This window comes from Malaclemys terrapin, chromosome 4 (assembly GCF_027887155.1).
Source record: "Malaclemys terrapin pileata isolate rMalTer1 chromosome 4, rMalTer1.hap1, whole genome shotgun sequence".
Lineage (NCBI taxonomy): Eukaryota > Metazoa > Chordata > Testudines > Emydidae > Malaclemys > Malaclemys terrapin.
Genome location: NC_071508.1, coordinates 142823906 through 142895994, shown reverse-complemented (window position 1 = coordinate 142895994; position 72089 = coordinate 142823906).

Sequence of the window (72089 nt, the reverse complement as noted above, 5' to 3'; positions counted from 1 at the left end):
TTTTTAAAATTTCATTAAAGTATTATATTTTTAGGCTGCGAGTACCTGGTTGCAGTTGCCGAAGAGTATTAACAAACCTTCCCCTATCATCCTGTTTCAAAGAGGTGGTTTGTCCAGGGAATCACACACTCGGGAGAAACACATCTGTGCACTGCTGGGTTTGCACTAGGTCTTCTCAACATGATGGTGGCTGTGGAGTGTTGACAGGTACCTTACCACTGTACTCCAGAGTCTTCAGTGGGTGTTGCTAACTCTGGTGCCAACAGGCTTAATCAAAGCATTGAGAAATGTTGTTTATAGTGCTACGAGAGTTAAGGGGGTTAGGTTAACGCAATCTGATGTTAGCGCTGATAAATAATGACAACACACACAGCTACCTCAGCGTGGATGGAAACATCAAAAAGCACAGTCTTTCTGTGAAGGGATTGTTCTGTAAGGAAAAAAGAGAAGGAGATTCAGGAACGGCTAGAAGTTCTAGAATGATTTTACTCAAGTCTATTGTTTACGTGGAATTGTTGGCCTGCTTTTAGACTTGCTCCATTTGGTTTCAAAGAGATGTTCAGGTCAACAGAGTAATTCCTCTGCTATAAAAAGAATCCGTGTTTTACAAATTGTACATTGCACTAAATGATATCTCATAGCTGATCAGTGTCAATAATTGAACAATCTGCATTGTCTTCTGTTCAAGTCGTTTTCCATACCTGAGAAGCATGCAGTATCCATTTTACCCCGCGTTTTTTGTCAGTGGCATAAAGGTGCATACATTTAGCATTACAATATTATATATCCTTAGGGTCTTTTTTCCTCTTGATACTTTCATTAAATTCTTATTAAAATGGCTAAGACCAGAGCTGTTTATAACTAGAATAGACGCCACATCAGAAGCACATCTTTGAGAACGGAAAAATCCAATACTGCACATTTCAGTTCAAATCCAACATGTTAGGAAGAATAACGTCACAGGGAAAAGTTGTTGTGAACAATCCTGATACCTCTCATTAGTGGAAAACACAAAGGAACAGAACAGGACTTTCCTGATTATTTTAGTGTTTTTTTCTTTAACCACCAAATTTACACACAAAAAGAAAGGCACTTTGTGTTTAAGGTTAATCAAGTTTCAGTACAATTTTTTACAAACTGGAATCACACTAATCTTTTTTTTCTTGCTCTAATGTGTGGCTGTTGAAATCCTCAGCTGTGATAAATTAAGCTACTTATTAATCTAATTATCGTACATTCATCCTAGAAACTTTCATGTGACTTGAAAAGGCTATTCAACCTTTTCCCTCCCCTCCCAGAAAGGGCTCAACCTTGCACCAATTAAGATCATTCTGAAGTAATGCTTTAAAAAAGCTTTCTTTAATCACCCAGTGGAACATGGGCTGATTGTAAGCAAACTAAAAGCTATGAGAAAAGTTTTGGTTACCTTCAAGTTTGTATATTTCAGGGTGAGAGAGGAAGATACCATTTAGGTAATCTTCTCTTTCTCCCCCCCCCCCCCCCAGTCCTCCCAAAATAAGTCTCTGCAATTATTTAGCAAATAAAGTTGCCCTTCTTCTTCTACACTAAAACAACAGTGTGTAGAGTTGTCTGAACAAACCACATGACGTCAAATCCAGTATTTGTATAATGGGCACATTTTGATTCCCAGAACACATATGAACCACCCCGATTTTATAAGATTCTTCTCATGTAGGTTCAATCTGGGATTAAAAATAAGAAATATGTTGTAAAATGTATCAGATCTTAAACATCCATTCATTGCCAGATGCCTTAGTTATTTTTTTTAATAACCGCATCAATGGAGCTATTTTACATTCAAATTAAACTAGGTATTAATTTGAATGCAAAGTAGCTCAGTTTGTGTATATCGTTTCAATGACAGGTTTACCCCAAGACAGAATTTATGAAGAGCCCAATATGGGGGAAGTCCATTGCCGTTGTCACCCGCCCTCCATGCCTAGCAAACTTGCTAACTATGAATAGTTTTTGAAGTGAAGATTAAAAGAGTTGAATTATAAAGTATAATTACATTTTATTGAAACTCTAGAAATCAGAAAAAAATTCAGCAGGAAACTTTTAGTGAAACATGATGTGTTGTCATTATCATTAAAAGATAAAAGTTCCATACTGTTTTTATCTGTTTATTTGGAAGAAATCCAGCCTTTGCAGTTATGCAGGAAACAAAAAACTGGAATGCAGGAGTAATTATTAAAACTGTGTGATTTGTTATCTCAGCTACTGTCTTTCCAAATGGTAATGCGATATCAGCAGCTGCAGACGGTCGCTGATTTCCTCTATTAGTAAACAAGTGCTTTGGAGACCTGTGTGAGGCACTTTAAGCCCACTACTCCCCGAAGTGCTGTCAGGCTTAACTACTAATCCATGGTATTTCAGAGCACTGGAAATTCATCTTTATAAAACCTGAACAAAAAAGGGAAAAAGCCTGGAGGGCATGAGCTCCCTCTGGTGAGACAAATGACATGTTCATTTATTAATGAAACAATAACCCTGGAAAGAGGATCAAAGCACATTCCATCCTCACTTTACAATCCCCAATTTTCTCAGGCCATACCATTTAATTGAGCCATGACAATGGAATACTTAATTGTTGCATTAAAGTTTGAAGAAGCGACTTCTTCAGAATCAACGTTCATTTCTGGATTATTACAGGAGAATGTGGCTGGCTTGTAGCGAGTGGAATTTTATTTTCTCTACTTTCAGGGCTCTTTTTTATATATATATATAGAGATTTTTTTAAAGGCCTCTTATCCCTAACCGAGCACATTCTTTCCCATAACATAACTGCACCTTTCCGCTACTCTTTGAATGTTGCTTTATGAAACCCCAGTTGCTGGCCTAGAGCAGTGTTCTGACCATTGTGCATAGGGGAAATGCAACAATGGACCACTTCTGCAACAGAAAGAGAAACTGCATGGGAATTGCTCCCTGGAAAGGGAAAGAAAATCATTGGTCTTTTGCCTTGAAACGCCGAAGTAAAGAAAAGACCAGTTTATGGAGCTGGCCTTGCTGCACACTCTTTACGAACTCTATGGTTTCAAAGAGAATGGCAGCCAAAACAAAGTCATCATCTTAATTTTAATGGACATTTTCAGGAAGGTTAAGGCCCAGTTTGGGAGGGCAAATCTGAGTATTTATGCCTCTAACTATGAACTGCACTGCTATTAGCCAAGATGCTCAGGGACACAACCCCGTGCTCCAGGTATCCCTAAACCTCCAAATGCCGGAAGCTGGGACTGGATGACAGGGGATTGATCATTCACAATTCCCCTGTTCTGCTCATTCCCTCTGAAGCATCTGGCATTGGCCAGTATTGAAAGTCAGGACATTGGCTTAGATGGACCATTGGTCTGACCCAGTATGGCCGTTCTTATGTACAGAGACTTTAGTGAGACTACCCACATGCTTAAAGTTATACATCTGGTTAATTGCCTTCCTGAATCAGGGCCAGAATCAGGTGACAGAGGCGGAAGCCCTCAGCTCGGCATCCACAATTCATTTTGCAGGTGCAAAAGGGAGGCCACCCTTCTTAAAACTTACTGCTTCCTCTAGATTTTAGTGCAGTGTTAAATTAATGGTAACTCACTCCCAGGCCTAGTTTGATCTATTCTTCTTAAATAACACTCCTGATATAGCCTGTTCTGTGTATATTTTACCCAGTATTCTGCTTTCCCCATTTTTAAAGTGTGTTGCAACTTCTAGGGAGACACACATTTTCACACTGATTTCATCTGAGATCAAGGAGAAACTCCTATTTTCACGTAAACAGTCAGCACTTGTATGGTCAAGTATCAAACTTCCTACACAAGTCTTCACTCCTCTAATTGTACGGCGAACTGAGATCCTGGGTATTTCATAAGGACACAGAAAACAGATACGTTGGAAATCAAAATCAGCTTTCCAAAAAGACCAGGATAACCAGTCAGAAATGAATGTATGCATTATTTGTCACTGCAATTGCATGCTGTTTGGTGTGTTTTATCATATACGTATTGCTTGTTTTTCATTACATGCTTTCAAAGTTCCAACTGACAACTAATTTTGTGTAAATCGGGTTGGCAGAATTTTTTTTTTATTTTTTTATAATTTCAGCAGATAATATCAATGTTTATTTTTACGCATTCCCCCCCTACTTTTATCTATTTAAATTTGGGGCGAGGTCAGACATCGGGTTGGGGTCAAACAATAATTACTTAATGACCGTCGATGTTGCGATTCAGAAAGTTAAAGCTTTGTAACTGTGAAAGCGCAAATTGTCAACATCACATGTCAAAATCTACACAGTAAATAACCTTTGGCCAAACTCTAATAAGTTCTCAAGCAGCATTTTTCTTTCTTTGCCTCCCTGTAAATTTCTATTATTATTGATGGAAATATGTTTTGTCAGGTTGTGTGCGTATGGTGAAATCAACGTTTACTGATAAAAATCGAATCCCTGCAAGACGATGTATAAAGTAACAATTAACAATTCAATATTCAACAGAGGTTGGGGGTGTTGTTCTTTCTTACCTGGTTTTATTTTAAGAAACTTTCATTTTCTGGATGCAAGAAAAATAGGAAGTTAAAATGGAAATTGGGCATTTCTGCCTGCTGCGTTGAAATGAATATAGTCTAATTAGATAATATAATTCTCCTATGATGTGTGTCATAATAATTATAGTACTTTGCACTCACATAGTGCCGATTGTATCAGGATCTCAACATACTTTACAAACACTAATTCCACTTCTCACTATCCCTGTTTGGGTAACCTGGAGCAGAGAGAAGTCAGGACACTTACCTAAGGACAGACGGTGACCCGCAGAGCTGGATCTGGAACCCAGGAATCCTGCTTCCAAATTTCATGCTCTAACCACTAGACAGCACTATAAGGGCTCTCTGCTCCCCATCGCTTTCACAGCATGAAGAGGAGCAGGAGGGTCCTCAATGCTTTGGAGGGGCAGGGGAGGAGGAAGAGGGTGTGCCATGGTATCGCCTCAAGATGGCCACCAGAAGAGGGAGGTGTGGGGAAAAGAGCCGCTCTGTGCAGCATTTTCCATCAGAGCAAGATAAATAATGATGGCTGGAGTCTGCATAGTATATTAGTGCTGCCCTGCGTCTCACTCACCCCCCTCCCCCCAAGCTCTGGCAGACCATAGAAGTAGTCTGAGCAGGGCTGGTGGTAGGCCAGTCAATGCAGCATGCCACTTCTATAAGACATGCCAGTGCTGTGGGGAACAGGGAGGAAGGCACAACATGGCTCCAATGGGGGACCCTGCCCAGGGGTATTCCTAGCCCGTTCCTGCAGATCTTGGCTCTGTGCAGTACTTGTAGGTCATGTTACTTACATGCTGTGGTTGACTTGCCCGAACGGAGGGGACAAGATGTTGGAACTGCGGCTCATAGAGGGCATCTCCGAAATGCATCATTTCCCATTCAGTCCATTTTACATGGGAAGGGAGCTTTTGGGCCCTGATAAAGAAAACAACAGTTTGGAGGACCAACCCAAAGCTTGAACTGCACCCCAGCTTCATTAACATTTGGTTTAGCAGAGGCCACCAAGCAGGCTCATACCTCATCTTGGAAACAGCAGCAAAATTAGGGGATGAGGCAGCAAGTGAGGAAGGAAAAAGAACCCTGAGGGAGAGAATAAAGAATTGGAGTCACTGGGTCTAACCCGGGTGTATCAGCCAGAGAGCGGATTGTGCTGGGAAGAAGGCAGGAGATTAGACTGGGGGTGGGGCGGGGGAAGTATCTGGTTGAACTAGGTTGGGTGGTGGAAGACGAAAAGATGGGAGACAGTGAAGGGGGAGGGAGTGGGAAAGACGTCAGCCTGGATAATTTCAGAATACTTTGATAAGCAACCAACCCCTGGGGTTTTATTCGGCAGAGAGAACCGACCCACTGCGGTGCACCCACCCACCGCTCTCTGTGAGAGTGTGGCCAGTGCGGCAGGCTGGGAGGTGCCCTCGGAGTTAGAGCATAGAGCTGCTCTCTAGCGTGTCAGCATGGACGGTGTCCTTTGTGGAGTGGCTAGGACTGCGAGTGGAGCCAGCAGGACACAGCCTTGCCCTCAGCAGCGGAGCAGAGTGACTGCAGGGAGCGGGGAAGAGGCTCCTGGTAGCCTCTCGGATTGCTCGCCCAAACAGGAACCCATCACTCTCTGGCTTGGACCGTTGAAACGCATCAAGCAAAAATGGTCGGCGAGCGGGTCTCCCCATAGAGTCAAAGCCTGCGCCCAATTATACCCAGCCCTGGATCCCAGTGGAGTGCGGAGCATTGCAGAAGGCCGACTGGGCCCTCAGAGTTCTGTGAGCCCACGCTTTGAGCAGGACGCAAACCACGCGTGCAGCCCTGCAAACCCTTGCTCACACAAGCAGGCCCTGTGATTTCAATGGCACCGCGCCCCCTGAGTGGAGGGTTGCGGGGTTGGACCCTATATTTCTTACCCATCTAATCTGTACGATTTGACACTGAAACAGCCATGCCAAAACAAACTGTAGCCATCAGCTCTTTGAGGCAGACGGCACAGAATCTGGGTAAAATAAACAAGTCTTACTGAACAGAAAAAGGCTCCACATTGTCTGTTACTTTATAAGGAGGAAGCCACAGTCTGCACGACATTTTCTTAGACTGTAATAATGCTGTCGGCACAGGACCAACTTCTCCTCTCAGATTGCAACACTTGACTCCCAGTGGGTCACTATAGGGCTAGCAGGTGGAACTCAGCGCAGTTGCAGCTGCTCACACCCCTGCACACTTGGGCCCATTCGGCTCAAAGGGGGTTGCCCTCCCCCGTCCAATGGCAGAATTTGGTCCTGAGGTGTTAGTGAAACATTGTTTATAAAGGGTTGTCCCACTGACTTCAGTATGCACGGGATCAGGCCCATTAAATGTCTAGGTACTACAGTGGTGCTTGTCAATATAAGCACCTTGCTATATAGACGATGGATAGAGAGTTGAAACGTTCCGTGGCTGGAATAATGCAGCGGTGACTCTGGCCCTTAGATCGTACTTGCAATGTTAACCTGAGTAAATTATTTAGTCCAGACCGTAAAGTTATTCCTCCATTTTCACCGCAGAACTTACTGATCCACTGAGACGTTGCACATGAATCTTTCTCAATCTGCTCGGCTTAACAAAGAGAAGGTTAAGGGGTGACTTGATTACAGTCTAAAAATACCTACATGCAGAGCAAACATTTATTAATCTAGCAGAGAAAGATATAGCAAGATCCACGGGCTGGAAGTCGAAGCTAGACTAATTCAGACTGGAAATAAGGTGCACATGTTTAACAGGGAGTGAGATTAGTCATTGGAACAACTTACCCAGGATTGTGGTGGATTTTCCATCACTGATATTTTTAAAATCAAGATGGGCTATTTTTGTAAAAGATCTGCTTTAGGAATTATTCTGGAGAAGTTCCCTGGCTCGCGTTATGCAAGAGGCCAGACGAGATGATCACAGTGGTCTCTCCTGGCCTTGGAATCTATGAAATCTGTGGTAGTGTTTGAGTCGGCTTTCCCTCGCGTACTTGCAGAATTAGTCAATTTTATTTACGAAAACTGATCACTTACCAGAGTTGTTAGAAAGGTCTGGTTTATTCATTCCTTCTGGGTGAAGTTCAGATCCCCAACCTACAGCCCTAGTAATCGGGTTCTTTGCAGATGCAGAGAATTGGGTCTGAAGACAATGAAATCTACCTTACAACCTGGCCTCAAAGCATGGAGATGGCCTCTGCGGCTGCTTCTCTAGCCTATGATCTGCAATGTGCAACTACTTGCACAAGTCCAGTAACCCCCGATAGTGATACCCAATGTCCCTCTTCTGGTGTGCCATCTACACACATTGGCCTTTGCAGAAATCTCATCTCTGACACAGAGATGGACCTGTACAGTGGATTCCCCTGCATCTCTCCCCCAGGTAATCCTACCTTGGGGATAAGCTGGGCCCTCCTTGTGTAGGCCCCTCCATGCCACAGCGAATCCCACCTTTTGCTGATTCATGAAATGCAAAGACATATTTGGAACTGCTTTATCTGTTGTACATCCAGCTCCAACGAGAAACTGGATAGACGATGTAGTACCACATCTAGCTGCCTGGAAACCACTTGCAGGTGCATGTTGGAGGGAGAGGAATACAGGCAAAGCAGCTATTCAGGGAACCCAGTGAGCACAAGGGCGCTACTTTTTCTTACCCCGAAAGGTTTTCATTTGCCAGCATGGAGGTGAGCCACGGAGGCAGCTGGGACCAGAGCAAGTGCTCTCTTTCATGGATCCAGCATGTCTTTAGAGTACTGGGGCCTAAGTGATTTACTGAATGTCACACAGGGAGTCCATGGCAAGGTAAGTTTCAGAGTAAGACAACTCCCACCTGTTTATGCTCTCTGTATGTGTGTATATATATCTCCTCATTATATGTTCCATTCTATATGCATCCGAAGAAGTGGGCTGTAGTCCACGAAAGCTTATGCTCTAATAAATTAGTTAGTCTCTAAGGTGCCACAAGTACTCCTGTTCTTCTCATGGCAAGGTAGGAGTTGAACCTAGATCTCCTCCGTTCTGTGTCTTAACCGCAAGGCCATCCTGCTTCTAGACTGTAGAATGTTAAGCGTGGGGGAATTTTTCATTGCTATTTGGAATGGAATAGCTTCTTGGTGAATGGTTTGGTCAGCTGGATGGTCTGGAAGAGGTGAACAGTGGCCAAAGGCATCATTATTTCATGCAATATAAAGACAGAAAGGCAGAACTTTCACACTATTGAACAGAAGGACTAGGAAGATGTTTTGGAATTCCAGACAAAATGTTTTCTTGTACAAGTTTCAGATAATAAACTGAACTGGGTGAGCAGACTCCAAGAAAAAATATTTAATTATCCTTCTCACCATTATGAGGAACTTCTGCCACTCTTCAGGTTATTATACAGTAAATAACCAGTTTTCTAAAGGACAGAGCTGTTTTAATTATATGACAATGAATGCATAATTATTATGTTTGTTAGGAATGAATCGCAAGACAACAGACTTGATATTGCTGCTCTAGTTAGTGCATCTTAATTACTTTTTCATTTATTTTGCATATAAAAGCTATTGCTAATTGTCTTTGCTGTAAATATGCAAAATATAATTAGTCATTCATAATTCTTTATGTGTTATCTAACTGTACATTTGTTACTGAGGAACATATATTAAAGTTTGAATATTTAATGGGCTTTTGTGGCATAGAATATTTTTGTACGAAGTTTTTAGGAAATATTAGAGGCAGAATTCAAACCTTCTTTTAACCCCTTTTCCTGTGCAAACTAATGTTCCTTATAAAGACTAGATACTGATAAATTTAAAGCTAATGGAAATCCATTTCTATTTTCTAAACAGGCAACATAAATCCATTGCTGATCATATGAAATGTCTCGCGGTCTCAGACTAAAACCAGTCAGATTATACCTAGTTAAAAGTATTGCAAGTTGCTCTCTGCAGTGTATTTTAAATCATAACTATGGAACTGTAAATGCATTAAAATCAGACAGCAAAATTCAAAATCCAGAATGAAATGATCTTCAGTGATTCATTTTAACGTGACAATAGTGCCAAGCATTAAAAAAAATATGATGAGAATAGAGTATTTCCTAATATGAATGATAACAAGAGGTTGTCATTTCTGTCCCATACATGCAATTTGTTGTAAGACTAATAAGCATTCTCTTGCATGGTAACAAAATATCTAAGTCTTTATATTTGCATTTTGTTCACTCTATTTTTTGGCACTTGTTGGCTGTCCCCTTCATTTGCATTATTTGCTCTGAAATGGAATTTCGGGTCCATCTGAAACACTATGGATTTCTTTTTTTTTTATAAAGGCTTAGGCCAGTTTCATATATAATTAGCACTCAATAAGGCCTACAGTCTTGAGGAATGTTTTACATTGTGATTAGATTCATTACAGAGATTGACTGGTTAACATAGGCCATGTGTTTCTGAAAGTTGAATTAAAGTACAGGTCTCAAGAACCTGAACAGATAATTATATATTATCTTTTCACTTGTCTCCAGGAAATGCTGCCAGTTCATTCTACTGATGCATGTCACATTCTACATTTTTTCATCTCAAACAATTGATTTACTATCCAGTTGTACTGTTAATCCGATGTCATGACACTCCTATTCACTCCTGCTTTTCCACTGAAAGCAGCTTCCTATGAAGATAAAGCTAGGTAAAATCTATTGTAAAGGAAAGAATAACTTGAATGCAGCTATCATATCGAAAAGAAAACACACTCCTCCACTCTTCACCCTTTAGACATTCTGAATACTTTCCTTAATGATGAAGTCAAATAGAATAGCCACTGAGAATACAACTCAGGGTTTTTTTTTTCTCTCAGAAGTAATCCTGCTCTGTAATTCTGTAATTGTTCTTATTTACGTTGGGCAAATCTTTTAAAACGAACATATATAAAAACAGAGTGACAGTAGGGTATGAATTAGAAAAGAACTAGCTAACATCCTTTAGTAAATTGTGATATGAATAAATCATACATATCCCTACTTATCAAACAAGTATTTAGAAGCAAATTTAAATAATGCTGTTTAATGCTAGCACTTGCATAAAACCCACAACTGTCAGTTACGTTTTTTTCAAGCAGTTGACTGCTTGAGCTATAGATTTAAAAATAAAAGTACATTTTATATATGTAGGATAGCAAAGAAAAAAACAAGTGATCACCACTACTTCAAATTACATTCCTCGGGCACCCAGAAGCTATGGTAATAGTATTTAATCAACCAAAATCCCAAGCTGAAATCCTGAGGTTCCATATCCCAGGCGGGGCTATGTCTGAATGAAAAGGGAAATGCTATGTAGAGCCAACATCATCTCAATGGACAATCTGCAAAACTAGAAATATTTCCTGGTTCCCATTAGCAGGAGTTATGTCAGAAATACGGGTTTCAGAGTAGCAGCCGTGTTAGTCTGTATCCGCAAAAAGTTCTTTTGTCAGAAATACGTTTTCCTGATTGTGTAGATACACAGAGTGGGTAGATGGTATGGGCGTCCAACATAAAATGTATTGAGAACAACTTCAATATTTTCCCTCCCATTCAAGCTTTCATAGCTTTACACCAAAAACCATAATAGCTGTCTGGTATATCGACACATGTTTTCAAGGGGTGTCCTAGCTTCTCTCATGAGTGCAAGCAGAACATTCAGCATTTGTGCTTAAAAGCAAATCAGAGATACAATAAGAATCAAGAATGAAAGTTGCCATTCATTGACAATATCACTTGGTTTTCTTCTGTGTGGCAGAGAACTGATTAAAACAAAAAAAACACATAATTTTGCCTATGGTAGAAAATGGAGCGCTAGCTTTGTCCCTTTAGAAGAACTTTGAGTGGATAAGCGTTTTAGATTTTTTTTTTAATAATGACCTCGTTTTACAAAGAATCATGTCAGACTAACTAAGTCATGCTGGTAACGTTAGGCAGGGTAAAATTCAGAAGAATGTGAAGTAAAGAGTGACTGTTGCTGAACTGAAGAGTGAAGTATGAACTCTAGAAGTTTGCTATCTAGATTTTGCCTGGGGGATTTCTAGATTTTTAAGTATTATGCAAGATCCTACATATGATTTTCCAACTCATACTTTAAAAACCAAAGCCCTTGCATAAATCTCGGGCAGGCTGTGAGGTAACAAGTTGGGAAAATGCACCTATTTCTGTGATATTTGAACATTCTCAGACTGGATCCGGATCCCCTGGCACAGCTCCCTTAACATCAGTGGGAGATTTGCCAGAGTAAGGACTAGAGCCCTGTGAAACGCTTTTTATTTTAAAATAATGTTTCATTTTATTTGTGTGTGGGGGGCAGATTTTGTTTTATTTTGTTTTCTTGTGGGAAGTCCTGGAAGGAGTGTCAGGTCCTGCCCCCTGCGGGGGATGGGAGGTACTGGAGGAGGGGGATATGGTCATAACAGAGGGGCGCCTGGCCCAAACTTGAGAGGCCTGTGAAGCAGGCCGCAACACCTGCAGCAGTAAGCCAGACACAACCCTGTAGGACAGGAGCCTCAGGAGCTGTCACTATAGGGTAAGTTCTTCATTTTATAGGTTGTTTTGGGGTTCTAGTCAGGACTGCAGGGTCTGGCCTACTATGAAACTATCTGCCAAAGTTTATAGAATGAAGTCGTTTATAGGCGTTTTTCTTTGTGCAGGGTTAACAGTAGAAATCCATGTTTCTCCTTGGATCCTCTCTCTTTCTAATGTCCATGAGGGGAAGATCTTGACCCAATGGGCCTGATTCTCCACAGTGGTGAATTGGTTCCAACATCCCAGCATATGAATCCCAGAACAGGGTTCATATCAAATCAGACATATTGGGCCTAACCCTGCAAACTTTTACTCATGCGGGTAGGCCCCTTGACCCTAATGGCATTACTTAGATGAGTAAAGATTTGCAAGCTAGGACCTTTCATTGTCCTTTCTGCACTCCTCTTCCCAAATCCCTGAAAACACATTGGCTTGAGCTGCTCTGCATCTCAGAGAAGTTTATTTAAAAGCCGGGATCATATTTTAAACACATCTTCACAGATGTGCATGTATGGACCAGGACTTTGCCCCTCCCCTTCTTCCGAGAAACAAAACCCAGGCAATGGCTCTGGATTCAAGCAATTCTTTGGCAATGGAGTGGGGGGGGAGAGGGGGCACTAGGGGGGGAGAATTTGTCTGCCTTCAGGAAAAAAAAAAACCCAAACACTTCATCTCATCTGTGTTTGTGTTTGCATGGATCAGTTGTGCAACAAACAAAATTCATTGACAGTTGCTGGCCATGACTCTGCCTGTTTGAAATACCTTAGTCAGAAGAAGTACCACAACTGAACCGAACAATCTCTCACAAAACATCTGCAACCATCTGACCCTGGCCTTAACCTTTAAATCTATCTTTTCATATTCATCTCAAAAGACCTTGTCAATGGCCAAGGAGACTCAAGAAAAGGATTCTTCAACAAACAAAAAAAGATACAGAGGAAATTCAACCCAGATTAGGTGGCAGAAGATAATACAGTTTGCTCATTTCTATTCTGCTGCTCAAACTGGAGTTGAATTCATTTTCACTTTATCTTTATTCATGTTATTTAAACATAACATTCATTAGGATTGTGAACTGCAACAGATAGAAGAGAACAAAACTAGACGCCAAATTTGTTGGGCATCTGTTCCCACTAGAGACGGCCCTCTGCCAAATCTGCATCATGTCATTTTTTTCCCCGTGAATTCATTTCAAAGTCAATCCATCAGTTTATGAAACTGTTTGATCAAACTTGTCATTAACCAAGTGAAACATTTAATTTGTATTAACAAAAATAGGACAAATCATTAGCATGGCGATTAACTGTTTCACTGTTTTGTTGTCCTTATTTACCAAATCTGTTTAACAGAGATAGCGCTCTTTTAGTCCCTTTGTTGATATGGCTAAAAATATTTTTAAAAATATTTGGGAACAATTCTGATGCTGAGGAGAGGAAATGTCACACTGACGTCATTGGGGAGATAGTCAATAAACATTTAGAGCCTTCAGCCCATCAACAACGCTCAATCAGAGTCTGAATTTAATGTTTAATTTAGTGTGTGTTTTAATAAAGTGGAACAGACAAACCTAGTCAGTCATCAAAATAACTACAAGAAGATACACAAGGAATTGACTTATAGTTATGAAAGATTTCCTCCCCCCACCATGGATGACCCAAATCCTTGTTTGGTTACCAGTTGCTCTGAAAGATTATTTTTAAAAATCAAATCCCACTTGGATCTATCTATCTATCTATCTATCTATGTCTTGCCTTCAAAATAATTGTTGGCAAAATATACAAATTATAAACCACAAGCGTGTTATTCTGTTTGGTTTTCTGCTACTTCCAATATTCAGTTGTCTCATGCAATTGCCTCCCATGACCTTGCTGGTCACTTGTCTGCATAGCTATGACAATTTGTTAATGAACTGTTTTTGTTTTTAATTGCTTACTTAATTATGGAGCACTAACATAATAGCATTTCTAATTTGTACCATAATTGTATGCAGAGATGAAATGTTGGTGTCTGTCATACTGTTTCCTTGTAATCATCTCTTGTTCGTGGGGAATTTCTAAAGAGAGATGTTCTCTATGAGCAAGATGACTTTTATAAGTTATTTAAGAGGCATTTCTCTCAATAGCATAATATATGAAACCCATCTCAGTCATACAGAGAATGTCTATAAAATGCCAACCGCCTTAAAAATATTTGACTTTTTGCAGATCTGCAAAAACAAAACCCCATTTTTATACTGAAATATAAACACTGGATTTTTTCCCCTCCTTTTTGCAAAGAAAATATGTCATTAGCTGGGGACGTTTTTAAACTATACGTTAATTTAAAGTTGTACGGGGCTGTGCCACTAACGGTGTTTATGATCTAATCTATCGATCTGAGTTGTGTGATAAAGAATTGCCATTGATTAAATTGGTGCAATTCAGTATTTAGAATGGACCTTATATCTATAAAGACAGAGTGGTTTTAATGATGGGGAAAAAAAGATGCGTCGATCTAATTTTTTTCATCCCTTTTCCCAATGGGATCAGTATCAAAAAAGTTTATGGTTGTAACACTAGGACTTATGCAAAGTGAAGCAGAAGCACGTTAAGCTTATAGTAAATCTGAGAAATATTGCTGAGGAGTAACGCAGTGAAATAACCATCAGTCTCTGTCTTTCCCAATGTTCCTTATTTTACTGTGAGCCCAAACAGAAAAATATACTCAATGCAAAACATTAGTTATGGGCCCAAGAGCATAGTTCAAACATGTGTAGCTGATTTATGTTCCCCAAAATACCAGTATTGGCCTGTTTCATTGTTATCTACACAAAGAACTGAGTCCTAAAATCCTTTACTCAACTAAATTCTTAATAAGTAAACTGAGACTAACCCTCTAATACCAGATTTGTTAAACAACATGATTTAGGTCCTCGCTATTCATGCACCTTGTACAACTAAAATGACTGTTAAAGCTAGAATCATGAAAGAGTCATTTTATGTAGCTGCTAAATTCCTCTCAAATCTCCTTGCAACTTAACGAGTAAAGAAAGCTCAATGTGTAATGCCAGCTAATGTGGTTTATGCTAGAAAATAGTATCAACCTATCTTTGTAGCTTATCTAAGCCAGGATAATACTTTTAGCCTTTATAGTAGACCCAACTCCATTTTTTCAACTCTTGACTATGTATTTCCTGAAATCCTTTTCCAAAGAGTTAAATTGGATGTGAAATCTGTACTAGACTATGGAGCGCTCTTTGTTCTAAGACTAGCCAGCAAAGCTTTGCTTCTGTATCACTTTCATTGCGTTCTGATTGAGCTTGACAGTGTGACAGGAAAGCAAAGAGAAGCAATTCCAAACTGAATGAGAGTCTTTTTCAGCCATACAGCAGCCTTCTCCTTAGCCCCTGAGAAAAAGAGGTAACAGATGCCGATAGCAAGCATCCCTAACAAAGTCCTAACTTTGATGCAGACAAGAAGAAAAAATGTAAAAGATTGCCTCACTTCAGAAAACCTTGAATGGAACACAAAGGAAGGGGGAGGGGGGAATATCGTGGAGCTGGAAATGGCTGAGAGAGTGGTGAAGCTACCGTCCTTTCAAAAAATATTTTATCGTCGAGGTTTCAGAGCTTCATAATCTGCCATTCCAGCTATGAGCGCAACTGGAAGAAGTGACTTCGGTGAGGTGGTGTCAGAGCAGCTGCTGCTCCTGCGGGCGTTCAGCAGGGTTGGGTGCTCCAGGCCTCCCCTTCAGAAAGTCACATTAGAGACACAAAAACAAACAGGCCACAGTAAGTGTAGCTGGGAGGCTGAGTGGAAGCTCAGAGTCATTTCTGATGGAGAAAAGACACAGTGTTTTTGTTCCTATTGCAATCTGTGTATTCGTGCTTTTGCCATTCTCTTTTATGGTCGGCAGCATTTAGCACCCTTATTATTTGCTTTTCGATGAAATATGGCCTACCAAGAAATAGGTCTTCAATTGTACCTCTGAACCTGAAAGAGACTGCTTACAAATAGTGACGTGAAAGGCATAAAAAATGGCTTTTGACTGTTCCAAGACTGACCCTTACCAAAGTATCCTGACAGCATTAGCACCACAATCCTTCCTTGTTCTTTAAGGTTGTGACACAAGCACACTCACCCAAGGAAATTCAACATTAAGACCAACTGTCTTTAAGTCGTCCTCTTGAAGCTAGGTACTACAACATATACTGCGTTGTGGGTCACATTATGCACTGATGTGCCAACCGTACAGCGGTGACATGAGATAACCCAGGGCTAGAGATGTGCTTAAAGGGGGATCCACAGGTTACTCAAGACATCAGTGGAAATTGCATGTTATCTCCTGAGGGGTGCACCCACTGGGATGAATTCTGTAGAATGGAGTGCTAGGTGAAATTTGGAATTTCCATCACTTTGTGTCCCAATTCCTATGTTACATATGTTTGCACAGGGAGAGGGGGTGCTATGAAACAGTCTTTTTTCCTCATATGTTAGTTTCAGATAAAAGAAAAAGAACAAATATTCCCTCAGAGAGATGGATTAGAGATGATAGGACACAGTGTTAACAGCTCTATATAGGCTTTTTAAAAATTTGACTGAGTTACTAGCTTAGTGGATTGGTATAGTCTATTCTCCAAATAGATATTTAGAGAAATGCTAAAATAAGAATAGCTGACCAATATGTTATTAAAGCCAATTCAGTGAAAACATTCAAAATTCATAGCTCACTTACATAAGAGACTAAAACCTATAGCATTTCCTTAAGGAGTAACTATAGTCTGCTGTGTCAATATGTCTTTAGTATATGCACATTAAAATACCCAAATGCACTAGTCTGTATTTATGGGTCATTGACATGCAAAATTTCAGATGAATATTTAAATTGAGCAATTTTCTTCTTTAGCAATTGCAGAATTTGAGATGACTAATTTAATTATTTTCCACCTGTAATTTAATACACAGCCCATCATTTGATTTTCTCAAATATTGTAAAAAAGGATTTTTCTCCCAGGCTTAGACTTTGTTTGCTAAATTACAGGCCTGCAGTTTGTACATTTGATGGCTGAATTTAAAAACAACAACTAAAAATAGAAGGTATAATAGAAACACTGTTGGCTTTAACTATAGTAGTGTTATAGCGGTGTGAATGGTGGCGCTATAATTATAGTTTGAAAAGCAATTAAGATAAAAGACAGTACAAAGAGATGAGCCAAATATCAAGAGAATATATTGTAAGCAAAATAAATCCCAACGTCAAGCTAAACAATTTTTTTGTGGTCCATGAACTCTAGACTTCAATAAATATATATAGACACCCAAACAAACTGGGTATTTGAACTTCTCTTGAGTTCCAGATAGTTACAGCAGTTTTAAATTGTCTACAGACATTCTCTCTCTCTCACACACACATTACAAATTATTGCAATGTTACACATACTCACATATATATACACAGTACTATACATATATACAATAGATACACTGTGTATGTGTGTGTATGTGTGTATATATACTATATTTATCACATATCACACACTAGGGTGACCAGACAGCAAATGTGAAAAATCAGGACGGGGGTGGGGGGGTAACAAGAGCCTGTATAAGAAAAAGACCCCAAAATCGGGACTGTCCCTATAAAATCAGGACATCTGGTCACCCTATCACACACAGATATGTACACACTAGACAGACACAAAATATATACATTTCACCTTACAATTCAGTATTGCATTCATCGCTTATTATTGTTTTATGTTCCACACTAATTTCACTTGCAAACCGTAATGGAAGACTCTGATAGAATATAACAGAAAATAATATCTTTTGTACTGGTTTATTGACCCTATAGAAATCCTATAGGATTTAATACCTTTAATATACTAGCTATAAAATTCCAAAGGCAGTTTTAAAAAAATCCTATAGAACAAATATCATTTTCTTTTAAATTCGATAGGCTTTTAAAGTAATTTCAGTAGTATACAATTGGGTTTATATGATTTCAGTTTTATAGGATTTTTCCATAAGGGAATAATTCCTGAGTTAACTAATGCTTTGCCTTTACACATAAGTATTTCTGAACCAATTAAATCAACCAACTAATCTTATGCATGAAACATTAGACAAGAATGAAGTATCTGCAATTAGCAAATAGCTTTGATGTGACTAAATATCTAGCTCGGTGCATCACCAATGCTGTGGGTTTAAGTCCCAGATGTGGCTGCTGTTCTAGACATGCTGAATGTAAATGTTTTGAGTATATGTGTTTCCAACCAACTGAGTCTTCAAGCAGCAGCACTACTGGGTTCAGAGAGATGGAAAACCAGATTCCACTCCCTATTACTAGCAACATTGTCCTGTTTGCTTTAGCCCAAGATGGATAAAAAACCAGAAGGAACCCAGCACAATGAAAAGACACAAAAAGCCCCGGTAGTTAGTAGCTTTCCAAATAGAGATGTTCTTCAGAAACAAGATAACAGTTGTGTGAATAATAGGGCAGATCCTTCATTAAGTATATAACAGCCTCGCTCCACTGACAGCAGGTAAATGAAAGTGAAGGGTGGCAGTATGGTGAAACCTCAGGTCACTCTTCTGTGCAAGAGCAATCTTAGGAATCTGGCACTTGGGAGCTTTGGCCACATTAGAGGCATGAGCACTTCTAGGTAGGGGTGTGTACTGGTGATGGCTCATCTTCTTGTGCAAACACAAAAATACTTCCAAGCCCACGTTGTGTGGGAAAACACCACCTGTGTCATAGCAGGTGAGAGTGCTAGCAAAAGCGTCCTGAAGGGAGAACACAATGAGGATAGAATATTAAAATGCATATCCCGAAGGATGTTGATAGGTGATATTGGGTTGATAATGCTAGTCCGCTAAGCATGGTCACTTAGAGAATTTAGATTCTAAGCTCTCTGGGGCAGGGACTATCTTTTTGTTCCCTGTTTGTACAGCACCTTGCACAATGAGGTCCTGGTCCATGCCTCAGGCTCCTAGGTGCTACCTCAATGCAAACGCTAATAGAGAACTGGGGGTGGAGTGTTGGGAAATAATTGTGGTGGAAGGAAATATGTTTCCCAACTGTTTTACGGATGTGGGATCAGAAAATGAATATACCCACTTTTTTATTTTATCAAGACACTTGATGGGATGAATTTAATAAATAATAATAACAAACAGCCACCTTGTTCATGAAAAGTATCTATTCTTTCTGAATGTCATGCATGACTAAAATTGATTATTTGCAAAGAGAAACTGTTGTACTTTCTCCAGCCCATTTTGGTGAGAAATCCAACTAAATTAACAGGTGCAGAGAAACTCTCTTTTACCCTATGCCGGAACTTGTTCTGTGATCACATCAGCAATTAATACTTTGTGTTTCATGCAACATTCATCTGAAGATCTTAAGGTAATTGACAAATGTGAACTAATTAAGCATTACAACATCCCTGGTGAGGTCAATATTAGCATGCATATTTTACAGAAAGGAAAAGCAAGGCACAGAGCCATTAAGTGACTTTCCTAAGGTCAAACAGCAACATGGTGGGAGCGATAGGAATAGAACACTGGCTTCCCAGTCACCTGCCGTAACTGCTAGATCGTGCCTATGAATGTCAGTAACAGCAATTTTGCTCTCTGCAAGAGAAAAGTAACAAAACATTCACACATGCACTCCCTCGCCCTCCTGCCTCCTCCTGAATCTGCAGCTGCTCGCCTCCAGCTCTCCTTTTTTGCAACAATTTTAATAGTTAAAATGAGAAACAACACACACCATCAAAACCATTTGGACTGATAAAAAACAAATGAATATGCAGAACGTAAAGCGATACATTAAAAATTGTGCAGCACTTTGAAATCTACTGATGAAAAGCACTATATAAGAGCTAAGTATGATTATTCGGAAGATGGGCATAGATGTGTACACACACACACACACACACACACACACACACACACACACTTTTCTTCCTTCTAGGTTCCTGTCAGCTTTAGGGCAAAGAGTAGAAGCCTCAGTGCCCAAAGGGCAAATGCAGACAAATTACCTGCACCAATGGGTTTGAAGAATTCTCTCTGCATCTCTCTTCTGAATGGCTATTTCCGTAACCACAGCAATGACAAAAGGAGCTAAGTGGTGGGGAGGAGTTTTCCTGCCCTTACCTGTCAAAATTACCTTCCTGCATGTCATATTGACCTAAGTGCTTACTGAAAAAGCTGCCTCAGGTGTGTGGGAGGAGCCTTAGAAGAAGAACTGAGGCGTTATATCTCTGGGTGAACTGGAGTGTAAACTGGTATGTTGAAAGAAAACGGGGGGCCCAAATCGGGGCCAGCTCCAGGGTTTTGGCCGTCCCAAGCAGCCAAAAAAAAAAAAAAAAAGGCACGATCACGATTGCGATCTGCGGCGGCAATTCGGCAGGAGATCCTTCGCTCCGAGCGGGAGTGAGGGACCATCCGCCGAATTGCTGCCGAATAGCTGGACGTGCCGCCCCCCTCTGGAGTGGCCGCCTCAAGCACCTGCTTGCCAGGCTGGTGCCTGGAGCCAGCCCTGGCCCAAATCTGTTCCCACTGGAGTCAATGGCAGCACTTCCATTGATTTCTATGATCACTCAGAACACTGGTCTACAATTTTTGAGAAGTCGTCTGCTTCAGAGATAAAATGTGCTATTTATTATGTATTTGGATGTGCTGAATTCAAATATGACAATTAAAACAACTGATTGGCTACTGTTTCTAAGATATTTAAGTTTTTACATTTTATGTCTATGTATGTTGTGTAGATAGTAGAGTTTTAATCATAAATTGTAAACCTAGGTCTTTTCATGTGTTTATGGTTGCTTTACATGATAATATTTCACCTGTCCTGTTTATGTAACACTTTAAAAATCAGCAAAAGGGTTATATAAATAACATTTATTATGAAACAAAAGGCAAAAAACTATTATGTACATAGTTTAGTCCTATTCAGTGTCTACTCGGCGCTTCTTGGCTTGTCTCTTGTATTCATTAAATGGAGCATCTCTTGTCACTGTCCAGCAATAGTCTACAAGCATTGATGAGTTCCATTTGCCCTTATAGCGTTTCTCCATTATTGCAATGTCCTGGTGAAATCGCTCGCCGTGCTCGTCGCTCACTGCTCCGCAGTTTGGTGGAAAATAATCTAGATGAGAGTGCAAAAAATGTATCTTTAGTGACATGTTGCAACCAAGGCTTTTGTATGCCTTGAGGAGGTTTTCCACCAACAACCTGTAGTTGTCTGCCTTGTTGTTTCCGAGAAAATTTATTGCCACTAACTGGAAGGCTTTCCATGCCATCTTTTCCTTACCACGCAGTGCATGGTCAAATGCATCATCTCGAAGAAGTTCACGAATCTGAGGACCAACAAAGACACCTTCCTTTGTCTTAGCTTCACTTAACCTTGGAAATTTTCCACGGAGGTACTTGAAAGCTGCTTGTGTTTTGTCAATGGCCTTGACAAAGTTCTTCATCAGACCCAGCTTGATGTGTAAGGGTGGTAACAAAATCTTCCTTGATTCAACAAGTGGTGGATGCTGAACACTTTTCCTCCCAAGCTCCAATGACTGTCGGAGTGGCCAATCTTTCTTGATGTAGTGGGACTCTCTTGCACGGCTATCCCATTCGCAGAGAAAACAGCAGTACTTTGTGTATCCAGTCTGCAGACCAAGCAAGAGAGCAACAACCTTCAAATCGCCACAAAGCTGCCACTGATGTTGGTCATAGTTTATGCACCTCAAAAGTTGTTTCATGTTGTCATAGGTTTCCTTCATATGGACTGCATGACCAACTGGAATTGATGGTAAAACATTGCCATTATGCAGTAAAACAGCTTTAAGACTCATCTTCGATGAATCAATGAACAGTCTCCACTCATCTGGATCGTGAACGATGTTGAGGGCTGCCATCACACCATCGATGTTGTTGCAGGCTACAAGATCACCTTCCATGAAGAAGAATGGGACAAGATTATTTTGACGGTCACGGAACATGAAAACCCTAACATCACCTGCCAGGAGATTCCACTGCAGTAGGCTGGAGCCCAACAGCTCTGCCTTACTCTTGGGTAGTTCCAAATCCCTGACAAGGTCATTCAGTTCACCTTGTGTTATGAGGTGTGGTTCAGAGGAGGAGGATGGGAGAAAATGTGGGTCCTGTGACATTGATGGTTCAGGACCAGAAGTTTCATCCTCTTCCTCTTCCTCGTCTGACTCAAGTGAGAATGATTCTGGTGCATCAGGAACCGGCAGTCCTTCTCCGTGGGGTACTGGGCGTATAGCTGATGGAATGTTTGGATAATGCACAGTCCACTTTTTCTTTTTTGACACACCTTTCCCAACTGGAGGCACCATGCAGAAGTAAATATTGCTGGTATGATCTGTTGGCTCTCTCCAAATCATTGGCACTGCAAAAGGCATAGATTTCCTTTTCCAGTTCAACCACTGGGGAAGATTTGTTGCACAAGTGTTGCAGCATATGTGTGGGGCCCACCTCCAATTTTGCAGCCAAAATAAAGGTGATGGGCTTTCTTAACCATAGTGGTTATACTGCGCTTTTGTGATGCAAAAGTCACTTCACCACAAACATAGCAGAACTTATCTGCACTGTTCAGACAAGTACGAGGCATCTCTGCTCACTTTGGCTAAACAGAAATGTGTCCCTTTGCAAAATCAAACACTGACAAATAAGAGAGCACGACACTGTATGATTTCTAGAGCTGATATAGGGCAATTTGTTCAGCAGAGTGATGTAAGCTTCATTATGATTGCATCATCCATGACTTCTAGGAATAACATGATGCAATTCATATCATGTATGACGCAATACCAGCTTCAGATTGCATCATTCATTGTTTTGCCTAAAAAGCAAGTACTGTCCAAACCCAGTCATAGATTTATTCATAGATTTTAGTCATTTCTGGTTTAAATTGAGATCCCTTCCCTTTATAACTCACTTATCCTCCGCCATTCCCAAGTCAAGGGTTGTATATACTGACCCAATGGCATATCTTGAAAACTAGAGCCAATCAACCATTTTAAGCATCATTTTCGTTCTCAGTGACCCAGAATTAGTAACGTTTGACTACATTTATTTCAGAAGCATTTTGGCTGTAGAGCAGTATCCTGCGGTAGCACCTACAGGCCTCGATCAAAGATTGGGCTCCGACTGTGCTAGGCCCAGTACACATGTCGGTGCAGGATCAGCCATTTTTACAGCTCACCAAGTCAACCAAAAATGTGCAGGAAGATAATGCAGGTCCCATTGTTGCCCAGTCCCATTGTAAATCCCCCCTGGGATGAATACATCTTCAGGTGACTCCCACTGAGCGACAGTCAGAAGGGTAAGAGAGAGAGAGAGAGAGAGTGTGTGTGTGTGTGAGTGTGTGTTCACACATGTAGGCTGTAAGTTCTTCCGGGTGGGAAATGTGGCTTATTGTATGTTTACAAAGCACCCTGGCAATGTGATTTAGTGGCTAGAGTACTGGACTGGGATTCAGGAGCCCTGACTGCTATTCCAGGCTCTGCCACTGGTCTGCTGGGTGACCTTGGGCAAGTCCCTGCAGTGCTCTGTGCCTCAGTTTCCCCATCTGTGAAATGAGGTTAATGACTTACTGCCTTTATAAAGCACTTTGAGATCTCTGCATGGGAAGAGCTAGATATTAATATGCTTTGACATGTGATTAATAATAAATAACTGTTGAAGAACTTTCACCAAGGAATCCCTGTCGCTGGGCGAATAGATCACAACTGTGACTGGTTTCCTGCTGACTCTCACGCGGGTGACACAGGACCGTGACCTTTGTGCAAAGCCTCCATTGACATGAATGGGAGTATCACAAGCTGATCTAGGGAGCATATGGCACAGAGTTTAAGAACACAAGAATGACCATACTGGGTCGGGCCAATGGTCCATCTAGCCCAGTATCCTGTCTTCCGACAGTGGCCAGTGCCAGGTGCTTCAGAGGGAATGAACAGAACAGAACAATCATTGAGTGCTCCATCCCCTGTCACCCATTCCCAGCTTCTAGCAAACAGAGGCTAGGAACATCCGGAGCATGGGTGACCCTGACCATCTTGGCTAACAGCCATTGATGGACCTATCCTCCAGGTTTGCTACAGAGGAAGGTGCTGATTTGGAGCGGAAGAGGCCAGAGAGTCTCATGCTCTCATGTATGAAACTTCTATTGCCTGATAGGATGTCAGCACTAATTTAACACAGGTTTGGTATCAATCAGCCAGCCTGATTGTGTCTGATACTTACACAGGGCTTCCGAGAGCCTTTAAGGCACCAGCCAGGCCAGCCTGGGGACAGTGTGGGGCTGCACCAACTCTCAGCCACACGCATGGGCTCTGTAGCCCATAGCGCTAGCTTGCCTTTATCGTACTCACGGCCTTGCCTGCGTAATATTCTGCCTTTATTATATACAGCAGTAATGCAAGGTACCAGGCCTGTATGCTGTAAGACATTGGCTTCAGCAATTAGCATAAGGTTTGAGCCTGTGAACTTTGCCACAGCTAAATGGCCCAGCAGTCACTCCTAAGTTTTGGAGAACTGGAAACAGAGGGGAAGGGGAAATTTTGTCCATATGACACCAGCCAACCGCAGAAACATGAGCTAACACCAGCTTTTGGGAACTTTTGGAAAGAACATCCCACCACAAGAGTACCATGGCAACGAATCAACGTACATGATAATAAGTTGGTATCATTAATATACTCACCTATAGGTGAAGAGCACCTCAACCCCTACTGAATATGCAGTAGACGTGGTGGTGTCAGCGTAACACGTGATAAAAAGCTGTATCCCAGCCTGTAGGCAGTAGGAGAGAGAGCTGTAGCCCTTGGGAGGTGCCAGAGTGATGGCCATTGGTGATGAGGAGCATAGACGCCAACTCCGTGGGTGCTCTGGGGCTGGAGCACCCATGGGGAAAAATTGGTGGGTGCTCAGCACCCACTGGCAGCTCACCGCATCCCTGCCCAGCTCGCCTCCACCTCCGCGCCGCCTCCTCCCCTGAGCACGCCACGTGCCCGCTTTTCCCCCTGGCTCCCAGCGCTTGCGCTGCAAAACAGCTGTTTCACACAGCTGGGAAGGAGGGGGAAGGAGAGGGAACGTGGCGCGCTTGGGGAAGAGGCGGGGCCGGGATTTGGGGAAGCGGTCCAAAATGGGTGGGGGGGGGTGGATTTGGGGCGGGGACTTTGGGGAAGGAGTTGGAATGGGGGTGGGGCAGTGGCGTGGCAAGAGTGGAGTCAGGGCGGGGCGAGGGGGGCGCGAGCCCCCACCGGCGCCAGGGAAAGTTGGCGCCTATGATGAGGAGGCAGGTGATGGTGATGAGGAACATTTCAGGTCGTTCTGCAAGGGATGGTGAAAGCATGGATGTGCAGATGTACGTTCTGTAGTCTCTCTACCTACCTTACAGAGCTGGGGTGTTTATGGCGTTGATAAATGTATTCATAAATTATTGTAAATATAGAAGAGTTCCTCCCGTGTGAGTGTTGCAACTGTGCACATCGGGGTTCCCAACTATATAGTAATTTTAATAATACAGGGCCTAATCTGGGGACAACCCTCACAGTGATAACTGGGAATTTTTAGGTAACCAATATAATTAATAGATAATGTCTTGATCAGGCTACGGCTCTCAGAGCGCCTGGTCCTACTGTGACAGCGTACCCCATAAGGCTTTATGGGGGGACATTTATAAATGTATGTATGATATAACTGGCTGTATGCTTGCTTGATTTCTAAGTAAGCTCTGTGAGGCATTTGGTCAGCTTCTTTAGGAAGGAATTCACCAGGTTAAGTACCTGATCAGGAAACACTTGGGGAACAATGCATCTTGGAATGCTCCAATCCACATGAGAAGTCTTCCTGGAGACATGCAAGATGCCATGTGGACAATGGCGTCGGCCTGCAAAGACTGAGTCATGCAGGGGCATGTGACTTGCCCAGGTGACTCCAAAACTCCATCTTGGAGCTGGACTTTGCAGAGGAGGGGGGTCTCCACCCACAAGAGAGAGTCTATTTAAACCCAGGGGAAACCCCTCCATTTTTGTCTTCAGCTGGCTAAAGAAGGAGCCTCTCCACCCCCCCCCCCCCCCAGGATACTTGAAGGAGACTGAAACAAAGGACAGTAACTGCAGGGGGTGTGAGTGATTGCTGGACCCAGGCTAAAAGGAGATTAGCCTGTAAAAGGGAGCACTCTGGAACTGGTGAGGAAATTATCTGTATTCAGTTTGATTAGGCATAGATTTGCGCATTTTATTTTATTTTGCTTGTGACTTACTTTGTTCTGTCTGTTTCTACTTTGAACCCAGTGGCGTAGTCGAGCAGGGTCTGTGCATAGTTGATTGCTTTGAGATACTGGTAGTGATTTTAAGTGAGTTTTAAGTGTGGTGGCTGGAGAACAGACAAAGTGGTTACTGGTTTGTTATTTTCTGTTTGCTTATTTCGGGCAAGGGAAGTAGGGACAGAAAAGGAAGCTCTCTGTTAACTAAGAATCCCCTGAGCTGAGTGCATCTCAGTTTCAGTGAACTGCAGAGGGGTTGTGGCCCAGCACAAGAAAGCAGGACAATGAGTACTAGTGATCTCAGTTCCAGTGAACTGCAGAGTGGTTGTAGCCCAGCACGAGAAAGCAGGACAATGAGTACCAGTGACGCTGCTATTAAACTAAAGCTGGCCAGGTTGGAAGCAAAAGAGAGAGAAAGTGAACATAAGAGACGGCTGGAACTAAGACAATTAGAAATTAGTGCCATGGAGGCAGAGGCAGCGAGAGAGGCAGCGAGGGCGGCAGCGAGAGCGGAGGCAGAGGCAGCTGCCCACGAGAGGGCTATGGAGGCCCAGAGGGAGGCCCGGAAGCATGAACTGGCTGTTATGGAGTCAAAGAGACGAAACCCTCCCCCTGCTGGCTCCACTTCCCCAAAAATCCATAAATGGGAGCGGCTATGTCCACAGTATGATGAGTCCAGCGATATTGCCGAATATTTCATCACCTTTGAGAGACTGTGCACCCTCCATGCCATCCCTGAAGATCAGAAGATGACCACATTGATAGCAAAATTGACTGGCAGAGCTCTGGACATATTCAATAAGATGCCTATTGATGATGCTTCAAACTATGGTAAATTTAAGGAACTGGTTTTGAAACAGTTTCAGGTTACACCTGAAACCTACAGGGTTAAATTCAGGAGCCTTAAGAGGGGATCTGGATTAAGTAATGTGGCTTATGCCAATGAAATGAGAGATTTGGTAGATAAATGGGTGCGGGGGAGAGGCATTACCAGCTTTGAAGGGATGTGTGATCTGGTTACTCAGGAACACTTCCTGAATATGTGCAGTGATGAGGTTAAACAGTATTTGTGGGACAAAAAGGTAAATGCAGTGGGCGAATTAGCTGAGTATGCTGACTCTTATGAACAGGCCCAAGCCGCGATCAAACATAAACCACTGGCAGAGGGGTATAAGGTTGGGGGAAAGCAGAATCACCGTTTTACTCTGGGGTCTGGGAAAAAGGAGCCTGGGCAGTCACCCCCCCATTCTCCTGTTACTCGTCCCAAATTTCCTACACAAGCCGGGGATCCCAGAAGGTGCTTTCACTGCAATTCCCCAGGGCACCTGAGGAGTAGCTGTCCCAAATTGAAGGAGAGTAAACCTCCCTTGTCCCATGTTAGCTCGGTTGCCTTCAGCCCTGAGGGCCCAGAGGGCACCCCCACCTCTTATCACACCAGCTTGGTGGACATGGGGCCTGGTGAAGCGGACAGGGAACACATCAAGGTCGTCAAGATTGATGGCATGGAGTGTCTGGGGTGGAGGGATACGGCGGCTCAGTTCTCTCTGGTTCGACCGAGTGTGGTCCCCGACGCTAGTGTCCTGACTGGGCAGACGACCCACATTAAGGGGGTGGGGCCACAGAGGTTCCCTGTGCCCCTGGCTAAGGTTCATGTGGAATGGGAAGGTAGGGAAAGGGATTTACTGGTGGGGATGCTCGAGGACATCCCCGCGGACATGTTGCTGGGAAATGATTTTTTCAGCAGAACTAGGACTGTTAGTGTGGTAACTCGCAGCATGAAGAAAGGCTGTGAGGGGGAGGCTGTTCCGGCTGATGACTGTAGGTCTGATGCAGCTGAACAGCCAACCCCTCCTGCCCCAGGGAACATGGTAGTGGGTGACTCAGAGGGAGCCCCCAGGGATGGGGCGGGGACCTTGGAACCCATAGGGGAGTTGGGGGAAGGTCTCAGTGACAGGACAGTGCAGGGAGGCGGGGTACTTCCAAATATGGGAGAGACAGAGCCAGGCCTCTGTCTGGCTGAGGACAACAGGCTCCCAGGGGTGGGGGCAGAGGAGATGCAGTCAGTGCCCAGGGACGGGGACGCTATCTCAAGGGTTGTCTGTCAGGAATTTGCAGCTAGACAAAGGGCGGACCCCTCCCTTGAAAGTATAAGACAGTGTATCTCGGAGGGAACTCCAGGAAGGGAGGGGGGGGAGAAGTTTTTTGAAGAAGATGGGAAACTGTACAGGCAGGCCCCTGTAGGTAAAAACCAGGGTCCCGGTCAACCCTATAAGCAGTTGGTTGTACCCAGCCAACGCTGGGGGGAATTAGTGCTGGTAGCGCATGACAGTCCCTTTGCTGGTCACTTGGGGGTACAGAGGACATATGACAGGCTGAGGAGGAATTTCTACTGGCCAGGGATACAGAACGATGTGAGGGATTATTGTAGGACTTGTGCGGTGTGTCAGGAGAGGAAGAAGCCGGGGGGACCCCAGAAGGCTCCGCTGCGTCCCTTGCCCATCATCCAGGAGGCATTCCAAAGAGTGGCAATAGACATAGTGGGTCCTATGCCACGCCCCACTCGGAGAGGGAACAAGTATATCTTGGTGGTAGTAGACTTCGCCACTCGGTACCCTGAGGCAATTGCACTGTCTAACATAGAAGCCGAGACAGTGGCAAGAGCTCTGCTCACCATATTCAGCAGAGTGGGCTTCCCTAAGGAGATTTTGTCTGATCGGGGGGCAAACTTTATGTCGCAGTTGTTCAATGAGCTATGGAAGGTGTGTGGAGTGAAACAGCTTAAGACGGCCCCCTACCACCCCCAGGCCAATGTGCTGGTGGAAAGATTCAATGGGACCCTAAAATCCATGCTGGGGATGTATGCCAAAAAGAGGGGCCAAAGTTGGGATGAACTATTACCGTTCCTGCTGTATGCCTACGGGGAGGTACCCCAAGAGTCCACAGGCTTTTCCCCATTTGACCTTCTGTATGGGAGGAAAGTGAGAGGACCCCTCGATCTCATCAGGGATACCTGGGAAGGATGCAACACGGTAAGGGAGGAACCTGTAACTGAGTATGTCCAGAGGTTCAGGAGGGAGTTGAAAGACATGATGGAGATTGTACAAAACAACCTCCAGAGCAGTCAGGCCAAGCAAAAGGCGTGGTATGATAAAAATACTTGTAAACGCACTTTTGATGTAGGAGATTTGGTCATGGTACTCGGCCCTGCCAAAAAGTTCAAGATGCAAAACTCCTGGGAGGGGCCCTTTGAAGTGGTTGAAGTGGCGAATGAGGACACTTACAAAGTTAAAAAGCCCCTGGATGATGCGGTACCCCAGTTGGTACATGTAAACAGACTCAAGGCCTATCACAGCAGAGTGGTCGAGGTAAACATGATCTGTTGTGTTGAAGGGGAAACTGAGGCACACCCACTCACTGATCTGATGGCTGAATGCCAAGACGGGTCGTCCCTTGAAAGTATAGAAATCTGTAGTGAGCTGACACCACTCGAAAGGAGGGAAGCGTTGTCAACACTGCAGAAGTACAGCGAGGTGTTTTCCAACAAACCAGGGAGGACGCACTTGCTGTCCCATAGGATCCTCACGAAAGGGGCTCAACCTCCTCCTTCCAGGCCTTATAGGGCCACCGGCAAGGTGAAGGAGCAAATTCAGGCTGAGATACAAAGCATGTTGGACTTGGGGGTAATTAAGGATTCCGACAGTGCATGGGCTTCCCCTGTGGTCTTGGTCCCCAAAAGAGATGGCACCGTTAGATTCTGTGTAGACTATAGAAAACTCAATGCTGTCACTGTAACAGATGCATACCCCATGCCAAGAATTGATGACATGCTGGATGTGCTGAGCCAAGCCAAGTACCTTAGTACCTTTGATCTGACCAAGGGTTACTGGCAGATCCCTCTGGAGGGAGAGGCACAACAAAAATCAGCTTTTATCACGGACATAGGGCTCTATGAATTCACAGTGTTACCTTTTGGTCTGGTAAATGCGGGTGCCACCTTCCAGAGACTGGTCAACAGAGTGTTAAATGGCTTACAGCATTATGCTAGGGCGTATATAGATGACATTGCTGTATTCAGCAACACCTGGGGTGACCACAAAGAGCACCTGGAAGTCGTGCTATCGAAGCTCAAAGAGGCTGGGCTAACTGTGAAGCCCTCCAAGTGCAAGATAGGGGCAGCCAAAGTCCCTTATCTGGGGCACTGGGTGGGGGGGGTAAAATATCCCCCGACCCTCTTAAGGTGGAAGCCATCGTGAAATGGCCTGTACCCCAGACTAAAAGGCAAGTCCAATCCTTCATAGGCTTGGCAAACTATTACAGGAGGTTTGTGGTGGGGTTCAGTGACGTTGTGTCCCCAATCACGGACTTATGTAAAAAGCATCAACCTAATAAGGTCATTTGGTCAGAGGCATGCCAAAAAGGCTTCAACAAGGTGAAAGCACTCCTGTCTGCGAAGCCTGTGCTGGCCAGCCCTGACTTCGAAAAGCCTTTTGAGCTGTGCACTGACGCGTCAGACACAGGGTTGGGTGCTGTGCTGATGCAGACAGGGGAAGACAGTAAGAAGCATCCCATTGCCTTCCTGAGCAAAAAACTGTCCCCGGCCGAACAGAATTACTCTGTCATAGAGAAGGAATGCTATGCCATTGTGTGGGCCGTCAAACAATTGAGACCTTACCTTTTTAATAGGAGGTTCAGAATTCTAACTGACCATTCACCTTTAGTATGGCTCCACCGAACTAAGGGCACCAACTCCAAACTGCTACGCTGGAGCCTGGTCCTACAGGAGTTTGACATGGAGATTACTCATATTAAAGGAAAGGAGAACTGGGTAGCAGATGCCCTGTCCAGAAAAGAGGAACTTTAGGTATACTGCCTCCACCATGGACAGTGTCCAAGTCTCTGGCAGTAAGTTCAGGGGGAGGGTGTGACAGCGTACCCCATAAGGCTTTATGGGGGGACGTTTATAAATGTATGTATGATATAACTGGCTGTATGCTTGCTTGATTTCTAAGTAAGCTCTGTGAGGCATTTGGTCAGCTTCTTTAGGAAGGAATTCACCAGGTTAAGTACCTGATCAGGAAACACTTGGGGAACAATGCATCTTGGAATGCTCCAATCCACATGAGAAGTCTTCCTGGAGACATGCAAGATGCCATGTGGACAATGGCGTCGACCTGCAAAGACTGAGTCATGCAGGGGCATGTGACTTGCCCAGGTGACTCCAAAACTCCATCTTGGAGCTGGACTTTGCAGAGGAGGGAGGAGGGGGGTCTCCACCCACAAGAGAGAGTCTATTTAAACCCAGGGGAGACCCCTCCATTTTTGTCTTCAGCTGGCTAAAGAAGGAGCCTCTCCACCCCCCCCCCCCCCCAGGATACTTGAAGGAGACTGAAACAAAGGACAGTAACTGCAGGGGGTGTGAGTGATTGCTGGACCCAGGCTAAAAGGAGATTAGCCTGTAAAAGGGAGCACTCTGGAACTGGTGAGGAAATTATCTGTATTCAGTTTGATTAGGCATAGATTTGCGCATTTTATTTTATTTTGCTTGTGACTTACTTTGTTCTGTCTGTTACTACTTTGAACCACTTAAATCCTACCGTCTGTATTTAATAAAATCACTTTTTATTTAGTAATTCACTCAGAGTATGTATTAATACCTGGGGGAGCAAACAACTGTGCATATCTCTCTATCAGTGTTATAGAGGGCGAACAATTTATGAGTTTGCCCTGCATAAGCTTTATGCAGGGTAAAACGGATTTATCTGGGTTTAGACCCCATTGGGAGTTGGGCATCTGAGTGCTAAAGACAAGCACGCTACTGTGAGCTGTTTTCAGGTAAACTTGCAGCTTTGGAACAAGTGATTCAGACCCTGGATCTGTGTCTGGAGCCAAACAGGAGTGTCTGGCTCAGCAAGACAGGGAGCTGGAGTCCTGAGCTGGCAGGGAAAACAGAAGCAGGGGTAGTCTTTGCACATCGGGTGGCAACTCCCAAGGGGGTTTCTGTGATCCAACCCGTCACACCTACGTCCTTCAGGGAGAGCAGCTGGCATGCTCCCCTCACGCTGGTATCCGGATACAGCCCTTGGCCTCTCAGATGAGCTGTCTGGTGTTGACGCAGCCTGTAAGGTAGCTCTGCCTCTGCCTCAGAAGGGGACCAGAGGCAGGGCGAGCGACTGTAGCAGGAGCATTTGAAAAATCGGCAAGGCCGTCCTGTGGGAGGACAGGGCTCAGTTCCTGGCTCTACCACAGACTTCCTGTGTGACATTGGGCACGTCACTGACTCTCCCTGTGCCTTGGCCTCCCGGCTGTAAGAGGGGGATAATTTGATTCCCTTTCTCCCACCTTTTGTGTGCTTTGTCTCTTTGGATTGTAGGGCTGTGCGAGAGCAGAGGGAACTGCCAGCCAGAGACTTAAAGCCTGGTCCAGGCTCACTAAATGAGCCAGCCAGAGACACCTGGCACAGGAGGGCCCCTCAAGCAGCTGGTTCCTTTTAGCTGAAGCAGCCCTTGAAGGGGGGCTGACTCTGGAAAGGCAGTAAGGGCATTACTCTGAGCAGGACAGCTGCAAGCTGGCCCCTGGAAGGGCTCACTCCCTAAGGACTGAGAAAAGGACCCTGTGAAGGAACCTTTCGCCCACCCAGGTGCTCAGGTAAGAGCCATGCCCTGGAACATTGGAGTTTCACTTCTACGTTGATGGCGGCTGAATAAACCCAGCCCCAATAAGGGTGGTGATTAGATGAGCAGGCATGTGGGGTCTGTGTAAAAGGGCCCGGAGGAGGGAGAATAAAGAGCAGGGCAGTGTGGGGGAATCCCGGTCATAAGGGGGCTCAAGGGGGTGGCCAATTCATTTACAAGGTTTTTTTGTGGCAGGGATTGTCTCTTAGTATGTGTTTGTTCACCACCTAGCACAATGAGGCCCCGATCTCAGCTGGCCCTACAAATAGCCAGGTAGCAACTTGGGCTGGAACCCGGGCTCTGAAGCCCATTCCCTTCCCGAGGCTTCAGAGCCTGAGATCCAGCCCAAACCACAACCGAAGAGCTCTGTCTCCACAGCTATTTTTAGTAGGGGAGCGTGACCCTGGGTCTGTCCACCTGGGCTCAGAAACTTGCTGCCGCGGGCTGTGAACACCGCACCCTGATCCGGGGCTCTGACTCAAGTTTGAGTCCAAGCCCTCCTTCCGTCCACACACAAATCAGTCTGACAAGGGCCAGCAAGCACTCAGGACCTGTGTCTTAGGATGATGCAAAGGGAATGGGTCCTGCTGTGACTCATGGCCAAGCCCTGTCACTTTGCAGCGTGGACACCGCTCAAGCTGCAATCCCGTCAGAAAGTCAGTATAGTACAATATGGACCTGGTGGCCCAGTGCGAGACCCGGGTCCAGCAATTTTAAGCTCAGGTTTACAATGCCCTGTGGATGTTCAAGAGTGGGCTTAGAAACAGCAGGTCCTCAATCCCAGGTCCCACAGACCCGGGTTTACAATTCAGACAAACCTCCAAGTGCTTTCGGAGGGCATGAGGCTGTCACCACTTTAAAAGATGCAGAAGAGAGAAAAAAAGAATAAAGAAAAGAATATATATGGAATGTGATGCCTCATTAGTTAACATCAAAAATTCTTCTGAAACAATCAGTTTTAACTCATTACCAATGAAATTAAATTCATACATGCATGGAGTGACATTTGGGTCTCCAGGAAAAATCAGTGTGCAATTAAAGAGAAGCCAAACACCATTAAAAATAGAAATGTACGGTAAGTGTAGCTGAATTCCACCTGTTCGTTCCAGATGTTTGGTCTGCTTCAGCACATCTAAAGACTCCGTACATGGAGCTAACGATGCTTCGGAATATCTAAAGACCGGGAGGTGCATTATGTAAAACGGAAGCAACTCAAATAGGGTTGGATGATATGATGGTGAAAACACTCCAGCAACCCGCATTGCCTTTGTGGCAAGCTACAGTTACCACGTTTGCTGATGTAGACAAGACCTAGGCAATGGACTGGGGTACTGTTTCTGAATCCCAACTAAGCAGAGAGAAAACAGCAAATGTAGCATGAAAATAAAAATAGCTGCCATGAACAAGCAATCCAGAACTCATGCCAATGAAGCCTTTATACCAGACCCCACCTCTATTCATCCTCTGTGTTTGTATCTGTACATTACATATGCTCTGTGTGGATATGTGTTTGTGTTTATGTGCATGTATAGGGAGGTTTAGGAAGAATGCCTTCTCTTGTATAACCATGTGATGGGGTGAACTCATCCCGCACTGGACGGGGAAGGGTTAACTCCTCACTGTGGGCAGAGGAAGCCACGCCCCCATGTCCCTACTGGGCATGCTCCAGGTGTAGCACCAGTATAAGAGGGAGCAGCCCAGCTCAGTCTGGGCTGACTGTTGGAGAGGAAGGATGCTCCTTGCTGGCTTCTGCCCAGGAACCACTGAAGCCCTGGATCTCGGAAGCCAGAGGCACTGAGACCCAAGCGAACGCCTAGCTGCCTGTGGACGTCCCAGGGAGGTCTGAGCTACAGGGAGTTGTACTGGCCGAGGAACTCAAAGACCCTGAAGTTGCACAGACTGCCACCAGGAGTAACACGGAAGGAAGCAGCCCAGGAGGCGACTAGCTATTGTTCCAATGATGGTCAGCACGTTGCAGACGGATCCCCGCTGACCCAGTGGTGGACACACTCACCACTGACAGGGCCCTGGGCTGGGACCTGGTGGAGCAGGGAGGACCTGGGTCCCCCTACCTGCCTGCCCCACCCCCCAGATGGCACCACACACACACCAACTGGCCCCTAGGCCAGACAGCCCTGCTCTAAAGGCAACTCTATTGACTCTGGCCACCAGGCCTTTCTGCCCTGGAGAGAAGGGCTACCCCCGACGTAGGTCACGTGACCCTACTGCCCTGTGGACCAGGGTGATTACATAGACTCTGGCCATTGGGCCTTAGAGCCCTGCAGATAAGGGCAACTCTAGAGACTTAAGGCTTAAATCTTGCGTCCTAAAGACAGAGGGCAGTTCAAAGGATGGGGTGTACTCACCCTGCACTGGATGGGGTCTCCCCACTCCGTCACAAACTGCCAGGTTCTTTAATTTCCTGGTGAATTGATTTATATGTTCATTATGGAGTTAGCTTAACTCCCCCTCACTGTGGTGCCTGGGCAGCATTACAAAACTAAGTAATAAAAAAAAACCCACACACTACACATTAACCATAAACAGGCAATGAAGTGATTCTACTATATATCAGCCAACCTGCCAACCGGGAAAACCCCCACATTTGAGGAGAAGGCAAACCAAAAAAAGACGCATCTTGTATCATTGCCTAAATTGTGGCCAGACATGGGCTCCGATGGGCCAGAGGAGGACTTGAGTTCCAGAGCCAAGGACTCTCCACTGCGAATGTGCTGCCCAATGCCCTTAGCCTTGACCTTGAGGCGAACAGGAAGAGCATCCTGGCCAATCATATTAGCGGTGGCAGGGCCAATGGGCAATTTAGCAAGTGAATTGGCAAGTCGCTGAGTCAGGTTGGCACAAGTCCTATAAGTGGGGCGAAGATGGTTTCAAGTCACCTTTGTGGGCCCTGCTCCCAGTCCCTAGCACTGATTAAAGCAACATCTGGAAATTTGGGGTGCCTCAGGAATTCAGGAAAGGGTCCTGTATTATGCTGCATTTACAAAGGGTGATCACTCTCTCAGGGCCATCTGAGGAGTTCCCTGGGCAATGTCTGCTGCTAGACACAGTGAGAGTTGTAAAATAGCAGGTTGTTTTCCTGGTTCTGCTAGCCAGGAGAAGTCTGATCAGGTGTTCAAAATCCAGAATCTTGTCTACTTTGGGCATCGTGAAAGTAGTTTAAATTCTGCTGAGCTGGGTGGAGTAGCTCCGTGGGGAATGCAGTCTGTGATTCCCAGTTTCTGCCTTCTCAACTCATTTGGCTCATCCCCAGAAATAAAATCAGGAGAGACAATGCCAAAAGAGCAGAACTTTCAAAAGCCACTAGCACAAGTGATAGCACTGTTCTCCTCAGCATCCCTTCCCCTCTGCCGGGCTTCCGCTGTACTGCTTACCTCAGCATCCCTTCCCCTTCGCCGGGCTTCCGCTGTACCGCTTACCTCAGCATCCCTTCCCCTTCGCCGGGCTTCCGCTGTACCGCTTTCCTCGGCATCCCTTCCCCTTCGCCGCGCTTCGGCTGTACCGCTTTCCTCGGCATCCCTTCCCCTCCGCCGAGCTTCCGCTGTACCGCTTCCCTCCGCATCCCTTCCCCTCCGCCGAGCTTCCGCTGTACCGCTTCCCTCGGCATCCCTTCCCCTCCGCCGAGCTTCCGCTGTACCGCTTCCCTCGGCATCCCTTCCCCTCCGCCGAGCTTCCGCTGTACCGCTTCCCTCGGCATCCCTTCCCCTCCGCCGAGCTTCCGCTGTACCGCTTCCCTCGGCATCCCTTCCCCTCCGCCGAGCTTCCGCTGTACCGCTTCCCTCGGCATCCCTTCCCCTCCGCCGAGCTTCCGCTGTACCGCTTCCCTCCGCATCCCTTCCCCTCCGCCGAGCTTCCGCTGTACCGCTTCCCTCCGCATCCCTTCCCCTCCGCCGAGCTTCCGCTGTACCGCTTTCCTCCGCATCCCTTCCCCTCCGCCGAGCTTCCGCTGTACCGCTTCCCTCGGCATCCCTTCCCCTCCGCCGAGCTTCCGCTGTACCGCTTCCCTCGGCATCCCTTCCCCTCCGCCGAGCTACCGCTGTACCGCTTCCCTCGGCATCCCTTCCCCTCCGCCGAGCTACCGCTGTACCGCTTCCATCGGCATCCCTTCCCCTCCGCCGAGCTTCCGCTGTACCGCTTCCCTCGGCATCCCTTCCCCTCCGCCGAGCTTCCGCTGTACCGCTTCCCTCGGCATCCCTTCCCCTCCGCCGAGCTTCCGCTGTACCGCTTCCCTCGGCATCCCTTCCCCTCCGCCGAGCTTCCGCTGTACCGCTTCCCTCGGCATCCCTTCCCCTCCGCCGAGCTTCCGCTGTACCGCTTCCCTCCGCAACCCTTCCCCTCCGCCGAGCTTCCGCTGTACCGCTTCCCTCCGCATCCCTTCCCCTCCGCCGAGCTTCCGCTGTACCGCTTCCCTCGGCATCCCTTCCCCTCCGCCGAGCTTCCGCTGTACCGCTTCCCTCGGCATCCCTTCCCCTCCGCCGAGCTTCCGCTGTACCGCTTCCCTCCGCATCCCTTCCCCTCCGCCGAGCTTCCGCTGTACCGCTTCCCTCGGCATCCCTTCCCCTCCGCCGAGCTTCCGCTGTACCGCTTCCCTCGGCATCCCTTCCCCTCCGCCGAGCTTCCGCTGTACCGCTTCCCTCGGCATCCCTTCCCCTCCGCCGAGCTTCCGCTGTACCGCTTCCCTCGGCATCCCTTCCCCTCCGCCGAGCTTCCGCTGTACCGCTTCCCTCGGCATCCCTTCCCCTCCGCCGAGCTTCCGCTGTACCGCTTCCCTCGGCATCCCTTCCCCTCCGCCGAGCTTCCGCTGTACCGCTTCCCTCGGCATCCCTTCCCCTCCGCCGAGCTTCCGCTGTACCGCTTCCCTCGGCATCCCTTCCCCTCCGCCGAGCTTCCGCTGTACCGCTTCCCTCGGCATCCCTTCCCCTCCGCCGAGCTTCCGCTGTACCGCTTCCCTCGGCATCCCTTCCCCTCCGCCGAGCTTCCGCTGTACCGCTTCCCTCGGCATCCCTTCCCCTCCGCCGAGCTTCCGCTGTACCGCTTCCCTCCGCATCCCTTCCCCTCCGCCGAGCTTCCGCTGTACCGCTTCCCTCCGCATCCCTTCCCCTCCGCCGAGCTTCCGCTGTACCGCTTCCCTCGGCATCCCTTCCCCTCCGCCGAGCTTCCGCTGTACCGCTTCCCTCGGCATCCCTTCCCCTCCGCCGAGCTTCCGCTGTACCGCTTCCCTCGGCATCCCTTCCCCTCCGCCGAGCTTCCGCTGTACCGCTTCCCTCGGCATCCCTTCCCCTCCGCCGAGCTTCCGCTGTACCGCTTCCCTCGGCATCCCTTCCCCTCCGCCGAGCTTCCGCTGTACCGCTTCCCTCCGCATCCCTTCCCCTCCGCCGAGCTTCCGCTGTACCGCTTACCTCGGCATCCCTTCCCCTCCGCCGAGCTTCCGCTGTACCGCTTTCCTCGGCATCCCTTCCCCTCCGCCGAGCTTCCGCTGTACCGCTTTCCTCGGCATCCCTTCCCCTCCGCCGAGCTTCCGCTGTACCGCTTTCCTCGGCATCCCTTCCCCTCCGCCGAGCTTCCGCTGTACCGCTTCCCTCGGCATCCCTTCCCCTCCGCCGAGCTTCCGCTGTACCGCTTCCCTCCGCATCCCTTCCCCTCCGCCGAGCTTCCGCTGTACCGCTTCCCTCCGCATCCCTTCCCCTCCGCCGAGCTTCCGCTGTACCGCTTCCCTCCGCATCCCTTCCCCTCCGCCGAGCTTCCGCTGTACCGCTTCCCTCCGCATCCCTTCCCCTCCGCCGAGCTTCCGCTGTACCGCTTCCCTCGGCATCCCTTCCCCTCCGCCGAGCTTCCGCTGTACCGCTTCCCTCGGCATCCCTTCCCCTCCGCCGAGCTTCCGCTGTACCGCTTCCCTCCGCATCCCTTCCCCTCCGCCGAGCTTCCGCTGTACCGCTTCCCTCCGCATCCCTTCCCCTCCGCCGAGCTTCCGCTGTACCGCTTCCCTCCGCATCCCTTCCCCTCCGCCGAGCTTCCGCTGTACCGCTTCCCTCCGCATCCCTTCCCCTCCGCCGAGCTTCCGCTGTACCGCTTCCCTCCGCATCCCTTCCCCTCCGCCGAGCTTCCGCTGTACCGCTTCCCTCCGCATCCCTTCCCCTCCGCCGAGCTTCCGCTGTACCGCTTCCCTCCGCATCCCTTCCCCTCCGCCGAGCTTCCGCTGTACCGCTTCCCTCCGCATCCCTTCCCCTCCGCCGAGCTTCCGCTGTACCGCTTCCCTCCGCATCCCTTCCCCTCCGCCGAGCTTCCGCTGTACCGCTTCCCTCGGCATCCCTTCCCCTCCGCCGAGCTTCCGCTGTACCGCTTCCCTCGGCATCCCTTCCCCTCCGCCGAGCTTCCGCTGTACCGCTTTCCTCCGCATCCCTTCCCCTCCGCCGAGCTTCCGCTGTACCGCTTCCCTCCGCATCCCTTCCCCTCCGCCGAGCTTCCGCTGTACCGCTTCCCTCGGCATCCCTTCCCCTCCGCCGAGCTTCCGCTGTACCGCTTCCCTCGGCATCCCTTCCCCTCCGCCGAGCTTCCGCTGTACCGCTTCCCTCGGCATCCCTTCCCCTCCGCCGAGCTTCCGCTGTACCGCTTCCCTCCGCATCCCTTCCCCTCCGCCGAGCTTCCGCTGTACCGCTTCCCACCAGCCAGGGCCCTGTGTAATGCGATTATGCAGCTGCTGCATTCACTATATATTGCGCTTGCCACATAAATGTGCCACAGAAGCTACATTTCTTTTTTTAGAAAGCTGGCCCTTGTCTGTGACCAGATAATGTTCAAAACATGAAACCAATGCAACCACTTCAGTGATGTCTACCTGAGACTGAAGAGTTTGAAATAACAGCTCAAAGAGGTGTGACCCTCTTCTCGTCATTTCCGAGGGATGTTAATGCCAAAGCCTACTGAGGTAATATGATTAACTATTTCACTGCTGAGCCCCTTTAACTGAGACATGAAGCTAAAGTGCTTCTCCATCGCTATTAGAGGTGGTAGTGGCTTGGGATGGGGCCGGGTGGCAGCTAGTTGCTGTCAAGTTTTAGGGGTGGAATGAGGAATTCAAAATCCTTTCCTCATATTTAGTCACCTGTGTCCCCTCCAAGAGGCAAATGGAAAGAGCCAATGCATCATGGCCCCAGTATTTTTTACACCCCCAAAAAGGGGGAGAACGTGGGAAAAGCGCCCCCCCAAAAGTGAAGACCCCACATCTTTCATTTTAGACTGTTAGAATTAAAACACATTTTTTCCATTCCAAATTGATACCAAGTGAAACTTTTTGTTTCAAATCGTTTGGTCAAAAAAGTTCTAGCGACAATTTTTTTCCATGTAAATGTTCCCCAAAGCCATATTTTCATCCAAAATAAAAATGCTGCTGAAAAATTTTCAGCCAGCCTCAGTTTACATGAAAAAGAGACACACTATGAATCATGCACATTGGGTAGAATTTCTTCACCATGCCATCCTGTGACACACATCTCGCTTATCCATCATTACCTCTGTACTAGAGCGGGCATCAATGAAAGGGAGAAGTTCACTGCACATTATGCGATTACACTGTTGACCAAGAACTTACCTCTTGCTTGGTTATCGCTGCTCTTAGGGCGAGTATGTATGTTCCTAAAGTTTGGAAGACACGACATGTGACTGGCCACTGCAGAACAAATGTAGCAACTCCAGGAACTTGTCTTTCTAGCAGTGACCTCTGGATCATGTAAATATGGGCCACCCATGAGATCATGTAACCTTTGACCAGGAGGTAGGGTTGCCAACTTTCTGAAAACTGGACATCCCCCGACTCCGCCTCTTCCCCCGAGGCCCAGCCCCTGCTTGCTCCTCTCCCCACTCCCCCTTCCTTGTCGCTCCATCCCCTCCACCTCCTTCCCTGCCCAGATAGACTCCCTCTGCTCTGGGGCTGCAACCTGACACAGAGCTTGCTGCCTGCCTGTCCACATGATGCAGGTAGGAGGCGGCCCCAGCTGAGCAGGGGCTGGCAGGTTGATGATCCGGCACCTCCCCACCCACCTACAGTAACCAGACATTTGGTGTCCGGTCAGTACATCTGCCAGGCCCCTTTTCGATTGGACTTTCCAATCAAAAACGGACACCTGGCAGCCCTATGGGTGTGGCCCAAAGCTGCTCCGTAACTCAGCATTTCCCTGGGAAACAAACACAGTATTTGTCCTTTACAACATGCTTAACAATCTCAGGAGTGCAGAGTTTGCTCCAGAATCTGTCTCCTATCCCCCAGTGCTTTGCCATTAGATTACCAGAGATTGTACTTAATAGATAAGATGTCTGCCTTTCTCGAAACTCAGACGTTCTGATGAACCCGCTCTCCGTTTGTACCAAACCCATATCAGTTTTACATCGCTCTCAAGTTTTCTCCTAGATATTTCAAGCAGCTCTGCGAATAGCACATGATGATACACAGTAGGATTGTGGGGGAAGACAGGACTGTGGCCAGACTTGGGAGGGTAGTGTAGTAACTATGGATGCTACTGTACTACGAGACATCAATAGCTGCCAGAACCTACCCCTCCCCTGCCTGGTCTCTGTCAAAGTCCCCATGCACGGCCAGTTTACTCAGACTCTGCACAGGGACCAGGATTTGGGCATTAATTAATAGGATTATTTCCTCTGAATTCCTTGTTCTGTTTTACATGATATCGTATAAAGGCTGTGTGCTTTACTTCCCTTCCATGAGATGCCATGTGGTTTACATACAGCTAGCCATCCACACATTGGTGCCGGCTCAGTGGGTGCTCCAGGGCCCTTGTAAAAAAATTAACGGGTGCTTAGCACCCATCAGCAGCCAGCTCCTCCGTGCCCCACAGCACTTCCTGCCCGCTGGTGGCCCCATCGATCAACTCCTTCCCTCCCTCCTGCCCACCGCGATCAGCTGTTCCTTGGCGTGCAGGAGGCGCTGGGAGGGAGAGCAGGAGCGGGCATGGGGTGCGCTCAGGGGAGGGGGCGGGACAGGGCGGGAAGAGGCAGGGAAGGGTTGGGGGCTTGGAGGAAGAGGTGGAGTGGGGGCGGGGCTTGGGGCTAAGCGGGAGTTGAGCACCCCTGGGAAAAGTGTGGAAAGGGTACGCATATTAGCACTGGATGGAAGAACTATGTGTGGAAAGGGTACGCATATTAGCACTGGATGGAAGAACTATGTGTGTGGAAAAGTCTTCCCCACTGACAAATATGGCTTCATCAAACCCAGGACTTTGTGTGGGGAAACGTCAAGTGCAACAAGCGGGTATGGCCCAAACCTCAGAGGTGCTCAGTACTCTCAACTCTCACTCAAGCCTTGGAATCTCTTTATCTTACCGTCATTCTAACCCAGCCCTTCCAAAATAAAGGTGGTTTCTCTCGGTAACCGATATTGTTCTTGAGTTTGCATTTCACTGCATAAGTTATTTTCTAAAAAAATAGAAGTCTTATTACCCTATATGCCTGTGGCTATACTGACTCCCTTATAAGTGGAGCCTTGTCCACACCTTTATTTTGATGTAACAATGCCTATAAAGCAAGTATTGTAAACAGGTCTTGTTCCTGTCTCACTCTGAAGACAGTATACACTGTGGCTGTATTAGTCTAACCATCTGTATCCCCTTCCTGGGGCATGGCTTTACTAGTAACTTCAACACCACAAGATAAATGGCTGCCTACATTTTCTTTCAAGCTTGGCTGTTCCTAAGGCTTTCCTTCATCCCACTGCAAGATCCTGGAGCCCGCCACTCCGTTACAAGCTTATACTGGCGGGATGAAAGAGCCAGAGCGTAACAAAAAGCCCTGCCCAGAAAGCCCAGCTCCTAGCCAGAGAGCATAAGAAGCAATCATCAAAAGCGCCAAACGCAACCTTCTCTTGGGGAGCTTATAAACCTTGTAGGAGAATCTATCCCGGTCATTCTCTCTAGTACTGTGTGAAGCATATACATTCAAAAGGACTCCGAGTCCTGGCCCTGATGTTTCTCTCTGCTCCTGTGGAGCTTAACTCCAGACTCCAGGACTAGTGATAGTCTTGGATCCTGCAGAGCTGAAGCTTCACACGTTCCCCAGCTCCAGCAGCTCCGTCGGGGCCTGCAAATCGGAGCTATTTGGCAGGACCAGAGGGAGCGTCAGAGCCAGGGAGTCTGTGGCGCTACAAAGCTCTGCAGCATCAAACAGTCAAAGATCCAGAGCTTTCCAGGACAGAAGGGACCAATCTTCTCTGACCACCAGCAGAACACAGGCCATAGAACTTCCCCAAAATAATTCTTGTTGGTTCCAGTAGCTTCCTTTGGTCCTATGGAATTTATCCAGTATCTAGACATACTAGAGTCTCTAATTTATAAGCTTTCATGAGCCCCAGCCCGGGAGCCTGAGAAGATCTAGAAGATCTCAGAGGTTCAGATATCCATAGAAGTGTCTCCAAAATTAGTCACCCAATCTTCCAAAACTACCCCGTGGCCGTCGCTCTCACTGGTATGTCTACTTGGCAAAGAAAAAGCCAGGAGCAGCAGTCCAGGCGTCTCGAGTAGCTAGGGAGCATGAGTACCAACCGCAGGGCAGACTGTTACAGAACAGAGCACACACTCGTAGGCACCGACTTCCCCTCTGCCTGGTGGGTGCTTGACCTCCCCCCCCACCGCCCCTGCCCCACCTTTTCCCGCCCTTGCACCACCCTCGTCCCACCCCCATTCCACCCCTTCCCTCAAGTCCCTGCCCCTGCCCTGCCTCTTTTCTGCCTCCTCCCCTGAGTGCGCCGTGTCCCCGCTCCTCCCCCTCCCTCCCGGAAAGCGGGAGTGGGAAGCACTGGGGGTGGGTGGGGAGTGGGGACGTGTTGTGCTGGGGGGGAAGAAGGAGGCAAGGGGGGGGAGCTTGGCTGCCAGTGGGTGCGGAGCACCCGCTAATTTTTCCCCGTGGGTGCTCCAGCCCCAGAGCTATACACACACTTCAAATTGGTTGAGGGTTCTATGCTTCGATTTCACCAACCACGTATCCAGTGTGATCTCCTCGTGCTACAACAGCCTTAACATGGCGTCACAGACAATGTTTCCTCTCAGTTTTTCTATCCATGTGCGGCATGAACTTTGTTATGTGCGCCACCAGCAGAAACAAAAAACCCCAGGGCTGGGGCCAGGCTCCATCAATTTCTACTTTCAATCAGAGCATCCCCAGGGCCCTAAACTTTGACAAGCTGCTCAGGTCACAAAGGGGCAACAGATGCATGCACTGCAGATCTTGTGGTTGTCCCCAATGTGGAAAAGTGACTTCTTGGTGGTGCAACAAAGTCACGCTGTGTCATAGAATATCAGGGTTGGAAGGGACCTCAGGAGATCATCTAGTCCAACCCCTGCTCAAAGCAGGACCAATCCCCAGACAGATTTTTGCCCCAGATCCCTAAATGGCCCCCTCAAGGATTGAACTCACAACTTTAGGTTTAGCAGGCCAATGCTCAAACCACTGAGCTATCCCTCCCCCCCATGTGTGTGTGTGTGGGGGGGGGGGCAGGATTTTGTCCCCTCCTCTAAGAGCCATGGATCTCCCACATGCATAGCCTCATTATTAGCCCTTAAGGGTGAAAAGCATTGGACTTGGGAACTCTGCAAATCTCCTTGTGATGGGGAAAAAAACTCATTCCCTGGTATGGGGCACACACAATATCACCAGCTGTGCCAATGAGGTACAGGTAGCTGAGGTAGACTCAGGGCAAACTTGGAGTAGGGCCATTTAAGGTTAATGTATGTGATGGGAGGGCTACAGCTGTTCCATCTGTGGTTACATTTTGTATCCCCCACATCCCACACACTGTCAGCTTATTCAGGCTTTATACAGGATTCAGGAGTTTCACCCTAAAGTCCAAATCTGCTCTACATTACACTCAACAATTTTGGTGGAATCTCCATCCTTAGAGGTTTTTAAGGCCTGGCTTGACAGAGCCCTGGCTGGGATGATTCAGTTGGGGTTGGTCCTGCTTTGAGCAGGGGGTTGGACTAGATGACCTCCTGAGGTCCCTTCCAACCCTGATATTCTGTGATTCTATGAAGCGAGTTAGGCTCAATATGGAAGCAGGAAAGGAAGAAGAGCTCTTCACCTGCGCTTCAGGAACAGGGCATACAGTTGAGCTCATGTGAAAGGAGGTGCTCTCTCCTGGGTAGCCCTCTGCAAAATTTATTGCACTCTTCCTGTGCATAGCCTGCAAAGCTTAATCAGTACCAGTAAGTTCCTTGGAGCAGCCACAGGGGGCATATAATCTGGAGTTCCTAAAGAGGAATGTAAAAACCCCAACAAATCAGTGATATGTGTGAGAAGGAGATGGTATGAGGAAGTCAGTGGGGTGGGAATCTCTTCTTTCCCTTTATTCACAAGGGGAGAGGGGAGCTATGTTCCAGTGGGGAAAAATATGCTCTCTGACTAGAAAGCCCATTCTTTCCTGCTGGCAATTTTTTTTCAGTGCAGTCAGCCTCTGGGTTAGGCTCACCCATTCAGTTTCCCTGGGGAGAGGCGTCTCTTACCGCCGCAGCCCGGGAACTGGGGGAGAAGCGTCTCTCCCCGCCACAGCCCTGGGGGGTGCCTGCCCCGGAGCTGGAACCAAGGGAGAGACACCTCTTCCCACTGCAGCCATGCATCCCCCAAGTTCCCAACCTGTCACCTCACCCCTCTGCTCCCACCCACTCCCTGTTCCCCACCTCACCCTACACGTCTCTCCTCTCCAGCCCCACCTATGGCTGTGGCCTGTGCAGCTCTCCTAATCAGATGCGCGGCCCCTGAAGGGCTCTTGTGCAGCCGCTCAGGCACGCACGTTAGAGGGTACACAGGTCACAGACAGTCCCCTTGGGCACTCCGGTCAGTGCTGCCACCCAGGTAAGCCAACCTTTGCGACAGATGGTCCCTTATGCCCAAAATCACAACATTCTTCAGGTTAGTCCCAGTCCCAAAGGGCCAATCACTTACTTTAGTTCAATTGCACCTCCGATCTCACACCAAAGACAATGTCTGTAGTCAATCCTATAATACATTAACTAAAGATGTATTAACTAAGGAAAAGAAATGAGAGTTATTTACAAGGTTAAAGCAGGTAAACATATACACACACAAATGAGTTACAGTCGAAGGCTCCAAAAGGTAATAGAAGCTGTTGTAATATGCCAGCTTTATATGTCCTCTAGAGCTAACCCCGGCTAAGCAGCTAGGGATCCCTTGCATATACTTAGAAATCTTGCCCTCCCAAAGTTCAAGCAGCAAGCACCAGACCTGCGTGCGGGGTGGAAGGCTTAGGCCAGCTCCGCCCAGTGTCCCGTTTTTATTTTGGGAAATATAGTCACCCTAACACTACTTGCAAGTCCAAGTCAGCTAACCCACGGGCCTTTTTTTGCTGTGTCGACATACCCACTGAAGCCAAATGAATAAGACAAACCAGGAGCTTCTCTATGTTAGAAGAGTTTTCAAAGCATGAAAGAAACGGCTCATTTGTCAAACGCTCATGCTTCAGAAAAATCCTGTGTCCAATCCACCTCAAACTTGAGGGGGAGAAATCTCCTTGAGACCATCTAGGAGGAACTCCAGATGGAAAGGTTGATTTTGAAAGAAGAGGGAGCTCAGAAGGTGCTTGTAAAGGATGTGAATTACAACATTAACTACGGATTCAGCAGCATGGCTCCACAATAACAAATAGAAGGGGGGAAAAATGGAAAACCTGCTAAAGGGACAAGTCATAGATTTTCTGTAATTAACAGTTGATGACATTGATTTTTGAAACACTAGCTCTTTAAAAATAAGAGTAGGCTGCACTGTGGCTCAAGGAGATGGGCCTGAACTCTCATGTCAGGTTTAGTAACTGATAACATTGACACTGTCACAGCATTTAGCCAGACTGAACTGTGCTGGCGTTGGCAAATGCAATGGATCTGGAAGGATGCCTGACAAACTCATGGTTGTATAATTAAAGGGGAAAGTTTTTAAGGCCCAATCCACAGCCCATTGAGTCTTTCCATTGACTTCATCGGGTTTCGGATCAGGCTCTTAGTTTGGTAAATGTATCCAGAGATCTCGTTTAGTGGTATCTTTTGATGCAAGTCAGGACTGGGTGAGTTGGTATTTGGTTCATATTAAATTCCCATTTTTAAAATATTTTTTTTCTTTAATGTTTTCAAGTTTTGTTCAAATACTTTATCAGTCACCTGTCTCAACTTCAGCCTTTGAAATCGCTAATCAGTTGCAATCTCTCCCTGACTAAAATCCGACATTACTAAATTCTCATACGATCACAGATACGCTAAAAATAGAGAAATCCTCATCTATCAGGACAAAAAATGCATACAAGTTCTTTGCTCACTGATGCAACCAAAACACCCAGGAGTTATTATAATGTGCATTCCCCTGACAGAGACTTTTATTTCATGCAAATTACTATGATTAAGATTCAAATACTTTTTTTTTCCATTTTCACACATTACTTAATCAATGTGAAGTACTGTGTAAAAATTGTATCTCTACATAACAGTGATTTTGACCAAGTCAAGTGTTGCTGCTAGAATTCTAATCCAGACTTGTGATTCAATTATCATTTAGAGACTTTCTAAATTCAAATTAAGTTTACCAAAAAAACACAAAAGTTAATATCAATATGGATCATTTGTAAGGTGTTATCACAATAATTTCCTATTGCAAGGGAATGTAAAACATGCTAGGTGGGGTTTTTAATACTCAGCCTGCAAAATTAACTGCACCAAATGAAATCTGGGCATTAAAATGTATAGTGTGAGACACATTTGCTCATTTATGTTGTGCTTAGCTTTTAAGTTCAGTCATATTAATAGCCTGCAATACCGCCTGGCTCTTCTTCCTCTTTTGTATGGCTGGTGTAGAGCAACAATTACAATTTCACCTGAAGTTGATCGCACCAAATGGCAACATCAGGAGTAGCAGAATTTATTGCAGTAATGCCTCCTTCATATTTATAAATTGGGCAGTAGAGTGATATGTTCAATGGTCTGTCATGGGGAACCACACTCGAACACCGGGGAGTCCTTGATTTTCCGTTTATGCATTAGATATCCACATCTACCATGGTTGGTTTGAATTCAGTTCAGAGTTAACCAAGATGACCATGGAAGGTCAAACCCAGGAACCTTCTGCATGGGATCTGGCACAAAGTGCATATTTTTTAAGTCTTGTTTAGTCCAATCTGCTTTCCAAGCCTCCTCCTGATGATAGCCTGATTGCATGAGGCTAAACGAATGTTCCCAGAAAGGCTTGCGGGACTTAAGACGTTGGGTGGGGGGTCGTTGTCAAGGTCTTGGTGACTAGGAAGGCATCTGTTTTCTTGGATTTGCTGAGCTTTGCGGAATGTTGCAGCAGTTCGGCGTATTGGCAGGGGAGCGATGTTACACAGGACAGGTAGCCATGGTGCTGGAGTTGACTTAAGGGTTCCCGTGATGCAATGCATCATAGTATTCAGCTGGGTGTCCACAAGTCGTGTGTGCCTGAGACGTTGGTAATGTGGAGCTCCCCTTCTTTGAGAGTTGTGGTCTCCTCTTCGGTTGATGGAATAACATTAAAATCTGAGATTGTGTCCTTGATGTATATTGCCAAGCCATATTTAGGATGATAATGGTTAGTCATTAGGTTGTATCCATAGATATGGTAGTGCCTAGCCTGTTGGTCGTTGCCAACAGGGTCTCTTGCAACATGAGGATACTGATGTTGTTAAGCCTTCAGCAAGTTTCCAAGGTACTTGCATTTTGCCCATGAGAGTCTTTCAACATTAAGTTGCAGGATTCTTATTCCAGGGTCTATTTGGCACATTGCATGGCCCCGAGGAGGAAGTTTAGGATTTGTTGAGTTGTTGCTCTGATGACCGGAAGATCGCTGAGCGACAGTCCGTCGCTGAGTTGATGGCATTCTTTGTGAAGTCTCACTTAACAGAGTGGGCCCCGTGAAGGCTGCCATCTTCCACTCCATTGCCTGGCTATAAAAATAGGTACATTTAAACTTATATAGGCATATTTGAATCACATACTATTTGGAAGTGGAAAAGCCCACTCTGTAAACTTTGCATTCTATGGGCTTACTTGATGCTATTAGTATAATTTGAGCTTTTAAGGTCAGAAATGGCGATTACGATCATCTAGTCAGACCTGCACAACACAGGCCATAGAATTTCTCCCAGTAATTCCCAATAACTTTAAGGAACTAGACATACCACTTAGAGAGAGACGCGTCTTCAGGTAAAGACTCCAAGTGCTGAAGAATCCACCATATCCTTTGTCATTGGACATACTGTGACACATTCTTTTGAGTATCAACCTGGAAAAGATAACGTGCTGCTTCTAGATTTCAGAGGCCTGCTGGAAAATGAAAGCGAGCAATTACTGTACTGCAGTAACTTACTACAGTTACCTGGTCTCTGAAATCCGGTATGTTTCTGCTTGTGGATATTTTTTTTGTTGGCGATTTTGTGTTTTCTTTCCTTTTTCATAGGAAAAAAATTAGACATTGTCATTAAATATTATTTGAGACACACCGAAATTATAATTTAAAACGGATGCATCAGCTCTGACCAGCTGGAGAATAATCCGGAACAATCCTTTACAGTTTCCTTCTGAGAATGAACGCTCTTCTGTGCAGAATCATATAATCTCTTATTTTAAACCGGCATCTAATTTTAGACAGCCTTCCCTCTTAAAAATGCATGCCGCTGAGACGTCTCTACATGTTTAACAGCAGTGACCAAAGATAAGCACCCACCTAGAAAAGATGGAGAGTTTTAAAATAGATTTTTTTCCTCTCCCAACAGATATGTTTCTGATATTGTCTGATGAATCCATAGAGAAGCTCCTCAGCGTTGGTGCTTTTTGAAATTGCCCTTCCTGTTGCTACAGCTGAGCTGAAAGTCTCCAGAAAACAGCAAGTTATCTAGGTACCATTCCAGCTACTTCTCCTTAAATGCACATAGAAGCTGATTCCAAACCCAGAAAAGCCAAGGCCAGTCTTTCCATTTACTTCAGTGGGTTTTTCACAGAGAGGCTGCAATCTTTTCATCCTAAAACGCCAAGCAATAAGCAATATACATTAAAAAATACTTGCCTCCTCCTCCACTCCAGCAAAAGCCCTTTCCGCAATGAATTAGGTCCAGTTCTTCTGCACAGGTCTGGGTGGGAGAGCCAGCATGGGATGTACACACCCTTTGTGCGTAGTGGAAGCCAGCTTGTCTAGGGCCTTTCCCTAAAGATGTTCATGGCAGGGAAGGTGGATACTCTTTATTGTAACTCCATAGTCTGGAGAGTTGGGCCTTAAGTTTAATGAGCAGGCGCTGGGTGATGTTGGAGGCCTTGGATAGGCAGAAGATTAGACTAAAGGACCTGGTGGTTCCTTTTAGCCATAAACTCTAAGACTTGAAGACAGAATATGCTTTAGGTTCATGCTTTCCCTTCCAGTGAGTGTACTGTAAAAACCAAACTACCGACTAAAAGGCAAGAAAAGTTCTGTCTTCAACAAGTTATTTAATGGGAGATAACAGCTGTACTGGATTAATGTCATCACTGCCCATGTAATATTTCTTGTTTTCTGAACAGAGGCAGTGCTTTGATTTGCAAAAGTTATGGCCTCTTCACAAGAGAAATCAAGAGGTGCAGCTTTGAATCACAAGAGAAGTGCCTTCCCAGTCCCACAGATGCCTAAACAGACGCCGAGCACTTCTGTAAATCTGGTTCAAATCCTGCCGCTTGTGACTTCCCTGACAACTTTGCCTGAGCAGAGAGTAAGGCAGCACTGAACTACTCATGTCAGAGTCTGAGCTCTGAGGAGAAACCTGCTGAAAAACAAGAGCTCCTGGCTTCAGTTTCTGGGCGGGGAATTGTTTTAAATGCAAAGTCCAAATTTGGGCCAAAGATCCAAACTCCACAAGGAGGATAAGAAGACAGGGTGCTCAAAACTATGTGGGAGCATTTTGTTAGCATAAATAATTCTGCCTAGAGCCTCCATTTCATGGGTTAACTTGGTTTGGATTTTACTGGGAAATACAAAGGTTCTCACTTCCCTACATGTGTGTGTCTGTGTTAGCAGACTGAGCTGTAATATATACAAAAAATAGAAATGGGGGAGGGAGAAGGGCTGATTCTACTTAACTGATGTCACTCCAATGGAGGAACTACTGGTTTCACCAGCGATACTCCTGGTGTGAAGTCAGTATTATGCCCACAGACTCAAAGTCCTTCACAGAGCAGCGAGGAAGAAGGAAGCAAGAGCAGATTGCAAGAAATCTCTACAAAGGGCACTGCCACCCCGGCTACAGACTGAGCAAGGGCTTGTAACAAAACCATTTCCTAAGTATTTTCCATGATGTTTTCTCTCATTTCCTGGCAACCAAAAAGCCCGATGCTGCCGGGTTGAAATATCTTTTATTTTCGTTTGCCCAGACACATTTTCAATTAAAATAGATTTGTGCAAGCTACATTGAATGCACTGCAAATCTCTTTGCACGGTTAAAGTTGATTAATTGGGGTCGGAAGTGAAAATTAAAAAATGGCAGTAGCTTACAAAAAATAGCTTCTCCTGGGCCTTTAGGACGGCACTGTGCAATCTAAGGAGGACAAGCTTTGCCCTGTCTGGAGGAGGACCTGTCTAGTTTACCTTGGGTTAAACAGTCAATAGCGGTGCTGTGGGTTTGGTCTCACAGTACTATGTCTATAATCCTCAAGATAATCAATTTCTTCCAGAAGCTTTGTAAACTTTCCTGTTAGAGAGAACAAGCTACAGTACTTTTAAATCCCTAGGGGTTGCACTTGATACCCATTTGTTATTTCCTAATGCTATTCAATCATTTCTGAAGCTTGTAGCAATAAGCCCTGGTACTTAAAATTTACGGTCCCCACCATTCTTGCCATTATAGGGTGAACTTTGCGCGCATTTCATATTTCTTTTCTTACACGCCCGATAAAAGCATTATCAGGGAAATTCAAAAGCAAGCATAAAACTGGCATAGCTAATTTAGCCTAATTAGTATGGCGGAAGCTGAGCCTTGTACTTCAGAGGTTCCCATGCCCTCCCATGTCTCCACCTGATTGCCTTGTCCAGCAGCAAACCCAGGAGGCACTTCCAATTATATCATAACCTCTTCAAACACCAAGCCACTCAAGCTAATTTTATCCTATTAAACAGACTGAAGGATTCAGAAGAAAGGTTCTCCCCAAAAGCTTCAATTACCAGTGTCCCTGATTACCATCTTGACAATCCTATATGCTACAGTTACATACTTTTTTTGCTCAGTGTTGCTTTCTTGATTCAGATGAAAAGCAAGTATTAAGAGCATGTCTTTTCAACTTGAGCAAGTGACATTAATAAAAAAAAAAAGGAACCTCTCTTGTTATTAGTGCGGTTAATCAAAGTCAAGTTTAGAACGGTTCAAAGACAATGTAATTGTAGCGATGTAAACATCTTAGCATTTAGCACAGCCACAGGTAGCATAGCCGCCAGCAGCAGCCGAGGTGCCCAGAATTATTAGACGTACTACAACAAAATAAATAAAGGCAGCAACTTAGTAATACTGTGATGGTGAACAGTGCTGTAAGTAAATCTGGGCATGTAAATCAGTAATGAGGACCAGGGACAAGAGATAGTGCGATTCCTTTTTATTAGATTCAATAAGCACATTATCTACTTGCCACAAGTGCAATACAACTATAAACATTGGCCTTGATTCTGCAATCAGACCCACCCAGGTGACCCCTTGTGGACTATGCTACAGAGCCGTACTGATTTCACCTGGGGTCCCCCGATGCAGATATGTTTGCAGCATGGACCTGGACTTAAGAAACCAGCCATCTATTTCTGGCTCTGCCACTGACTGTTGCATGGCCTTGGTCAAGTCATTTCACTTTTCTGTGACTCGGTTACCCTCAAACCCTTTGGATATTTGGGGCAGGGACTGAGAGTCACTATGTGTTTGTACAGTGTCTACCACAATCTTGGCTGGAGATTCTAGGTGCTACTGTAATTCAAATAATGATTGTGCGATCAGGGCCATTATCTTCAATAACTGACGAGGAAATTGAAAGCGAATGTGTGGGCTTAGCATCAGACTAATAGTCTACTGAATACAGAACCTATGCAATATTCAGTCTACTGCAACAGCTGTTATTGCATAATTTTATACTGAAACAACAAACGGACAGGGATTCCTGTGTAAAGTTTGAAGTTTCCGAAACGCTAAGACCTAAAATTATAGCTAAAAGTGGTTTCTTTTTAAAGAAACTTGCTTTCTACATTCCTAAATCATTCCAAGCTGTGTACTATTTCCTAACCTGAAACCCATTATTTGTAAGAATGGTCATGATTTTTAATATTCGTATTTTCTTTCAGCATCAGGGTGACTCATTAAGGATTGGTCTAATACCTGCACTGGAGTATTTGTTGGGTTTAACGTCAATTCAGATGCTGCCCTGCCTGTTCAAATGAACATTTTCTGTCTCTTTAAAAAAAATAAAATTCTATCATTTAACAGAAACAGAATGAGTTTCGCCCAATTGCCTCAGTTTTGGAGATATCTCAAAGCCATTGTCTTCAGACAATTATCCCCATGCAAATGAAACAGCAGCTAAACAAGGATCCTCCCTATCTCTGTTTGGACCAATTTTCTTAATGTTTCAGCAAAGCTTAATCTGTTGGCATAAGTGTTTAGGCCCATTAACAGCTAAAGTCACAGAGTCCACAACTCACACTGCTGACAGTAAACAAGGAATTTGAGGAATGGCCTTTAAACAATGGCTAAGCCACAAACCATTTTGTCATTAGATGTGGTGAAATGTGTATACACCAATGATTTTCTTCCTTTGGTTACTGCAATTCAAAGCACAGGGCTCTCTCCCCCTCCACCCCCAAAGAGTTGCATTACAGGTGTTTTATTTGTCTTTCCAACTCTACAGTTATGCAGGTGTGGATCCAGCAAATGACTAATATTATTTACACTGCCGTAGCACCTAGAGGCCAGGGTTCCACCGTGCTTGGCACTGTACTAACAAACAATGAAAAGACAGTCCCTGCAGATTCTAGATTTAAGGCCAGATGGGACCATTATGATCATCTAGCCTGACCTATATTCCACAGGCCATAACATTTCACCCAGTGATTCCTGCATCAAATAATGCAACAGACAAATGTAGCAGAGCCAAGAAACGACTTTTTTATATACAAATAAATGGCAATTATCAAGTGAAAACCATGCAATGGGTGGTTTTCAGTGCCTTGCTTTTATCAGGTGCTAATAAAGCAAGCATTTCCGTTTAGCATAGTCTGCTCCCGTTGCTTGTGGGAGTTTACAGTCAGAATTTTTGTCATCCGGTGGAGCAGTGTTCTTCACTGCAAGGCCTGCAAGCCAGTGGTGGCTCCCATGGACCCTAAGTGCGGCTTCCTGTCGACCCCGCTCTCCAGCGGCGCAGTGGGGTTGCAGCTCCTGCCCCGGCCCCTCGCCGTTCCTAGAAGCGGCCAGCGTGGCCCCGCGGCCCCGGTGGGTAAGGGGGGGGAGCAGAGGTCTCCACGCGCTGCTCCTGCCTGCAAGCACCATCCGCGCAGCTCCCATTGGCCAGGAATGGGGAACTGTGGCCAATGGGAGTTGCGGGGGTGGTGCCTGCAGAGAGGGGCAGCATGCAGGGCTACATGCCCCCCTGGTGGCCACAGGGGCGCGTTGGCCTCTTCTAGGAGCGGCGTAGGGCTGGGGCCACCAGAAGTAAGTGCCGCCCCCTTCAATGGGCAGGTTCTGAATAGCTCTTCCACCACCCAACCTTCAGCCTTCCGGAGTCAGCCCCCAATATTCCCTCCTGCACTTCAAGCCCCTGCCCCAGCCCTGAGACCCCTCCCAGAGCCAGCCCCCCCATAACCTCCTCCTGCACCCCAAGCAATATTACCAATAATGGCAGTATTACCATATCAACCAACAAAGAACTCAGAGTGTTCAACCGTCTGTGTTGGGTTGATGTGGCTCTCACAGAGAAGGTTTTCGCCAGGGTGGCCCCCACTTCAAAAATAGTGAAGCGCACTGCTGTGGAGAGAAATAGTAAAGAGTTGTAGTGGTCTAATTCAGGTTGTTGGGTTTAGTGTGGGCGGTATTGGTGGCCTGTGACATGCAGGAGGTCAGACTGGATGATCTGTTGAGCCCTTCTGGCCTTAAACTCTATAACTCTATGATTCTATGAGTTAGGGTGACCATCGGTCCTGTTTTTAAAGGGACAGTCCCGTTTTGGGGGACTTTTTCTTATATAGGCGCCTATTACCCCCCACCCCCTGTCCCGTTTTTTCACAATTGCTGTCTGGTAACCCTACTATGAGTGAGGTTGACCCCAATCAAAAGGAGACTGCAGCCAGCTGTTTACCAGGATTTGTGACCTTTGAAGAATAAGCCGCACAAATTCCATGGGCTCACTGCATTTGCCTGGTAGGCTCATTTCTTAATTTGAGGTTGGACATGCCCATGTAGCTTGCAATAAATGGGCAACCAACTATCACACCCCGCCCCTCCCTTCTCCTTCATCAAGAGAAATAAGAGCTAAAACATTGCATCTGAGGCTATGTCTACACTTACTGGTAGATCGGCACTGCTGAGATAGGTGCAGCAGTGTTGATTTAGTGGGTCTGTTGAAGACCTGCTAAATCGATCACAGAGTGCTCTCCAGTGAACTCAGGTATTTCACCTCCCGAGAAGAGTAAGGGAAGTTGGCGGGAGAGCGTCTCCCATTGCAGTGCAGTGTAGACACCGCGGTAAGTTAACCTAAGCTACGTCGATTCCAGTTACGTTATTCACGTAACTGAATTAGCGTAACTTGGGTCGACTTGCCGCGGCAGTGTAGACCAGCCCATGGCAGAGTTGTGTTTTCCAGCTACAGAAGGGTGGACTGGTGTGAATCCGAGAGGCTGTGAAGGGAAAAGCTGAGGCAAGCAGGGAATGATCCTTAAAGCAAGCTCTTTTAGGCCCGATCCACGGTCTATTGAAGTCAAAGGAGATGTACCAATTTATAAATACTGAGGATCCAGCCCTTAAAGTGCAAGGAGGTTTTTTCATGAAGTGTCCCTGTGTCTGGGAAAGGGTAACAGACGCCTGTGTCTCACCTCTAACCACTCTTCCACTTCTTTCTCCTTCAGAAAACATTACAGAAAATGAGAGACGAAGAAAAGAGAAAAGCAACAAGCAGAGGCAGTGATCAATGGTCCTACTTTATACGGGGATGTTCTGTACTTTGACTCATTCAAGTTTGCTTCCAAATGGAGCTGAATCCTTCAATATGGGTGAAGGCAACATCCTCATTGACATCAAGGGGGGGAAAAGCTTGTTGCCTCTGCCAGGAGTGCAAAATTGGGCACAAATCTCGACCTGTCTCCATGGCAGATCTTTTATCCATGACACAGATTTTTTCTTGTGCATGCGGCACTCCTACTGCACACAGAACTTCAATCGGTGTCACCAGCAGATGCATACATGGAAAGATTTTGGACCATGACCTAGATCTGCTTGGTGGATAAACGATCCATCAGTGAATGGTGGCCTGGAGAATTTTGCCCCAAACTTTGGAGTAGAGCTGATCAAAAAATGTCCATCTAAACGGTTTCCTTGATGGAAAATTGGGGTTGCAACAAACTGAAAATTCTCATGGAAAGTGACTGCTTCCTGTGGAAAATTTCAGTTTGACCTTGAAATACCAACAACCAAAACATTTTCAGTCAAACTTTTTTTATGTTTTTTCCTGACCGGGTTTAATTTTGAGTTCTTCAGCTTTTCCTTTGATAACTTTAATTTTTAATGAAACCTGTGCTGGGCCAGTAGAAAGGGACGGTCCCACCGGAAAAAACACCCAAGTTTGTTGACTGGGGTGGGGCTGGGCAGCAACTTGGGCCCTCTCTGCACTTCTGCTCTATTTCAAATCAATAGGAATCCAAATGTCAAGAGAAGCTGGTTGCCCGAGTAGCTATTTCAAACATGTTCGTTCTAGTGCAGCGTCACACAGCCGAAAGGGCTACACAATAGCTCCTGATGGACTCTCACACTCTCATCCCCATGAAATCAGCCACATTGAAATGAAACGGGTTGTGGTTTTGTTTCGTAAAGGCCAAGCTTTGGAGTTGTATTACTCAATCTCGTATCAGTTGCTAATTGATTAACTAAATCACACACAAATACACACATGGGACCACGCAGATTCCTGGGTTAGCACAAGCAAGCAGGGTCCCTGGAATGATGATGCAGGAACAACAGATCATCTATTTGTTACTGGAAGAGAGGACAGAGGCAGCTGCTCTCCTGCTGCTGACTCCAAAACACTTTTACTTTCCCCAGACAGGAAGAAGCCATGTCCCTGCCCTTCCTCTCAGGGTTAATTCCTGGGCCCTTCTCTTCTGGAAGGAGCCATGCTCTGTAGTGGCTGTCTGTGGATGTTCCACACACACACAAAGACCCAACCAACACAACAGCCCTTTTAAAATACTCTAGGTTTTTGGAGGGCGGGGAGGTCTATATATTTGTCATCGGTACTTTTATCCTGACACATACACAAATCAAATGCAAAATACTCTTGTGGGTAAAGAACAGGATTGGGACCCAGAAGAGCGGGGCTGTATCTCAGGTTTTCCCTGGGTGACCTTATCCGTACTGCCTCAGTTTCCTCATCTGCCAAACAATACTGATATATGTTGTGATACAGCATGGCCAGAGGGCAGCAGGAGAGTGATAGATGGGAGATATGTAAGCCCCAGGATGATGAGAGCCTTAGTCCCTGTAGAGGGAAGAGAGGCTGCTACAGATTAATTAGAGCACCTGAAGCCAGTCACCCGATAAAACCCCCCTGCTTCAATCAGACAGTTGAAGGAGTTGAAGCAGAGTGGTTTGGCGTTGGAGCAGAGAGCAGTTTGAAGGAGAGCAGTTTGGAGGGAAGCAGAGGAGAGTTTGGAGAAGTGCTGTGGCGGGCCAGAAGACCAAGACCCTAGGTAAAGGGAAACCCGGCTTGTGCAGAGCAGAAGGACTCCACAGACACAAGGGGTTGGGAGAAACTTGGCCCCAAGCGGAGAGAGGGCAGGAAGCCCCACAAGCTGAAGGGCCGGAGAGGGAAGTAGCCCAGGGGAAGGAATCGCTAGTTCAAGTGGTTCACCGCTATCCCTAGGGCCCCTGGGCTGGAACCCGGAGTAGAGGGCAGGCCCGGGTCCCTCCCTTCCCACTCCCCTTCTCTGGGATACTAGTGGGACAGTTGATACCCCAGATCAGGGTCGAGAAATGGTGCCTGAACACCCCCACTAGAAGAGAGAGCATGGGACCCATCATAGTAGTGCCTGCAATTTGCCACAATGTACAGAGGAAAAGGGGATTGAGAGACATATAAGGATGTTAATCAGGAGCAACTTGAAGGCGGTCAGTGGAATGATACTGGTGCAGGATAAGAATATTTTCCTAATTAAAGTTGGCAAAACATTTTGCACTTCTATGGCGCCATCTATTCAAGGATCTCAGTATTACTGTCACAAGAGTGCACTGAATCTGTATATATGTCAATAGATTATTATTAGATTAAGGTGCCAGTAGATGGCACTCCAGAATATATAGCATAGTTTCTGGGTTTTGTAGGATATAACTAGCTATGCACAGCAAATTGCTTCCTGAGTGCGGTTGTATACAACAGCTCCTAAAGATTATCACCATTTTTCCTCATTGAAGATTTACACCAGTGTATGTGAATGGAGAATCTGGCTTTTAATTACATTAGTTACAGCTGGAATTATATTATGGGAACAAGTACCAGAAACAGTTTTGTTTAATTCTCCAAACAGCAGCAAACAGATAGCACAGAAAAATATCTACTGTACCAAGACCACTGTGCTACTGAATAGAAAACTTCAGTGCAACAAAACGATTGTGCAACGACATCAGTGCTGCTGAACGAAACACCTTAAATTGTACCAATTAGAATACTGAGAAGAATGGTAACAAAGCCACTGGATTTGTGCTCTGAAAACAATTGTACCAAGACTTCTGTGCTACTGTACTGAGGACTGTAGAGTGTACCAAGAATACTGCACTGAAAAAGACACAGGAGTCAGCCAAATGGAATTGTCCACCATGTACTATTTCATATTTTACAGAAAAACTTACTGAGGGACAGGGTTAAATAAATATACAAAAAAGGCTTCAAGTGAACTATAAAACCCCAGACAACTTTGGGCCATTGAAATTTACCTATTTACAGCAGATCTGAATATTTATTAAAAGAGTTTCCTTTAAAATAAAAATATACCCCAAGCCCCGGGGAGGGGGGGAAGGGGAGGAGAGGTGAAATATAATTGAGAAATGTGTCCATGCTTACTGATCTTGTATATCCCAGAGTGACATTCATTTATAATAGGGCCCCTTGTAGAATCAGGACCTACTATCAAGCTCTAAATGGCCCATGACCTACCAATATGAGAGAACATGTCTCTCCCTAGGCAATAATGCCATCAATGGAAACAGAAAGAATCCCATTGACTTCACTGGGTTTTGCATCAGGCTCTGAAGGCACTCAAGTGAGAGCTCCTTCCATTTATAATGGAATGGTAATGGAACTCAACCCTTGGGCGGTTGGTGACTAAGGCATGTTGCAAAGCCAATCTGTCTTCCTGTGCTCTTGGGGGAAGACGCCAGAGCACAAGGAGGGTTGGTGTTAGTGCAGAGGGTGGGGTATTTTTTAGTTTGCCGGTTGGAAAACTTGGGCCTTGCTGGCAGGGATAAGTTGCTGGTGGTGTTTGTGCGGATGTTGTCTTTAACCGCAGTCAAAGCACTAAGCGTTCTGGGCGAGTGCTTCCCTATCTCATATAACCATTAAATTGAAACACGTACAAAACAAATAGGCTCGGTAAGGGCCAAGTCCAGCAAGATGCTTAGCAATCTTCGTTCTCATTGACTACAGCAGGAGTTGAGGGCCTCTTGTAGAATCAGGATCTAAGGGCCCAACCCTGTAAACACATGCATAAAACTGTAACTGTATGCACAGTCTCATGGAAGCCTGTGAGACTACTCACATGAGTAAAGTCATGCACGTGGGGCCCAATCCAGAGCCCACTGAGGTCGACAGGAGTCTTTCCATTGACTTCAATGGGCTTTGGATCAGCCCCAAACTTGTATTGGCAAGATCAGGGGCCTTAATTAAGTACGTGCAATATTTCTCTTGAATACCACAGAGAAAAGCATATACCACAGATCTTCATGCATTAGTATTTCCTAGGCCCACAGATCTTCATGCATTAACATCTCCAGGCCTACAGCAACTTACAACTTCCTTTGGAATGGTTTTGTTTTCTTTAAACCGAAGGCTGGCCATTTTGCACATTAACAGTAGGAATTGCTCATTGTGGTGTGTGGCTCTCTTTCTCTCTCCATCTTCACCTTCCTAACCCCTTGATTTCCAAACCTCAAAGGGACCCAATTAAAACCTGTTAATGTAAGGATTTGGGTAAGAAGTGTTTAATGAATTATAAAACTTCAAATCGTACGTCAGCTACACAGGCAAAAAAGCTTTACCCGTCTCAAGCATCTGAAACAAGCTCTAAAAGGTAACTCCATCAATTTAGCTTACTTGGGAGATATTTTTCACTCCCATTTTAGTAATCTGAAAGGTTTCACAGCTCTCACTTTCAACAGTGGCATGAATTGGAGGCTGGATGTTTTGTGGATAAAATGCTCCATCTTTTGGTCTCAGGGAAGCTTTGTCTGGTCTATTTTGTCATAAGTGAACATGATCTTGGTGTGCAGAGCTTAGTCAAGATTAGTCAGAAATTCAAATAAAAGAAATCAAGTATTAATTCTGCCTGCAAGCTGATCTGCCGTTTGTGCTTCTGAAAGGGCCAGGAGTTTACATGTGGGCAGAAGCAATATTCAGCTATCCCTAAAGGCTCAGTTGTGAGGATAGAAAAAGGCCCAAAACGTGCTTCTTCCGGAGCAGGGATGAGATCACAAATGCAAGATTTTCAGGTTTGCCTAGTTCTCGGTGGGATATAGGAGCATCCCCCTTTTGCTTAACACCAGCCACTAAAACTTTGCAAGCACAAATATTCACTCCAAATGTGTCAGTGGCAAGTTAATCATCATCATTAAATCTGTCAAACCAGCAGGTTATTAAAATTATCATTATTCATTCTGAAAATGAAAACAAAAAAACATGCTCCAGATTTCCGAGCCTGTGTGTCTTGTTTTTCCCACAATTTAATACATGATAATAACGTTTAAGCAATGTCCTCTATCCATCTTCATTAGCATTGTGAACAAATTGTACTGGGCTGTAATGCAACATTTTGTTTTGTATTGTGCAAAGGTATATGATGTATGGAAAATGGGCAATTTAATATGAAAAGAATATTGGGTCTCAGAATTTTTATTTTCTAAACAGTAATTTCAGTTGGGAATTATTGCATGATGTGTGCATATTTTTGCATGGATAGTTATTTAAATACAAATAGGCAAAATATGTAATTCCATATGGTGGCTATCTACCCTTTCTGGGTGCATCTCCTTATTTTTAATAGTGCAATAAACAAAAGATAAAAACATCCCTAAGCCATACACTAGTCAAAAGAAGATAATTGTGCCCCTGTGTGTTTATTGTAATTTAAATGTGCTTCAATTAACTTTCCTTAATATTTTCCAGTTCTTTTATAAGAAACTTAAATTGGTTTTTATTTTTGTGAAATTTGTTTTGAATATAATAATAATAATAATAAAAACCCCTTTGTTTATTTCATTATGGAGACATCCTATCCAGGCGCAAAGATAGAACTCTTCATTCCCAACAGCCTACTTTCCAATTCTCAAATACTTCTTACTATAGTTAAAGTAAAAATATAGAATTTTCAACTATATCTACCAAAAGAGAGGTCATTGCCCGATACATCACATAGAACAGGTAGAGGAAATTAAGAAAAAGAGAAAAACCCCAAACTCTTACTCTTTCACACTGAAGTCATTTTTAAAAGATGATAATTTGTTATCCTTTCCCTTACACAAATCATTATGAGGATTAAAATAGAGAGGACGTATATAGGATGCTTGTTGTAATTAACCTTGAGGTTTTTATTTAAACAAGGTCAAACATTTTAACAGATTTATAAGTCGGGTTTGGTCTGCATGGCTCTATAGATCAGATTAATGACAAAATGCACCCAGAATAGTTATTAAACAGCATTTATTTACAGAAAATATATCCTCAGAGCTTCTGAGGGCCATAAATACAAGCTGATCCAGCACCGAGACACATTTGTACACACATAGTTACAAGTTACAACTAAACTCCAAAGTGACCAATATAACCTTGCTTGTATTATCACACACAAAGGATCCTACACTGCATATTACTAAAGTATGTAGTTTACAAGTAATTATGTATTTTTAAAAAATCTGAGTGCCCAGTTAATAGAAGAGAGACTACAATCATCCAGATGTTTTTACTTTCTTTTTATTGGCACATATGCAAAACAGCAGCAAGTCCCGATGCAGTTAATTCATTACTTCTTATTTTGTGACAATGAACTACCCAGGCTTGCCAAACATCCAGTATCTGTCCTCAAGACAACATATGCAGATTCCCCAGCCCTTTCCAGGTTATCTTTCAGTTCCTACTAAAAATTGATTTCAATGAGAATTTTTCCTGAGTTAGAAGCATAAAATTAAGCCCTTTACTTTGTACTCTAAATAAGCAATACATTTTCTCCCTGTTCTAAATAGTACACACATTACTAATTTCACAAGCTGTACCAAACGTAAGAACATTAGAAAAAAAGGAAATAATGCCAGGTAGCCCAGCACAGCTGCTTTAAATTAAGGACCCATTCTGCAGACATTCCCTGAGCAAAACTCTCCTTGCCGTCGAAGGGCAGATCTGCATATAGAAAAGGTGCAAAATAGGGACTTATATTTGCTACATACTGGTCATCAAATTATTTGGATAATGTTATCAAATGCAGATGATCCAAGAATAATTTCAACATTCCCCCCACCCCCAGACACTTCTTAGATCTGAAGCGTTTTGTTTTTAACCAGTGCTATATAAGGCACCAAATGAGTAATAAATACCTAAAAGAGATTTGTTTGAATACCATTTGTTTGATTCACCCATTATTCCTTCCCTCTTAAGCCCGATCCTGCAACTAGACCCCTCTGCTGGTGCAGGGCCCCTGTGAGGTCAATGGAGATCTGAAACCTATGCAAATCCAGTTGCAGGGTTGGGATCTGAGCCCATAACTATACTCTTTCAGATGACTACTATTGCTCTGTGTTACATCCAACCAAAAGAAAGGTGGCTAGTGGCCTCTTTTTATGCCAGCATAATCAAGCCACCTTGATCAGACAGCAAGAATTGAGCTAATTGAGTTAATAAAGCAACATTTTTCTGTGAAATGTCTTCACATTTTTAATTGACTGTACTTCTCTTCTGTTTTCCTACCATAAACATTCAAGTGACTGAATTTCACTGACAAAAATATTTTCAGTAAAATCAGATTTTAAATTTGGGCATTTAAGGATCCATGCTAGACTATTTTGTGCCCTCTTCCAATCAGAGAATGGGAACAATACCATGTGATTTATCTGATCCATTTCAACTAAGCAACAAGGGTTCTGAACATTTACATTCAGCTGATAGTTCGACTGAATAATTGACCCGAACAATTTGAAAAGAGAAACTGTAAAATGTGACTAGACAATAAATACAATGAAATCATGATCTGCGAGCTGCAAAAGCAGCAGCATTTTCCCCCTGTATATTTTTGTTTTCAGATTTGCTCAGATCTGAGCAGAGAACACTAAGTTTAAATATCCTCTTACTGTGGGCTCAGATACATCAGTTCAATGATGCCACAGACTTTTGGACTTGGATTTATGGACATCTTGATGTCTGTGCATTTCAAACCCCCAACATGCAGGTCAAATAGCTCCTCTTTATTCTAATTTTCATACAAAACTGTACTTTCTACTCAAAATAATTCATCTGCAGATATTGCAGGCATATTGTGGCACATATTTGGTTTAAATACCGGATTTTAGTCAAATATTCAGTAGTTGGAATAGCACAGGAAAATTTTAAAGGCTAACTCTAACCTATCTACAACCTATACATCTGTTCCACCGCTTATATACAGATGCGTATAGTGTACAAAAATACACCATGTATAGATATACTCCTTTTATTCTCAATTTTGTAATGATTGAAAACCAGGCTAAATCCTTTCAAAACATCCCTTCATTTCAAAATCAAAATGTTATCTTCCTGTTTTTTAAATAATTAGGCAGTCACCAGTAGCAGTATAAAAGTATCCAAGATTTTATAGCTAAATTATATAGATGGAGACAGAATACACGACAATGGACAGCACAATACATTTTTAATTTTAATAAAATTGAGAGTGACCATTCGACTCATGACTGGCAGAGGGAAGTTGCACATGTGCACTGCACATTATCCCTAGCACATGAAGAGAAAAAAATGCACTACACTGCCCAGTGCAACATATTTCACTTATCAGAGGTGATGGACAAAGGAACACTTTATAGCTGTAGCTGCTCCGGTCACGAGTCCGGCTCTAAAAAACAATTCACCTCTTTCTAGCTTCTATTCGGTCAGGGTGTTGTTTTCCGGAGCCAAAGTTGAAGGCTGATTGTGTATATAAATGTTATAAACTGTACTAAAATGTTTTTCGCTAGCAGACAAATCCTGCCATTTCACGACTGTACAATCAGCTTGTGATGCACTGAATCGTATGCCTCAATATAATGCACAAGTCCAATGCAAATAGCTAAAAATAACACCTCCAAACGGGTCAGCTTTCTCTGTTCTTTCTTTTAATATCCTACCCCGAGATCTAAGCTAATTTTCTCTGTCCATAGGCTCCAAAAAAAAAACCAAAACTGTATTCACTAATTATATATCCTGAAAAGAATTTGGTTCAGTGTAAGATGATCCCAGTGATATGCTAATCCTTTTTTCTGCTTGGTGCTGCCTGAAGCCTGTGTCGAACATTTTTTTCAACTGTATGACAATAAAAGTTGTGGCAACAAAAGAAATAAATGGGTAGCTCAAGAAGGTATAGTTGAAACACATGGCAGACCGTTTCTCTCGTCTCCTTCTGGCTGCTCTTTTGTAGGCTCTAGTTTGGTATCCTCAAGTCAATAGCTGAAATGCAGCCACCTTAGCAACTTACCCCAGCCCTCTCTCTTTACATTCATGAATAGTCAGCAAGCGGCAGACAAAATAGAACTAATCTTTTTTGACAGAATTGTTCAATTTTGGAGGAAAGGCTTTCGAGCCACCCCTCCATACGTTTGCAGACTATGAGCCAACAATGGATGTGATCAAATTTTACAAGAGGATGACCAGCGGGGCCCCTCGCCCCCACCAAAAAAAAGAGAAAATATTACGCTTAAGTTCAAATGATGGCTAACGCTGGAAATGGCGACATTCAAAGCTGAAGAAGAGCTTTGTGTAGCTCCAGAGCTGGTCTCTTTCACCAACAGAAGTTAGTCCAATAAAAGATATGACCTCGCCCGCCTGCTCTCTCTAATATCCTGGGATATTGCAGCCACACAACACTGCAAATTAAAATCTGGCAAGCAAAAAAAAATGATATTGCCGTGATAAGGCATTACGCACACCCCCACATTGATAAATGTGTGATTTTTTTGCTTAAACAAAATTTAAAAGTTTCAATTAATGTCCAATATTTATTTCCTGTCATAGGCTGATAACTTCATCTTTTTGGACCAATGATTCTTATTTCAAAATGCATTCAGTCCAGCAGGCTCTTGTGTGCGTTTAAACTGATTTTGCCATTTAGAAATCCCGTAATACACCAGCCACTCACAAGTCTAGCATGTGCTAAAAAGGACATTCCGGGCCCCCCTGCTCCATTTAATGCAAGCCACCTCTCTATCTTTGAATACAGTCTGAACAGGAAGGGGGGCGGAAATCTACCCAGTCCATGGGCAAAAACAGAAGTTAGCAACATGGTCCATGCAGCTGCAACATTGCATTTAAAATTCAGTTTACTCATAGGAAGAGGGCTAATCCTGCCCCTGTAATTCCCTACAGCCAAAATGTACCCCCTCCCTGAGTGACAGTGCAATGCAAAGACACTCGCACGCTTATCTTGCCCAACCAGATGGCCGACTTGGATCAATGCACACACGCCACGATCAATGGGAGCGATAAAGAATTAGGAAAACAGTGGTACATGCTCCCAGAAAGCTTGTACACTGCATAATTATTTTATGATTCTACACATGGCTACATGTGATACTGGAGTCGAGAAGGAAAGGATAATTAGAGTGCCAGAAAGAATTTTGTACTGCACTGCACACTTTGTCAGTCAGCAGTTCCCACTCTGTTAAACTCACTGCTGGGTTTTGTGTGTGTGTTTTAATGAGGTTAGGAATATGTAAAATATTATGGGGAGGTTCTTTCTCTGTCTTAGAGTCACAGGATGCAAGAGATTACCGAGTCCTGTGATATAACACCAAAAGTTTTGTCCAAAGGTTGAGGGTGATCACGAGATTTCCCAGGCACCACTTGCATTAATGAACCCTGGTGCGCCATCTGAGGAGAGACATAAGATTACCGTCTTAGGCTGTAATGAAGAAAGGTTACATTTGAACATTCCCAGTGCTTTGTCATAAGAGGGAAGTATTCACATCAGAATGTCCCATTCATTCAGTAAAATATAGCTGTGTATGTTAGTACCTTATTCCCCCTATTACCCCTTCTTCCACCAGCTAGTTTTTTGATTGGCTTCTTATTTCTATCTCATTTGTGACCAGGCTGCCTTACGGCAACCAGGGAGGAACGACCTAGCCCCTAACTTAACAAATGGTAGAGAATAATATCAAAGTGCTATTGTGAATTCACATGCCAAAAATCACACGACAAAGATTAGAACCAGCCCAATACAATGCAGAAATCAGTCCTTTGTGGCAATGAAAGGAACAAGACATGAAATAATAGCACTGAACACTTTTATAAAGCGTTTTGCCATCTTATCAACATGCACCCCACTAATCCTTCCCAGGCCTCAGGGGTGTGTGTATTATTGTCCCTATTTTACAGAGGGGAGAAACGGAGGTGAAATTAAGTGACTTGCCCAATGCTGACAAAAGCAGAGATAAACTGTGACAATGATACATACTCGACCACATGTGCCACCAAAATACCCATCTCGCATCATCGTCGCCCTTCAAAATGATGCCCTGATCACCTCAGGGAAAACAAACAACTGGACCAAACCAGTGTCTCATCATCATTAAGCATCATCACCATGCCATAAAGGAGGAGAAAATTGGGGATGGGTCCTGCTTTGAGCAGGGGATTGGACTCACTAGATGACCTCCTGAGGTCCCTTCCAACCCTGATATTCTATGATTCTATGAAAATACGTGAAGCTGTGTGAATGATGAGACGAGGAGAGGAGAGAGAAGAAAAAGCCAGACTCTCTAAGTAAGGATGGACTCTCTCTTCTTAACGGGGCCTCCTCCCATCCCAACTTACCCTAAAGTCAAACCACCTAGCATGTGGTTTTTTCTGCAGATGGATTAGGCGTGGCGGGCACACACACAGCTGTGCATCCCTGGCACTCAGGTTTCTGTTCGAATTAGCTAATTAGCCATCTGACAGAATGATTTTTTTTTTTGGGAGATCACCCAGAATCGCTTCACAGAACTGGGCAGAGGGATTCATGGTCGGCAAAATGCAGCGATCCCCTTTGCCTCCTGCTCCCATGCCACAATGCTCCTAAAGGGGCAGGGCAGAATTTGTGGGAGGTTCCCAGAATTATTTCCAAGGAAGCGAGGTACTTACCTCTAAAAATATATATATATACACAAGACATTTTGGTCTGCCAAAATGCCACCAGCAGATTATCTTCTCTCTCTCTCAATGCACAAGGCACACAGGCTGGCTCAGGGACAGCTGGACTCAAATTCGAGTCTGACCTCTTCCTTCCTGAACTGTCAGTAAGTAGGAGCACTGAACACCTGGGGCTCAGGTGCTGAGGCAGAAGGCGTGTTCAAATGTGTCCCAGTGCCTGTCAGCGCTGTCTCCATTTGTCAGGCCGGTGGCTGTCACATGGGGCCAGAGGCCATAATAATAGGCGGGGGGAGGGGGTGTGTGTGTGTGGATGGAAATGGGGAAGATCCTCAGAGTTCCCCAAGGGATATGGAGGATTTCACTCCAACTCCACAGAAAAGCCATAATCCTGGAAGCACAGTGACAGCATAAATAGGAACAGATGTTCAGACACGGAGGGTGAAAACACACAGGAATAAATAATACTACCTAGTTCCTCTATTGTGGTTTTCCTTAGTAGATCTCAAAGTGTTTTACCAAAGAACTATCATTATTCCCATTTTACAGAGGGATAAACTGAGGCACAAGGAAGCAAACTGACTTACCTAGGCCAAACCAGGAATAGAACTCAGGTTTCCTGCAGCCCAGCACAACGCTCTAGCCACTTGGCCACGCTGCCTCCCTGATGATGCAAAAAGTTTTAGAATGATTTTTTTTTCAAGGTTGTGAAATACTGGATCAAAAGAAAAATGTGTGTACTTTTAACGAGGCGAGCTGGCATCACTCTTGCTGGCTTCTGACTCAATAGCAATGAATGCACCTTTCTCAAGTCAAACGGGAGGCTTCATCCCAGCATATGAATATTCTGAACGCACTTATTGTGAAACACGGAGCGAGTGTCATTAACATGCACTCTGAGCAAGCGAGCGGCTTTTAGTGCGCCTGTGCTCGTTCGGCTTCCCTCGTCACTCCAAGCACTGTTCATTACACTGAACGCTCGTTCCACTGGCATACGCCGAGCAAACTCTACTTTGTGCACCAGTATGTGAACAAACATTTTGTACTTATCAGAAAGTTTTGATTGATGACATAAAAAACTGGAACATTTTAAGGTGTCTCGAAAGCCATTCCTAGGGCCTGGCCCTGGGATATCATATGGACTATCCAGTCAAATGGGGCCATGTGGTCATTTTAAGTGGCATTGCAGCTAACTAAGGGATCAAACCAAAGTCCACTGAAATCAGTAGGAAAGTTCCCATTGACTTCAAGGGACTGTGAATCAGGCCCTCACGATTCCTTCCTGATCTTTGCAGAAAACTCTTTATGCCCTGAAACTTACCCTCTGGTTATCCTAGTGATGACTGTGCCCCGCATAGCCACAAACTTTATTAATGTTAATTAAGGATACGTTTTTGTCCCGGATATTTTTAGTAAAAGTCATGGACAGATCATGGGCGATAAACAAAATTTCACGGAAGCCTCGGGTCCTGTCCCTGACTTCCACTAAAAATACCCCTGACAAAAGGGGTAGGTGGGTTCAGCACCCACTGCTGCTGAGGCTCCGGGGTCCCCCACCTAGGGTGACCAGACGTCCCGATAAAATCGGGACCGTCACGATTTTTAGCTGTTTGTCCCGCGTCCCGACCGATCAATTTGTCCCGATATTTCACTCCGCCGGCAGTTTTCTTTTTCTCCGCCGGCTTTTTTTTTTTTTTATCCCCCCCGGTGTCCCGATATTTTCTTCCTCTGATCTGGTCACCCTACCCCGACCACTGTGATGCCTGGGAGCTCTGGGGTCCTCCTGCCCATGGGGCAGCTGCAGCTGCGGGGGTCTCCCCACCACAGCTGGGCAGCTGCCGGGGGTCCTCACTGCCTGCCACATCTGGGCAGCTGCAGGGTTTCCCCCTGCCATGGCAGGGCAGATGTGGGGTCCCCCCCCCAGGGCACGGGCTGGGAGCTGCAGGGGCAGGGCTGGCTGGGAGCTCCAGCCCTGGGGCAGAAAATGCCATGGAGGTCAATGGAAGTTACGGATTCCATGACTTCCGTGACCTCCATGACATAATCGCAGCCTTAGTGTTAATGAAATAGACCCAGTCTTTTTGATAGCCCAACAGCAGCAGTTAACGCAGCGATTCCCTGTGCTGCTTAAAGCAGTATTTTCTTTTATTGGTTCTAAATTTACTGCCATTCAAGTATTCCCTTTGGTCTCTCATTAGGGGGCCGGCTAACGAGACCGGAATGAGTAGCTTCTACTAGGCCCCTCTCCACTAGTTCTCACCACCTTCCTCCTTTTCCGTTGCAGTGTTTGAAATCTGCGGTTCTCTCCAAGTTTCTTCGCACCTATTAGTCTCTCATGTCACTCTTAATGCCTGGTTGCTCGCCGCACACATTGTATCCCAGCGACGCCAGGATTTCTTCTCTAAAAGAAATGTTCCAACTACCCTGGGGGTTTGCAGGTCACTGGAGGATTTGCGCGGCTCCTCCGTCAGCTGTCTCCAAGGTAAGGTGTGAAGTCTGGGATAATGCAGATGGAGAGGGGGTCGCTCATTTTAAAAGATGGCCACCAATGGGGTCTACAGCCCTGAAAGAGACCTTTGTCAGGCCCAGGAGAAAGCTCCGAGCTGCGAATAGGCTGCCAGTCCTACTGTGGACAGCACATGTTCAGAAAAGGAATCTGGGGCGTTCAGCAGAAGCGATGAGGACCTTAAAGGTACAGTACCCAGAGTGAGCGAGAAATGCCTTAGAGATGCCCTGACATAACTCTCAGCCTTCAAAACTGGCAACACAGGCCACTGACGTGTTTGAAAATGGCCAGAATGTGGGCTACCCCCATTTTGTCATGCATCGTGCCACAATAATGGATAGTAAAGGTGGGGGATTTTTTTTAAAGCATCAAACCTGTTTTTAAGGATGTTTTCGCATTATGTGAATCAAATGAATGGCCTTGGGGTCAATTGTAGGGAGGCCAGCATAGATTGAATGTGAGGGCAGTCTGGGCAGAGAAACCCTACCCTTAAACCTGCCTCCCTCAGGCATCTCATGAGAAGACGGAGTGGAGCTCTGCCATCAGGCCCCCAAGGTGGCACTCCTGTGGTCTGTTGTATGTCCCACTGTACTGTGAGCAATAGACTGTAATGTTACTTTCCGTATAAAGCCTGTTCTTCAGACTGTTTTCTCGGTGTGTGTGTGAATCACATGAACCAGTTTTACAGTCTGTAACAGGGTAGCCACCCCAATTACTTTCTTTACAGATTAGCAGTGTTGGTATGTGTTTTCAGAACAGGGCAGCGGTGTCATTAGAAAGGGAGGAGGGAGATGCCCCATCTCCAGTTTGGAGCTGATCTGTACATGAATTCGGCAGGCTGCTATTTGTGTGAATCCCTTTCTCCAATGTAATTTGATTACTGGCTATGTGGTGGCAGCCATTTTCATAGATTCGTAGATTCATAGATTCTAGGACTGGAAGGGACCTCGAGAGGTCATCGAGTCCAGTCCCCTGCCCGCACGGCAGGACCAAATACTGTCTAGACCATCCCTGATAGACATTTATCTAACCTACTCTTAAATATCTCCAGAGATGGAGATTCCACAACCTCCCTAGGCAATTTATTCCAGTGTTTAACCACCCTGACAGTTAGGAACTTTTTCCTAATGTCCAACCTAGACCTCCATTGCTGCAGTTTAAACCCATTGCTTCTGGTTCTATCCTTAGAGGCTAAGGTGAACAAGTTTTCTCCCTCCTCCTTATGACGCCCTTTTAGATACCTGAAAACTGCTATCATGTCCCCTCTCAGTCTTCTCTTTTCCAAACTAAACAAACCCAATTCTTTCAGCCTTCCTTCATAGGTCATGTTCTCTAGACCTTTAATCATTCTTGTTGCTCTTCTCTGGACCCTTTCCAATTTCTTTCCCTTTTTTTAAAATGCGGCGCCCAGAACTGGACACAATACTCCAGCTGAGGCCTAACCAGAGCAAAGTAGAGCGGAAGAATGACTTCTCGTGTCTTGCTCACAACACACCTGTTAATACATCCCAGGATCATGTTTGCTTTTTTTGCAACAGCATCACACTGTTGACTCATATTTAGCTTGTGGTCCACTATAACCCCTAGATCCCTTTCTGCCGTACTCCTTCCTAGACAGTCTCTTCCCATTCTGTATGTGTGAAACTGATTTTTCCTTCCTAAGTGGAGCACTTTGCATTTGTCTTTGTTAAACTTCATCCTGTTTAACTCAGACCATTT